At 60.6% G+C, this 57,205-nt stretch overlaps 1 protein-coding gene across 1 annotated transcript; it reads right to left on the bottom strand.

Annotated features, from left to right (window-relative positions):
- Window positions 1-2,010: 2,010 nt before the first annotated feature.
- LOC119100618 (zinc finger protein 608) lies at window positions 2,011-33,798 on the bottom strand. Its single transcript, XM_037223695.1, has 8 exons — window positions 33,715-33,798; window positions 26,767-27,395; window positions 10,521-10,656; window positions 6,335-6,425; window positions 3,678-4,265; window positions 2,939-3,182; window positions 2,352-2,863; window positions 2,011-2,140 (listed from the first exon to the last, which is right to left on the bottom strand). The coding sequence occupies exons 2-8, from the start codon at window positions 27,373-27,375 to the stop codon at window positions 2,011-2,013; spliced, it is 2,310 nt and encodes a 769-aa protein (XP_037079590.1). The 5' UTR covers window positions 27,376-27,395; window positions 33,715-33,798.
- Window positions 33,799-57,205: the final 23,407 nt, after the last annotated feature.

Raw genomic sequence — 57,205 nt, 5'->3', positions numbered from 1 at the left:
CCCGGCCGCCGCGCCCGGCGGGGTGTGTGCTGCACCATCAGCCCCACAGGCCCGCAATACTGAGTGACTGGCCGGCGACGGTATGCTTCGCCATGAGTTCCGGGAAGTACTGCCTGGCGGCCTGGTGATGTGACGGCGCGAGTGAGGCAGCTGCGGCCGATCCGCGGCGGGGTGGGGTGCGACGACGCGTCGTGACGCCGCTGTGGGCTGTGTCCCGGCTCGTGACGGCCCCACCTGGCGTCGGGGAGGGGCGTCAGCGACCCCGCGGTCTGCGCCGCACGGCTTTGGCGGCTGTTCATATCACTGCGTGGTCGCGTGGCTGTGCGCTGGTGGACCTGTGATAGGCACTGTCGTCGGAGCAGTGCCTCTAAAACCGCACTTGAACTGCTAGATATGCAGCAATGACTTCAACGTCCTTGTTTGTGATTGGACGCGGCGGCGTGACCTCTGATACCCACGCTACCAGTGCGAGTAATGGGACAGCGACACGGGCCGCGATCAAAGGTCGCGCTCAGTGACGGCGTCACACCCCACCGGCTGTTGTTTGCACTTCGGTGTGTCCCAACGCGACCTCGGTTGACGTGGCTGTGTTGGGTCGCCACGTGCACGGCGCCCCTGCTGCCCCACATGATGAAGCTGGTCCGGTTTTCGACCGGTATTTTGCTCTCATATGTTCACATGCAGGGTACATACCCTCGTGCGTTGCTTCTGTTTATTCTTCCTATCTGATAATAACCACTTCTGGATTTCAAACACAAACAACTTGCAAACACCCTACACAGATACATGACATCTGGCCTAGCTCATAATGCACGTCCCTGCGGGCTCTATCAATAAGCCAAGGAAAACAGCCTCTCTAAAGACTGGCGCCACCGTTGCCCCGTCGGGCGGCGCAGCGATGCTACCGAACGGCACAGCCCACTCATAACACTAGCAGCGCCGCTGCCGGCCGCCGACGCGCGGGGCCGGCGCCGGACGACAGACGTGGGGGGAGGGGGTCAGACGGCAAACTCCAAACCCACCATCCGACAGGCTGTCTTCGCTACCATACCCGCCTACAGATAAAACTTCATATGGGGTTGAGGCCGGGCCCAGTCTGTGCAACGCGGCTCTGACCTGGCACGTCACCCTGGTAGCGGCGGTACCTGGCGACGCCCCCCCCCCCCCCCCCCCACTCCGCGGCGACGGCGGTCGTGGCGTGGCTGGCCGCGCAGGGGCGCGCACGAGTCCGGCGCTTTGTACACTGTCGCCAGAGCCGATATGTGGGAGTCCAGTGATCTATACGTATCGAGGCAGGGCGGGGCGGGCGGACCGCGCGCGGCGGCGGTCCGCTCCCCGGCGGACGAGCGCTGCATCACAGCCCGTGCGACCGGCGGCGCTGCCGGCCGCTATTTGATTGGCGCGAACCCTGCCGATTGGCCGGTGGCAGGAACACCTGCAGCAGAGGGCGCGTGACGTCACGCAGCGTCCCCTGCGCCCGCAATGGCACACCAGAACCGCACACAACTGCCCCTCAGAGTGAATACTGTTCGTGAACAGTATGATGACGTTGAATGACTGACAACTTCATCGGACGTGGTGAAATATAGACGTCGCGAGGCATGCGACACCAAGTGTATGTCCCAAGTCAGACCTCAATGCTCGACGGAGATCGAAAGCACACTGGTCAGGCGTCGTCACCGCGGGCCCACCCGGTCCTCACATTCGCGTCCTCACCCGGTCCACCCGTACCCGTATAGGAGCTGTAGCCGACCGGTGGGAAGGAGAGTCCGACGGGCAGCCCCGGCCGCGGCGGCGTCGACAGCGGGCTGCCGGGCGAGCCGGCCGGCGCACCGCCCGCCGTCGAGCTGGGCGTGCTCCGGGCCCGCTCCTGCAGCTCCAGCAGCTTGTGCGCCGGCGAGAGGAAGGGCGCGGCGCGGTGCGCCAGCACCTCGCCGGCGCGCGAGGCGGCCACGTAGGCCGCGGCTCGGCTCAGGTCCTCGGGCGCGGCCGGCGGCGGCGCCGCTGAGCTCACCGGGAACCGGGCGTGGTACGCGCCGCCCAGCAACATGGGCCCGTACGGCAGGCCGGGCAGCGCAAACGGCGGGTAGCCGAAGGCGGCCGCGCGCGCCGCCGCCGCCTCCATCGGCCGCTTGTCGTCCTTGGCCGGCGTCGGCGGCCCGGCCGACGAGGTGGTTGCCGGCCGCTTGGCCAGCACCGGCGCCGGCTGGCTGCGGGCGAGACTCAGCCGCGGCGGCGTCGCCACGGCCGGCCGGTGCGCCGGCGCCGGCTGCGGCGAGGCAGCGTGCGCCGGCGCCGTGCCCGTGTGCGCGGCGCGCGGCAGGCCGCCAACGGCCGGGGGCGGCGCCGACGCGCGGCCCGAGTCGCTGTCGGAGGAGACGTCGCGGCGGTCCGAGCCGCTGCCCGCCAGTCGCTCGCGCTCAGCCTCGAGCGGCGCTTTGTACTTGGCATCCAGCATGACGGGCAGCGGGAACCCGGCAGTGTCCAGCGGCGGGTACGGGTACCCGGGCAGGTACGGGTACGAGTAGTACGGCACCTGACCACCGGGGTAGTCCGACCCTGGCGGCGGCGGGCCGCGGGCCGCGTCTTCCTTGCGGTCCTTCCCATCGCCGGCGCCCGCCGTGGCGCCCTTCACTTTCAAAGACGCCGGAGGCGGCACGTACGCGCCCGGCGTCTGGAAGAACGAGTGGTAGTACACACTAGATGGCGGCCCAGGGCCACCTGTCAGCTCCTTCTTCTCGGTGCCGCCGCCCGCGGCGGCGGCGGTCGGCCGCGAAGTGGTGTCCATCGGCTCGCCGTCGTCCGAGATGTCGCTGTAGGCAGGGCTGGCCGTGCCGTCGCACGCCGGTCGTTCGGTCTCTGGCTGCGGCACACGCGGCGGCGGCGGCCGCGCCGGCTCGCCACCGTCCGGCCGCGGACTGCTCTCCGGCGTGCGCGCGCCGTTCTCCTTCTTGCGTTTCTTGGGGCGCTCCTTCTCCTTGCGGAGCGCCTCGAGCGCCGGGTTGAGCGCGGCCGGCTCGCCCATGATGGTCGGCTTGGGCTGGATCGGCTTCAGGTGCGACACCGATTGCGCGTAAGTCACCGCCGTTCCGCCCGAGGGCGCCACTGCGATCACCGGCAGGCCGGGCGCCACCGCACGCACCGCGCCGCTCTTCGGCTTGTACTTGGCGGCGTCGGCGGCGCTCGGGCCGCGCGGGGGCGCCGCCGCGCCGGCCGACGAGGCGGCGGTGCGCGCCGGCGACAGCGAGCTCGGCTGGTACACCGGCGCCGTCGTCCGCAGAGGAGACGCCGTCGCGCCCGTTATCACAGTGGGCGGCGGCACCGCGGCCGGCACCGCCGTCGGCCCGAACCGCAGCACGCCCGACGTCTTGACGTTGCCGTTGCTGTCGCTGATGTGCACCTTGGCATGGGTGGGGCGCGGCTCTAGCGGCGGCGGCTCGGCGGCGGCCGGTGGCGGCGCCACCAGCGCCGGCGCCGGCACAGCAGACGTCGGCGTGGCAGGTGCGCACGGCTTGGGCGGCGCGGCAGCACCGCCAGGCGGCGCGGCGGCCGCCACTGGAGGTGTCGCTAATGCCGGGACGGGCGGCGTCACCGGCGAGGTGGCCGGTGGCGCAGCCGCTGTTGGCGTCGCCGCCGCCGGCGGCGGTGGCGTCTTGACCTGTGGCGGCGGAGGCGGCGGCGGCGGCGGTGGCGGCGGAGGCGGCGGGGACTTGGCGGCCGGCGAGTCGGGCGCCGACGACTCGCCTGTCTCGCGCTCGCCCTCGCTGAGCCCGTTGGAGTGGGCGTGGCTCTGGTGGTAGCGCAGGCCGTTCATGTGGCGGTACTTCTTCGAGCAGTTGGGCTCGGGGCACTCGATCAGCGTCTGGCACGCCGGTGATGCCGGCGCCGGCGCCGGCGTCGGCGTCGGCGCCGGCGAGGGCGTGGCCGGCGCCGGCTCCGGCGTGCCCGGCGCCGACGCTGCCGGCTCCGGCTGGCTCGTCTGCGAGTTGGTTCGACTCCGCTTGCTGGCCGAGCGCTCGGCGGCCGGCGGCTCGCGCTCGGCGGCGCGGCTCTTGCGTTTGGCGGGGCTGGCCGGCGCCGTGAAGCCGGCGCCGGCCGAGTTGGCCGTGCCGCGCCGGCCCTTGCCCTGGCTCCGCAGCTTGCTCTGTATCGAGGCACGCGTCTCGGGCACACTGGTCTCGCTCAGCGAGGCGGCGCCTCGGCCACGCTTCCCGCGACCCTTGCCGGCGCGAGTCTCCAGCTCGGCCGTCGGCGAGTCGTTGAACCTGCGGCGGAGAGGGCAAGGTCAGCGGTGGGGGCGCGGCCGCCAGTCGGCGCGCTCAGCGTGGCCGGCATCACGACATGGTACTTGCGACTGTATACGGAAACATAAAATCTCGTGGGCGTAGCTCAGTGGAGACATAAGGTACACTCGCAGCGCGCCCAGAATGTTCTCTTCTAGGTGACGCCCCGTGGAAACGTTGTCGGAGCGTCCGCGACGCCTTCACTTCCGGCACGACCAGTTTCAATTTTTGTAAAAACAGATTCCGACATAAGACACAAGCTTTGTCGTACGTGCATACTACGCGTGTGGAATGAAAACTGCGAATTATTCTATTCGTAACGTATGACAAACTTTTTCTTCAACCGTTGTCGGTTGTGGGTGCCCAAACTGACCTGTTTATAAATGAATCTGCTGCACCATTTCCGTCTCGCTTACTAGCGGTTTAATGCATCAAGAATTAACGGATCACCTAACGGCAAGAGGCTCCGCGCGTTCGGCAAATATTCTACGTCACGTCACGTATAATCTTTTCACCCGGTTCGCTGCGAACACCGAAATGCGCAGAACCATGGGGTATGATAAGGCACGCATAACATGAACGGCATGAGCCTCTGTCATCCAGGTCGTCGCGAATTCACTCATACGCTTACACGGACATAACCTCACCGGAGACACAGTCACACGTACATAACTCACTGGAGACACAAAATCACGCGTTCATAATTAACGCACTGGAAACATGTTAGGTTGACATGTCACGGTGATAATATACGGCACATTGACATCCATATCTAGCCTAGGGCCTCGCTTTGGCTATGATTGCATCACTCGACGCTCATACCCTAGCGTATAGCAACTTTGACTCCGCTCAAGCGTCATCACCGCCGAGGAACCGCCTGATGTCACACCCAGTGACGTCAAACCGCATGACGTCATACCCCCTGATATCAAACAGTCTGACATCAAACCACCTGATGTCATACCATCAGCAGCAGCTGTTCACATGGATATAACCACTTTAGGGAATGGCTGGGAAGGACACGCCTTCCCCAATCTTTCAAAACGTGCTTCGGTCGCCTTCAATTTTCCCCACAGAATGTACGTTTTTCATGTGTTACCATTTCAATTGCTTATTTTTAGGTCAAGTCCCCCAGATTCCAGTTGGACTCTCCATCCCTGATCTGCCCCCCCCCCCTCCCCCACTGCCAATATCGTGGTTATATTAGAGACGTGGTTATAGCCATGGCCAGCTGGCCAGCGGCGTGACTCTGGCCTGGCCGCGCCGTCACGACCGGCGGCGTGACGCTGGCCTGGCCGCGCCGTCACGGCCGGCGGCGTGACGCTGGCCTGGCCGCGCGTCACGCCACACCGGGCGGCGCTTTCTCAAGCCCGGCCCAGCGGGACTAGCTGACCAGCTGACCAGCAAACGACGGCGACCGCAGTGGCCGCAGAATCGCGCCGCGGCCGCCGTTCGTGACCGCTGGCGGGGCGGAGCAGCGGCTGCATTCGGCCCCACGGCCGGACCGCCCGGCGCCGGCGCGCTCACGCTCAGCGGCTCCCCGCGGCCGACCCGGCGAGGCGCCGCACCAGCGGCAGCGGCTGGTGCGGCGCTGGTTATTAACATCACCGAACGAAACTAGACCAACCAGTCCGACAGTAGCCAGCCGCTTGCCGACCCCGTGAGCGTCTACGGAATGCTGGAAGTCTGTGGAACACCCCTAACCCAAGCAGCGCGACCGGCACACAGGCGTGTAGCCAGACGGTCGGTCCAAATATTTACGGCCGGCCCTAGCCATGCGGCGCTCCTTCGTCAGCACAGATGAGCCAGAGGGTGGAGAGACGCGAGGAGATAAAGAGAGAGAGAGAGACAGCACGGCGGAGCGGACAGCGGGCGGTGAGATGCGAGGAGACGGGGAGAGGGATGCACACAACAGAGCCGGTGCGGAGAGGAAACTGTACCCAGAAGCAGAGAGCTGGCAATGTCCACACAGTAGCGGCCCGTCCGCCGCGGAGCCGCGACGGACTGAGGACTGGTTCCCGCGGGCGGCGGACACACGGACACCGACTCACCGCGGCGGGGCCCAGTCGTGGTGGCGGGTGTAGTCCAGCAGCGTGCCCACGTATGTCTTTCCGCGCCACGTGACGTTCACCACCAGCACACCTGCGGCACGGGTGACCCGGTCAGGCTGCGCTCTGTGTCGACACGCAGTCAGAGCGCGGCCAGGCAGCTCGAGTTCGAGCACGGCAGCATCACCGGGGAAGACGTCGGACCCACACCCACACCCACACACACACACACACACACACACACACACACACACACACACACACACCACACACACACACACACACACTATATATATATATATATATATATATATATATATATATATATATATATATATATGTATATATGCATGTATGCATGTATGCATGTATGCATGTCCATTGTGCGTGTGCGTGTGCGTGTGCGTGTGCGTGTGCGTGTGCGTGTGCGTGTGCGCGTGCGCGTGCGCGTGCGCGTGCGCGTGCGCGTGCGCGTGCGCGTGCGCGTGTGCGTGCGCGCGCGTGTGTGTGTGTGTGTGTGTGTGTGTGTGTGTGTGTGTGTGTGTGTGTGTGTGTGTGTGTGTGTGTGTGTGTGTGTGTGTGTGTGTGTGTGTGTGTGTGTGTGTGTGTGTGTGTGTGTGTGTGTGTGTGTGTGTGTGTGTGTGTGTGTGTGTGTGACATGATTGATACGATGGCGTGATGCCATTTCCGTAAAAGTAACCAACATTACTCTCACATATCTGAAGACAAATTCGTACGCACGCATACAGCCCGCAGACAAAATATCTGTGAAACATTCCAAGCAGACACAGTACACTCGACACAGGCGTGACTCAGCTGATCATACCCGAAAGACGGCCTGCCAACCGGTTGTTTCCCATGCATACTGCTTCTAGCAAGCCATCACGCCGGGTAGATATAGTCTGCATCACCTCACCGGCATACAACTGAATCGAAATCGCTACTTCAAGCAATCCCGCGAATGGGTCTCTTGATAATCGTTTCGAACAAAGCAAATTCAGGTTTAGATTCAGGATCCGATCGCGTGACCCGGAAGAATTGTAGCCCATGCGATTCGCCTTGGCACGAGCCGCTGCGGGCTTGGCGTGAGCGTGGGCGGGGGTGGGGGTGGGGGTAGAGGAGGGGCGGGGGTGGGGGCAGGCCGCCGAGTGGCACAGACGATACTGACACCATTCCGCTGATGGCCAGGCCAGTGCGAAGGCGGCGACAGGCGCCCACTAGCCGCCGGCCAACAATGAGCACCACGCGCGCCGGCGACACGCTGGCGCGCGGACCATGGAACAGCGTCACGGGCGGCCAGCTGGGCCCGGCACGGGCCCGGCACGGGTCACGAACGGGCACGGCACGGCACGGGTTAGGTAAGGGCAGGGACGGCACGAGTCAGGAGCGGAGACGGCACGGGTCAGGAACGGGGACGGCACGGCACGGCACCGCACGGCACGGCACGGCATGGGCAGCACGGGTCAAGAGCGGAGACGGTACGACACGGTACGACACGACACGGCACGGCACGGCACGGCACGGGACGTGACGACGTGACGTGACGTGACGGGACGGAACAGCCGAGCGCTGTCAGTCTGCGCCGCCGTCACGGACGGAGCACCGACCAGAGACACTGATCCACCAGAGTACACCGACCGACCTGAAGGTCACCGGCTGACCAGACAACGTTACCGCCGGTCCATGGCTGGCCCAAGGTCAGCCAAGGTCATCCCACCGTGTGACTGCTGTCCGGGGCCCCACTTCCAGTGGACAGTGACGGAACACGCACCAGGCCCCTGGCCGTTGATGCCCTGGCTCACAGACCGGCAAAAACTCCCGAACCGTCCCCGAGCCTTCCAGATGACGTTCCAATTGTTTGGTGAAAGCGGCTCTGGTAAATTGATGGTGGTCTCTGTCAGCGAACATACCAGATACCCATACTGGCGAAAGTTATCAATGGCGAAGGTCACTCCCATACACAATTAACGATGCCTATGTACAGCGGCAGTCAGTATGTCATCACCGGATGGCGCTGAGCGGCATTTACGGCTGCCAGCCTGGCCGAGCCGACGTCATACGCGCACAACAGAAGGCCAGGCATCCTTTGATCCTGGTTCCTATCAGGTGGAACGGAATGCACACGACCGAAGATATGACACGTAATGTATGCACCTTATCACCGTGAGTCGCACAGCCGCGCCACGAAGAACGGGTGTTGTGTGCCCTTGCACCCAACTTGTGTAATAAATGCGCGATGTCCAGCAATATGTATGACATCCCATGCACCTGTGCATAAGCAATGTCTATCGCATGTGTTGTGCTCTGAGCGGTGCATGAGGGCAGTCGAGTTGCTGTAAATGGCCACCAATAACAGCGATGAGTCTGTCTGCCCGCGACGCCGTCCGGCGGTGGCCGCCACTCCCAGTTAGCATACCAACGAGCTTGTTAATTAACATTAACCGGCCGGGCAAAAACCGCCCCGCCCCTGTGGCCCAACACCGCGGCACCCCGTCCCGCCCCGGCCTGTTGGCACCCCGAGCCCGTCGACCGCACCGGGTACAGTTGACGGAGGGAGGAGGGTCGCGGCGGCCCGGGTGCGACCTCGTCGCCCCTTTAATCACCGCCGACGCCGGCGGCCGCTCTGTCGTTACATGCCACGCCGGCAAGATGAATGGCCGTGACGGGCTGGCGGACACCGAGGGCGCCGCGGAGCGCGGTCAGCGCCACCGGCGCCCACCGCCCGGTCTGCACACGGCTGACCGTGCTCCTCCTCCCGCCGCAAGAGAGGCGTGCCTCGATGTGGATACGCTCAGTGAATAAGGACAAAGGACTGGCAAAGCTTTGGTATCATAACGACATGTCCCGGACTTGGCAGATGGCCTTGTTCCTTTTCGCGCGCAATTGTTCAGGTGGTGATCACGGAAGGTGTGATAAGTCGCCAGCGAGACGATGAAGCCAGTTGGCTCCCAGCCTCCGAACGACAGCCGCCGTGTGACCGCGCCTAACACCAAGGCCATCTCATAACAACCGCATGGTTACGAGTTCAAAGGCACACATCTCTGCATCGGTTCTGAGAGCTCATTAATTCAAACTGGCCAGACTCAACAGAGGCGGGCTGGGAATACCGTAACGCCAGATGCTGGATCGACGCATCCGTGAGGAGAATGACAGCAACAAGCTATACGCCACGGTGGAAAAATACCGCCAGAACCCAGATCCACTAGTGTCTATTCCTGTCACTAAGACATGCACACCAACAAACAAGCTGACGTTTTGACGTCACCGCAGGGATTCTTCGCCAAAGACCGCTCAGGGGCGGGGATATTCCTGGCAGTTACTGAATGGTTCACCAGCTGCCCACTAGATGGCATTGAGCCACGCCCAGATAGGCCACCAGGGACGCGATTTTACAAAGGCTGGTCGCAGGGATCCCTGGCAAGATAGGATAGACCGAAAACAGACGGTTATCTGGTGGAGAAGGAGCTGCAAGGGCTCTCAAAGGTGTTTTGTAAATGTCGCTGGTTCTCCGAGGCGACACTGGCTATCACTCCAATCTGTGATTCCGCGTTGCCACATCCGAACCGGACATCTCGATGTAGCACAGCAGTGTATGGGTGTTCGATACGGACATATATCTGTATGTCTTTGCACAACATAACCGAATCTACGACTCAGGCCTGCAATCACAACACTGGCTATTATGCCCGAACACCCTCGGCCTCACCCGACCGCGGCCGGAAAATGTTGAAAATAGTCGTAACTCTCCCGCCCCAAACACGCCGTTTTTCACGGGACGCCTCGGTGTGGTCGCGGGCGCACCGCCAGCGGTGCAGGGCCGACAGCTGAGCGGGCGACCGCGAGTCGCTGGCTGCCGTTGCGTGACCACACGGTCAGCTGAGTTTTCGCGGCCGCGCCGCCGACTGAGCCGACTGCGGCTCGGCCTGTCACCCAGCTGGCGCACGAGGTCCGCCAGAGAGGGGCGCTGACCTGGCGGCCGGAGCTCGGCGCCAACCCCGCCGGCAAGCCGCCAGTCGCCAACACGGGGCTCTAAAGTGGATGGATTGTGGCCCGATAGACCAGGTTGCCAGACTCCGATACTGATCCGAGCCACGACCGAGCCAGCCCGGCCGTCGTGCAGCGGTCCCAATGACGCCCCGCCCGCCGCAGCTGGGCGGCGGCGGTGGGCCGCTTCTGGCCGCCGGCTCACCTCCGTGCGTCTCCTGCCAGACGATGCCCTCCAGGTTGACAGTGGTGCCCGGCTCGCAGGGCCCCAGGCAGTCGGGCTCCATGCGCGTGCCCTGGCTGACGTGACCGTCGGTGCCGACGCACATGTCCGACACGCCCTGAAACAGGTCACGGGTCAGGTCACGTCAGGTCAGGTGAGGCTACGGTGGGGCCGGTCAGGCTGGCGCCGGCGAAGGCGGGTCAGGTCACGCCTGGCCGGGGTTGGCGTCATCGGGGCGAGAGGGCGGCACGCCACGACCGAGGACGGCATGCCATGGCAGGTCGACACGGCACTCACGTACTCAGTCATGGGAACCAGGGCGCAGTCCAGCCCCAGAAGTAGACTTGGACACCGAAACACATCACAAAGATACTAAAACATTTTGAAAGGCGTCGGTGCCACACACCAGCATGCAACGGTTGCGAAACGTCGAGCGGTGCCGTTGGTCCGTGGTCGGCTACAGACCGCAGAGCCCTCAGTAATGGGGCTCAACACTACTGGCCCACTTGTGATAACCGAGCGCAATCAAAGAGCGTTCTTAAAAGCGCACTTGCAACAGCGTGAACTGCACACGTGATTGTGAGAGGCAAGATAAGTGTGAGTCACAGGTTAAGCACCCGACCGCTAAAGCCACACTGCAGAGCGCTGTTCCCCAGCTGGGTGGCAGACGAGGCTTAAACCAAACCGAGGCTTAAGGCTTAAACCAAGGTTTCGGGTGGCAGCGCAGGCCAAAATGACATGAAGTCCGCCGGCAGGCACGGACGCGGCCGTGCACGACCGTCCACGCTCGAGCAGACCGGCCTGGGAACCGGCGAGCTGGACGTGTTCCAGATGAAAACAGCCACGCCTCGGGCAGTTACGGAAGCAGTTACCTTGAGCAACAATTGATTTCAGGTCGGATCGCGGCGCGCACCGCACGAAGGCAATTTCACCGACAAAACAAGACCAAACAGCCAGCCAAAGTTCCGAGGGCGGCTTTCATCCAAGCATCCAAAACTCCCAGACAGATACGGAGCCATCTGGTGTTCACCTCACCGGTACGCCTCATCACCTAGACAGCCGCTTGGCTGGCTCAGCGTGGCCGGGTGTGCGGAGCGGGGGCCGTGCCCCTCCGAACACGTCCATGCTCGCATTAGTGCCCACGGCCCGCGTCCGCGCGCCTGACAGCTACCAGCGACGTCCCCAATAAATATAGACGGGCGCAGGGGCGACACCTCTCGCCGGCCGCCGCAATCAAGATGGACCGATAGGGCGGCCCGGCCGTCGGCCGCGGCGTCGCGCGTCGCGCACCGGCTCCGACGCCGCCAGCAGCTGTCAACGCGGCGAGGACACGCGTGGCGCAGCGCGCGCTGCCGCCTGGCGCCCCGGCCGCCAAGCTGGGCGCGACGCCGGCTGGCGCGCCGTCAAACAAAACACCGCCTCGGATGCGGCCGACAATCCGTCAGCTGGCCGCCACCTCCGCGGCCGACGTTCGCGGTGGGTCCGCCCGGGCGGGCTCGGGTGTCCGCCCGCCCAGGACCGGGCTGCCGCCGCGGCCGTGCCGGGAGGGACACGTCGGCCAGGAGGATCCCCGCGGTGGTGAGAAGGCACGACGTGCAAAATCTCTCGAGAAGGCGCGTCCGGAGTGATGGCCGACGGACTTCTCATACGAAGCTGTGACATATTGGGCGCGCGGCTTCCTCAATCGACGTTTTACTCAAATTCCCCGCCTCGCAGACATATTGTGTGGGCTCTCCAAGAACGAAGCGCATACGTTTTTGATGTCTGACGCGCACACACGTATCCAACAAATGTGATGGAACCGCAACCCCTGAGACGAAACCTACGCACTATCTGCCAAAGGCGTGCTCGAGTCTCCTGCCTCGGCCTAGTGAGCCGGGCCTTGGGCTCCACCCGGAGCCGGCCCGGTCCGGCCGAGTCCGTGAGGGTCGATTCGAGGCCCGCGTCCGCGCGGCCAGCTGACGCCAGCGCCCCCCCCCCTCCGGTGGGAAACACCTGGCGGCGCAGACGCCGCCGCCGGCGGTCACGGCCACGGAGGCGGCGGCGGCGGCGGCGGCGTTTCGTCGACGGACCCACCGTGACGGCGACGCGGGCGCGACGGCGCTGGCTGGCACGAATTAGCTGCGGCAGGCTCTCCGCCCCCCGCACACGCGCACACGCACGAGCCGCCGCGCGCCGCCGCAGCCCCCTCCCTTTCCCGCACGTGTCGAATTCAATATCGGGCCGGCGTTCTCCAGCCTAATGCACATTGATCCGGCCGGGAGGCAGATGGTGGTGATCCCGGCCGGCAGCGAACGCACTGCTTGGCCTGGCCCTGACAGCTCCGGCCGGCAGCGGGAGGGGCAAAGCCAAAGCCAAGTTAAATGAGGTTTGCACAGCTCCAGCGAACCGCCGCGCTGTCATTTAGTCAAATAGCAGTCATTATTGATGAGTGATGTGCTCATGCAGGCGATCAAGTAAATGTAGCAGCTCACCAACGCCAGAAATCAACTCCTGGTTGAGTGGTAACTCAACAACTTGAATATCCGACCGACCCAGCGTCATCACACGTTGGCGCTTGCGCGTGGCGAACATTTTCAAAACGAATATTCCCAAACGTATAAATAGCACTGAATGGCCATGCGTCGCAAACAAGATATGTGACTCATTTAATATCGTCGACCGGTTCCAATCGATAAAGCCAATGCCACCGCGCCGCCTACCATGTTCTTTACTGACGTGATTAAGGCGGTGCCGACAGCGGCCGCTGCCAGCGGGCGCCGGACCTGGCGCCGGAACTGGCGCCGCTGTGACGGAGGCTGCCAACGCGGCCCGCCGGGCAACGAAGCGGCGCGTCGCACTCGCCCACCGGAACGGCCACCAGAACGGCCACCGGAACGTCCGGCCGACCGGAAAATAGCCACATCTCGAGCACCATCGGACGCCAGCTAAACGTGTTTGGGGCTGGGGCTATCCGTCCGCGACCATTCACCCCCCCCCCCCCCCCCCCGCTCGAAGCCCCACGGTCACGCCGGTGCCGAGAGGTGTGGGCTCAGACGTCTGGGGCGGGGCAGAGCGGGGAGCACCGGCGCCGACTGGGCGGCGGCGACCTGCGGCACGGCCCAGTCGGCCCCACCGGGCCGCTCTCATGTCGAACGCCTCGCAAGAGCTCTCCCCCCCCCCCCCCGCCAGCCGAGTGCAAGATCGCAGCCCGCACCGGGACCGTATCACGCTGGAGCGTCCCGAGCCGACAGTAAAAGTCGGTGTGTCTGTTTCCCATGATTGGGTCCTGATGATGCGGTACCAGTGGCATGACCTAAGATCAGTGACACGACCTGCGATTCGTGACATGACCCACGATCAGTGACATGACCGGCGATCAGTGACATGACCTACGATCAGTGACACGACCTGAGATCGGTGACATGACTTGTGGTCAGTGACATGACGCTGTAATCAGTAACATGACCTGCGATCAGTGACATGACATGGTTATCAGTGGCGTGACCCCCGACTGTGACCGTCCGGGGACGGGCGCCACCCCACCGTCACCGGTGTACCCGCTTCCGAGCGCCGCGGCGTCGCAACCGCGGCACACAGCAAACAGCCATCAGAAGAGACCGCCGGCCACCGTGAGTCACCAGACGTCCCGCAGACCCAGCGGACGACGGAGACGACTGACGCTCGGGTCGATGCTGACTCAAGTGAGTCCGGCACAGATCGGGCGTTACGTGGCCGCCTTTTGCTGGCACTGAGAGCGTCGTTAGTGACGGAGTCACCAGAGCAGGGCTCCAAAATGGACGAGCTTTTCCGGGCGTAAATATTGTTGAGTGCTTGTGATTATCAATGGATCGCTTCTTGCCACCACCGCAATGTAATAATTATGCACGTTAATTGGCACCTATCGGTTGGGCCAATCACATAATAAACCTCTGCTGCCCCTGTCGTCAGTTCTCTGCTGGTCGGTTGTCAGCCACTCTCCTGATCCAGATTTTTCAGAACGGGTTATCAACCCCGCAATGAAAGCGTCGTACGCCTTCCACAAACACACAGCGTCTGGATGAGGTCCCGCAAACCCCCGCACATAACGATACAAAAACACTGAGAGCATCAGACTCCATTCATCCGGTCAGTCAACCACCATCATCTCGTCCTCGGCGCCAACACAAGGTCAACATAAACAGCTGTCGCGGTGCTGCAGCATACAGCATCAAGCCCGTGGAGCCGCCGGGCACGACCGCGCGGCGCTCGAACTCGCCCGAAGTCATCCGTCACTGTCAGCCGCCTGCCATTCTGCCTTAGTTGGCCCGTCCGCGACTGTACTGAGCGGACTGTGCGTAGCCTGCTGGCCCAGCCGCGACTGTGCTGAGCGGACTGTGCGGAGCCTGGAACGACTGTACTGAGAGGACTGTGCGGAGCCTGGAACGACTGTACTGAGAGGACTGTGCGGAGCCTGGAACGACTGTACTGAGAGGACTGTGCGGAGCCTGGAACGGAACTTGTACTGAGAGACTGCCGTGCGGATGCCTGACCTGGAACGACTGTACTGAGAGGACTGTGCGGAGCCTGGAACGACTGTACTGAGAGGACTGTGCGGAGCCTACTGGCCCGTCCGCGACTGTACTGAGCAGACTGTGCGAAGCCTGGAGTGACTGTACCGAGCGGACTGTGCAGAGCCTACTGGCCCGTCCGCGACTGTACTGAGCGGACTGTGCGGAGCATACTGGCCCGGCCGCGATTGTACTGAGCGGACTGTGCGGAGCCTGGAGCGACTGTACTGAACAGACTGTGCAGAGCCCACTGGCCCGGCCGTGACTGTACTGAGCGGACTGTGCGGAGCCTGCTGGCCCGGCCGCGGCTGTACTGAGCGAACTGTGCGGAGCCTGGAGCGACTGTACTGAGCGGACTGTGCAGAGCCTACTGGCCCGTCCGCGACTGTACTGAGCGGACTGTGCAGAGCCTGCTGGCCCAGCCGCGACTGTACGGGGCGAACTGCGCAGAGCCTGGAGCGACCACCCGCGACTGTACTGAGCGAACTGTGCGGAGCCTGGAGTGTCTGATGGTCTGACGGACATGGACTCGCTGCAGGGCTCTGCCGGGGCAAACGTGTCAAGTTGTATCTGAAGAAGGAGTTCGTCAGGCACGCGCCAGTCGGCCGGCGGGCGCCTGCCCGAGCGCGTCTCTGCAGGCCAAGCTGGGTCCTGCAGGCCGTGCTGGGCACTATTGGTTCGTGCTGGGCCCTGTTGGGCTGAGCTAGGCCCTGTTGGGCCGTGCCGGATCCTGCTGGGCTGAGCGACCCCTATAGGCCGTGCTGGGCCCTGCAGATCGAGCTGGGCCCTGTCCTGTTATCCCACCGTGTGGCCGTCACTCGGCCGGGCCCGGCTAGCTGTCGCAGCGCCGGCCAGCTGGTTGGCGTCGGGTCGCCGCGGCTATCACCGCCGTCGGCAGCCGTGTGACAAATCGGGCCCGAGAGCTCCGGCCGGCCCCACCGCGGCAGACATGACCAGGATGTCACACGTCAGACCAGATGGAATCAGCCACGACAGGCCTCAGCGGCGGCGGCCCGGTGGTAATACGCCGTCAGAGCGACTGGATGTGGAAAGCCCGGAGCGCGACCAGCCGCATTCCTAGGTGTGCTAACCGACCACTTACATAAGCGGAACACCCGCTGCTGCAGGCTTCGGCCCGAAATGAAGTCTGAATTCACTGCGCTCCGGTGGGCTTCAGTCTCGTGTATGGGCTCCTGTGGGTCTCAGTCTCGTGTATGGGCTCCAGTGGGCCTCAGCCTCGTGTATGGGCTTCTGTGGGTCTCAGTCTCGTGTATGGGCTCCAGTGGGTCTCAGTCTTATGTATGGACTCAAGTGGGTCTCAGTCTCGTGTATAGGCTCCAGTGGGTCTCAGTCTCGTGTATGGGCTACTGTGGGTCTCAGTCTTATGTATGGACTCAAGTGGGTCTCAGTTTTGTGTATGGGCTCTAGTGGGTCTCAGTCTCGTCTATGGGCTCCAGTGGGTCTCAGTCTCGTCTATGGGCTCCAGTGGGTCTCAGTCTCGTCTATGGGCTCCAGTGGGTCTCATTCTCATGTATGGGCTCCAGTGGGTCTCATTCTCATGTATGGGCTCCAGTGGGTCTCAGTCAGGCGTGTCTCGTGTATCGGAGCGCCGATTCCCTCCGCTGTAACATCCCCGCGGAATGCGGCCTTGGTAACTCAGCCTCGCTTTAGGTCCGCCGCTACCCAACGTGGCGCGAAAGCCATCGCACACAATACAACGTAGTGCGAAAGCCATCGCACACAATACAACGTGCACACACTGGCTGATTGATACAGGCGGCGCCTCGTTATACAGCGAGCAGCCCCCTCCCCTTACCCCCCCCCCCCCCCAGTCTCCCCACTGTTTGGGATGCACATCGATAACAGGACGGAACTGGATTGGGCCAACAACAAACCGGGATATTTGAACACCTACAATGAGGTGATTGTGGCGCCGATTTGTCCAGGCAGCGAAATAAGCGCATGACAGCCTTAGCGCAGGCATGGCATATGGACGCGGAGCACATGGGTATGACATGTGGACGCGGCGCCCATGGGCATGTGGATGCTCACTCGGGGCAGCCAACTCCGCAGCAGCTTCAAGGACGACCAATGACGCCCCCTGCACTTCCAAGCGGCAGCGGCCTTTCCCGGTCAGTGGTCCAGGTGTTACGACATGGCCTAATCCCGGTGGTTTGGGCCTGCACTCACAACTGAAGGGCGGGGCAGCCAGTTGGCGCCGCGCGGCTCACGTGCTTACCACAAGGCAGGTCGACGCCCAGTCTACACAGCACCTGTCGGCGCTGTTCAGTTGTCAACGTTTCGTGCCATGTTCCCACTGTTCATTGTTACCAGTGTCCAAGTGGGAAAGTAGTTATCGTCAAGTGTTACGTGTTTTGTGTTCAGCATTCTTCAGTGTCCTCTATGTAAGCATTGGGCCTACCAAATGTCCAGAGCGCAGTGCGCACTTCCAAATGTCCAGAGCGCAGTGCGCACTGCGCAGCACACAATGCCATGTCATGCTAATACCACAGCATGGCCGTCCGGACCATGCTGTGCGGGCCGCAAGCACGTGTCCACGGCTCAGGCCTCCGATGGCCGGCGCGCCGCCAGCACCGCCCCGTACGGACCGCTCTGCCTTTTCACAGCGGTCGGACTGCCATTGGCACCGGCACATGCGACCCGCTAGAGCGCCGTACCGGGAGCCGGTGCACCGACACCACCCGGGAGAGGGTAGACACAGGTGTACCGACACCACCCGGGAGAGGGCAGACACAGGTGTACCGACACCACCCGGGAGAGGGCAGACACAGGTGTACAGACACCACCCGGGAGAGGGCAGACACAGGTGTACAGACACCACCCGGGAGAGGGCAGACACAGGTGTACAGACACCACCCGGGAGAGGGCAGACACAGGTGTACAGACACCACCGGGAGAGGCAGACACAGGTATACAGACACCACCCGGGAGAGGGCAGGCACAGGTGTACCGACACCACCCGGGAGGGGGCAGACACAGGTGTACAGACACCACCCGGGAGAGGGCAGACACAGGTGTACAGACACCACCCGGGAGAGGGCAGACACAGGTGTACAGACACCACCCGGGAGAGGGCAGACAGGTGTACAGACACCACCCGGGAGAGGGCAGACACAGGTGTACAGACACCACCCGGGAGAGGGCAGACACAGGTGTACAGACACCACCCGGGAGAGGGCAGACACAGGTATGCCGACACTACCCGGGAGAGGGCAGACACAGGTGTACAGACACCACCCGGGAGAGGGCAGACACAGGTGTACCGACATCACCCGGGAGAGGGCAGGCACAGGTGTGCCGACACTACCCGGCAGAGGGCAGGCACAGGGGTACCGACACCACCCGGGAGAGGGCAGACACAGGTGTACAGACACCAGGGCAGGCACAGGTGTACAGACACCACCCGGGAGAGGGCAGACACAGGTGTGCCGACACTACCCGGGAGATGGCAGGCACAGGGGTACCGACACCACCCGGGAGAGGGCAGACACAGGTGTACTGACACCACCCGGGAGAGGGGAGACACAGGTGCACCGACACCACCCGGGAGAGGGCAGGCACAGGTGCACAGCATTGGTGTCGGGCCTTCAGCATGCCGTCAATCCGCCAGGACCCGGAACGGACTGAGGCTGGATAGCGCTGCCCGGCGCCGGCTCACAGTGCGACCGCAGCGAGCCTCCGGTGCCGACGCGGCACACCCCCTCCGTCCCCAATCAGTCACTGGTCGTCAGTCGACGGTCACTGATCAGTCACCGGTCAGTCAGCGGTCACCGGTCAGTCACCGATCGTCACGTCAGTCGGTGAATGATCGTCAGTCACCGATCGCCAGCCAGCGGTCACCAATCTGTCACCGATCGTCAATCAGTGGTCACCGATCGTCAGTCAGCGGTCACCGAGCAGTCACCAATAGTCAGTGGTCACCGATCGTCAGTCAGCGGTCACCGGTCAGTCACTGATCGTCAGTTGACGGTCACTGATCAGTCACCGGTCAGTTAGCGGTCACCGGTCAGCCACCGATCGTCACGCCAGTCGGTGAATGATCGTCAGTCACCGATCGTCAGTCAGCGGTCACTAATCAGTCACCGATCGCCAGTCAGCGGCCACCGATCGTCAGTCAGCGGCCATCGATCGTCAGTCAGCGGTCACCAATCAGTCACCGATCGTCAGTCAGCGGTCACCAATCAGTCACCGGTCACCGATCCTCAGTCAGCGGTCACCGATCATTTACCGATCGTCAGCGGTCACCGATTGTCAGTCAACGGGCACTAATTAGTCACCGATCGTCAGTCAGCGGTAACCAATTAGTCACCGATCGTCAGTCAGCAATCACCGATCGTCAGTCAGGGGTCACCAGTCAGTCACCGATCGTCAGTCAGCGGTCATCGATCGGTCAGTCCTGTATCGATCGGCCACCATTTGAGTAGCTCCCTATGTGCACCTGGTGCGGCTGCATGCCATAGGCTCTACTCGGCACATGGCTTTACCTCACCCCTCCTCCCGCCCCCAGAGGTGACTGAGATGGCAGGTGGTTTGTGGCGACAGTCAATTCCTAAAATCATGAAGACCCTTTTGTGGGATTACCTTTGGCCTGCGCATCACTACATCTGACAGGGAAAGTATGCCACCGTCCACCATACCTTAATCACCTGGCAGCAAAATCGTGACTAATTCCGCGGTAAAATCATCGCCACTGTAATCTGTCGGTCTACCTGTGACCAACGCCAATGCCATTTTTAAGGGTAAAAAGGAAATGGTGAACCACAAATCGCACTCAACTAAAAGCCCCGTCATAAACACAGCACGATGGAGCTACAGAAACGGCCACAAAAACCGTCCACATTTCCACTGCGGGAGGCCGGGTGCCGCGCCGACCATTCCCATAATTGAGCGCCGGCTCAGGCTGCCGGGGACATATGCGCCGTTCCACCTAATTTCCGACAGAAGCTGCAATACGTCTCCTATCACCTCAGCGCAGCAGCAATAACTCACAACCACCAACAAAAGAAAAGCCGCTAGCAGCCATCAGCCGCTCCGGTAGCTGGAGCCGTCGGCGCGTGCACAGCGAAGCCCCGTGCCGGCGATCGCGGCGGCGGCCCGCGCCTTAGCGCCGGAGCGTGGAGGACAGGGCAGGCTGACACGCACCGTGCCGTGCTGAGGATGGGCGGCCACGGCCGCGGCCCGCGCCTTAGCGCCGGAGCGAGGGGGGCAGGGCAGGCTGACCCGCGCCGTGCCGTGCTGAGGCCGGGCGGCGGCGGCCCACGCAGCGCGGTGGCCCGCCCGGTGAAAGACGAGGCACGGCTGGCTAAATGCCGACGCAATTACCAGGCGGCAGCTCGTTAATTGTCCGGCCAGAATTCATGGTTAGTCGGGAAGGGGTAATTTGGTCCACAGCGGGCAGGGTGGAGAGTAAAGAGCACATGGTCAGGTTGGCTAGTTGGCGGAGGGAAGGAGGAAGGGAGAGTGGTAACGTGAAGATCGATAGAAGGAACGGGGAGCAGAAGGTAGAGAGAACGAGACAAAAGAGAGAGGGAGAGAGAAAGGAAGAGAGAGAGAGGGAGAGAAAGAGGAAGAGAGAAAGAGGAGGAGAGGAGGAGGAGGAGGAGGAAAGAGGGGATCTTATCAGAACACCATGACCGATACATAAAAGATGTTGCCTTGTAGCCGGATTGAGTGACAGTAAGTGAAAGCCTGTGGACATCGTTTGCGAATATTTAGATAAGTTTATCCAGGGATTTAAAACAGAGACTAGCATACAGCAGGACGTTCTTTTCTTTGTACATCTTTGTATAAATTAGCATGCTTAACACACCAGTATCAACATCGTGAAAGGTGTAAATTAAATGATATTGCGTACGTGTATTCACAAAAAAGCGGCAGGCAAAGATGACGTCTACACTGGGCAACAAGCCGACCTTAAGGTCTGTGGAGTAAACCCGAGCTAAGCACGACCAGTGCTAACATCCACTGCACCATTGAAATGCCCAGGAACGCAAGAAGTCATTCGCTTCCGCGCTAGGTTGTAAACATTGAGCTGAGTGTGGTGATTGGGGCAGTTAACGACTGGCGTTTCGTCGGCAACAATACACAGCTCTCCGATCCGAAAGTGGCGTTCCGGCCAACCCCTGCCCACGCTCCACCGACGCCGCCCGGCGTCCATGGCCGGCTCTAAACACCTCCTGTGCAGGTCCCTGGCGCATTTTCCCACGGCTGGCCGGCTGCCAGCTGCGAGGGGGGGGGGAGCTTCACCAGCACGCCAGGTACAGCAATAACGCGCCGACCGGAAGCGAGCGGTTCGTGTGATGATCGGAGCCGCCGCCGCCGCCGCCACTGCCGCAGCGCCACCTTGGACCCGACCGTCGGCGGCGGGAAGGGGGATGGGAAGCAGAGCTGCCACTTTTGCAGGTTCTGAAAACCCGCCTCGCCCCACAGCCCGGATCTGAAAATCTGCCACCGAGGGCTGACGCCGTCACTGATCCAAACGAGAAGTCCATGGCGTGAGCCCAGCCAGTCTCTCGCTTAGACACAGATCTTTAATAGCTACCTCTACACCAGAAATATGTCGTAAAAGTCAGTCAAGACTTGGCCTAAACGCAAAGCTCCATCGCTGGCACGTGGTGTGCGCACGTTCTAAACACAAAATCAGTTAGTTCTCCTGAGCAAAATGAATGAATATGTGCTGAAATTTAGCCTGACAACTTCTTCCACAACGTCATCCCGCAGTCCTCCAAACTCTGGTCAGCTGGGGTTCCAGCCCGGCAAGCCCACTGTGCTGCCAGGCTGGGTCGGCGTTACCCGCAAGTATTCAGTTTAGTGCAATGTTGGCCATATTCATCGTAGGGAGTCACCAGCAGAAATGAAGGATACACTAATGTATTGAATGCTTTATTGCCACCATATTCTTTAACTGATTTGTTTTTCATGTAGACCTGTGCACAGATATATAACACAGACAAGAGATGGCAGAAGCGCACAAAACAAGCAAACGACCAAGGACTTTGGGGGTTGGATTGATCTGTATTTTTGTGCAAATTAAACGCAAATTCGTTTACATTTTTGGAACATGCAAAGCAATAATTTTGCGAATTGCATGCTTTGAGAACCTGCAAAAACCACCATATTATCAGCCATGGCTGACAAATGCCTTGCTCTTTTTTTAACCCGCCCTTCGTGGGCACGCGAGCACAAATCTACAGCTCTAATGGGAAGGGGCGACAGAAGACGCCGCGGCTCTATTGGCAAGACACGGCTGGGGACGGGTGTGGTTATGGCGGCTGTGACGTGCATTTGCACGGCAATGGGGTCATGAAGCGCCCTTTATCATGCATCACGAGACCACCTAGCACGACCGGCACGGAGTGCACAACCAAGCCGCATCTGTCGCGAACTGGACGGTTCGGAGCGGGGGACACCCGCCCGAACCTGGCCCGCTGTGAGCCGCCTGCCCCAAATCGCTATAAGTCATGTACGCGCTCCTTCGCCACCCTGGCACGCGAGGTGCCAGCCCATGGCGCCCCGTGGTCTCCGCGCCCACCGCACGCGCAATACAAAGGAAGCGCACCCACGAACGCGCGAGACATGACGACACGATGGTGGCAGGGGCGGCGAGGGGGCGGGCGGTCACACGCCGCCGGACGATAAGCGCGTCCATTTGGCCGACCCGATGGCCCGGCACCGCGCTCCGGTGAAAGTCAGACAAAAAACACCGGGCGCAGCGACGGCTGGCGCGCGCCGACGAGCGCGGCGAACAGCGCAGACGGGAGCGGAGAACCGTCCGGACGAGGGCGGAGAACGGTCTGGACGAGGACGGAGAATGGTCCAGAGGAGGACGGAGTGTTAACAGCCAGATGGAAGCGGAGAACGGCCAGACGACGGCGGCGAATGGTCCACACGAGCGCGACGAACAGCGCAGACAGGGGCGGAGAACGGACCAGATGAGGGCGGAGAACGGTCCAGATGAGGGTGGAGAATGGTCCAGACGGGGCGGAGAACGGTCCAGATGAAGGCGGAGGACGGTTCAGATGAGGGCGGAGAATGGTCCAGACGAGGACGGAGAATGGCCCAGACAGGGGCGGAGAACGGCCAAGACGAGAGCGGAAAACGGCCCAGGTGGAGCAGAAAACGGTTCATACGGGGCTGGGGAGCTGAAAACGGCCCAGATGGGAGCGGAGAACGGGTCAGCTGAGGGTGGAGAATGGTCCAGACGGGGGCGGAGAACGGTCCAGATGAGGGTGGAGAATGGTCCACACAGGAGCGGAGAACGGTCCAGACGGGGAAGGAGTGCGTGCTGGCCGGGTCCCGCGGGTGGTGGGCGAAGAGACTGCCGTCTGTCTTGTGGAAGAGCCGATTGGAATAGCATAGGTTTGCTTGGCACGGACCCCCACACCCATTGGCCCACCCCATTCTCAAGCGCCAATAAAACTTGGTTCATTTTATGATGCATGCCATGTGACCACTATGGGCTAATCCCACATATCCAATGCCTATTGTAGCGGAGAAAACCGAAGCATTCCTAAGCCTATCGCAGTGGAGAAAACCGAAGCCTTTCTAAGCCTATCGCAGAGGAGAAAACCGAATCACAGCTAGCTGCAAGTGCGAAACCCATAAAACACGCCGCCGCGAGTCGGCGCGCCTCGCCATTTTCACCAGTACGGCCCAACCGTGACGTTCCTCCCATACGTCACTGAACGGTCATGCGAGGCTCAGCGCCGTATACACGCCACGAGCCCTCGGAGGGCGTCGCTGGCCCACTTTAATACGGGGCGTCGCTAGCCCACTTCGCCGTCGCCATTGGGGCCTAAGGACACATTGAAGGGAGCCCTACTCGGCCAAGGAGCCATTTTCAAGAGAGACGAGTCGGCCCGTCAGAAGCAGACGACACCGAAAACTCGTCAATCGTCCGCGAACCTACCGACCGAAAACACGTCAAGCGCGCGCCCGAGAGCGCCGGGCATCCTTTGGAGCCTTCTAAATTAGCTATGAAAACGGGCCAGGCTTGCCAGATGGCTAATTAATGGATCCCGGGGTGAAAGTCGTGCACACCTGCGCCAAGCGTCCGGCTGATCGCGCTGGCGCCGACGGCCGCGATGTGGCGCCCCGGCCAGCCGCTCGATCACCAGGCCAGCGGGCCGCGCGGCAGCTCTGGCGCGGACCGACAAAAACCGTGCGCTGTCTGTCCCCCAGCTCCGAGCCGTCCGGCCCGAGCCGGACCGGGATGACGGGCGATACTAACGGAGCAGATTCTCCTACCGCCTCAGCCGGCCGGGCTGCGGCGGCATTCAGGGCGGCCGGGCGAAGGGTGTGACGTCACGGAGCGACCGGCGAGACGAGCCAATCACCGCCCGCATTTTCTGCGTGCCGGCGGCCGACCGGCAGACGACAGACGCAGACGTGGTCCCACGCAAATGAGCAGCCTCACGGCGGAGCGTCGTGTGACGCGATCATCGTGCAGGGCGCGGTTACTGGATCTACAGGGCACATTCCGCTGACCGCCTGGGCGGGATGTGCGAGTTAACGGGTGGCGAGGCGACAGACAGCCGGCTCAGGCTGGGGCGACCGGGTGGGCGGGGAGGGGCGAGCTGCAATGACGGCGGAACAATGATGGTGCAAAGGTTAAAAACCCGACCTGAATAATGAGCACCGATCCTGCGCCTGAATAATGCCAGCTTTTAACAGTAGGCACTTTAATAAGGTGTCCAGGCTCAGATAAGCAGGCCCCCCGCAAGCGGCTTTCGCCCGTACTCTCAAAATAGTTGAAAAAAAACTGAAGAAGGCGCATATCCTTCGTCCAATTTCTGCGTTGTCAGATAGTGCCATATTTTACGTTTGGACGCTGTGATACTGATCTGCCCTGCCCTCTCAAGGGCTCGGCAAGATACTTTGAAAACCTCCCCGCTAAAAAAGAAAAAACTTGAAAACCTAAAATGTACTTCTTTTCATAAAAATACCTGCTCCTTTTACGAGTCCTTGATACGCTGCCAGCCGCGCTCTATAGCGCTGTCGAGTGCTGAGAAACGGTACCGACCCGCCGCGACGCCTGCCTGACGGCGTGCTCGCCTGAGGGCGATTAGTGACCCCAGAGGTCACCAGATGTAACAGCACAATTTATAGCCGCGGGACACGCCACATAAACCAGCTCCTGATTTGGGAGAGAGCTGACAGCGAGAGTCGAGAGCAGATCGCAGCCAAGTTAATAAAAACCAGCCTCGGTAAACAAGCATTACTCAACCCGAACACGGATGGGCTCCGGTTCATTTGGCCGAGCGCTGGCAGAAAACGTCGCTGAAATTAATAACCGCAACAAAACGCACAGAAAAACGGCGACAGCGTCAGTCCGGAGGCATGCGGGCCGCGAGACGCAGTGCCAGGGGTGTCCCGTCCCAGGCCCGGCGGCGGTGGCGGGCTTTCATTGGTTTTCGGTCGGCAGCCGGTGACCACTCGCCCCAGCCACCCGGCCGTCGCAAAGTCGAGGCCACCAAATGACAACGGCGCCGCGAAGCCGCAGGTTAGCCCGGCGGGGAGGAGCGCAACGAGTCTCGGCCGCGGCGGTGCAGAGTGGTTGGGGTGGGGTTGGGGGGGGGAGTTGTTAACCACAGCAGCGGCTTGTTATATGTATATCGATGGTCGGCACGCAAGGATAGGAAGGTCCATTGATTCCGATCATTATCATCGAAGCCCCGGTTTTCGACAGAGATATTCTTTGTGTTGATAGTGTTGGGAACTGGTCTGTGAGTAGCCTGGGAACAAGCATCTTGATACTGAATTAACCTCAATAGAACTTCGGGGCAAAATACATGTCAAACAACTGAAGGTCAGCTGGCCCGCGCTGAACAGCAGCATTTTCAAACCTGACAAATGATCCGCGGTGATAGAGCTAAGTATAAATGTGTGCTATTATCCCATTATCCCCGGGGCGGGCAGTCGAGTTCCGTTTGGCGCCGCGCCAAGGTCCGGGACCTCAGCGACCGCGGGCGGCACCGGCTGCCCTGCACGGCTTCGCAGCCGGCAACGGAGACAGCTCTTTCAAACGGACCATTGGCACGCAAGCGCCGTGGGTTACGGTCTGCAGCGGCAGTGTTCAGTGACGGTTTAGTGACGTAACAGCTATTGGTCTGAAGTGATGCGTCAATAAATACGGTTTGACTGCATAGTAGAAGCACTCTAAGCCAGGGAGCATGGGCCACCGTATCACGTATCCATGCCGACGGCTGCGACAAACGATCGCGGATCCCTCCCGACGGCCACGACACATGATGAAGTGACCGGGATTGTCAGGTTTCGAACGAAATGACCGGATGCTTGCACCGTAATGACGCTCTGGGGTCAATCTTTTCACGCATGACCACAGGCCTCACGAGATAACATATGCGATTAGCGCCCCCTCCCCCATCAAAGCTGAGCAAAATGTGGTCTCGGCACGCGGCACGTAGCCACCAGCCCGCGGCCATCGCAACGGGCTGGTGCATAGCCATCGCACGCATTGTCACACGGAAGCGCAACAGATCCGTCCCCGCTCGACCCACACACTGCCCGAGCAGGACGGCGGCAGCTGGCTACTCCTGAAGCCCACGCGGGGTGCTCTCGAGCCGTCCGCCAGCGCCCGGCGGGGCGAGCGACCGCCGCGTGCCGTCGCATACAAAGCCAGACACGGCCACAAAAACGCCAGGCCGGCAGACGCATACCTGAGTGGGGGAATCCGTCTTGTGCCGCTTGGCCGGCGGCGACGGCGCGGGCTCCTCGTGCTCGGTGGCCGGCCCGTCCTCCTGGCGTTCACCACCACTCACGCCGTTCTCGCACCTCTCCTGTTTGACGGCGTCCTTGTCACGGCGCTCTTTCTTGTGCACGGCACGTTTGCCCACCACTTTTGCAACCCTGGGCTCGGCCACGCCGGCCACCGCCCCCGCCCCCGCCCCCGCCGCCGTTGCCGCCGCCCGCGCCGCGCTATCCACGTGCACGATCTCGTGCTTGGCCTCGGACGACCGGCCCGGCTTGGAAGTGCGCTTGATCTTCATCTTGAGCCCCTTGTCCATGGAACTGGAGTGCTGCGCGCGCACGCCCATCTTGGCGCCGTCACCGGCCGCCGGCGCCGCCGTCGGCGCGCTGTCGTTGTTCTTCTCGATGTCGGCGTCCAGGTCGATGATGAGGTCGCCGATGCCCACGTCCCACTCGTTGTCGTCGTACTCGAAGTTGGTGACGGGGGCCGCGCCGCCGCCGCCGCCGCCGCCGCCGCCGCCGGCTGCCTCCGCTGACCTCGGGGTTGACCTAGGTTCGGCAGGCGTGCCCTCCTTCATGGTAGATCACCGGCTGCACGCTGCAACATACGAAGGGGCGGCGCGTGACCACAGGGCCGCCGTCACAACACGAGCGCACGAGCCGCAAGAACGCCGCCGCGCATCTGAACAGAGCCACGGCACCGAAGGCTGCGCTCCATGGAGCCCGAACACATGACCAGCTCCCGTTTACACTCCACAACATGTCTTAACTTCAGCTCAGCAGCGGTGGCGGTGTCAGCCCCCCCCCCCCCCCGGAGCAGCTTGGGAACTGAAACGAGACCCAGCTATCCAGGCTGGCGATAAAGCCAAGGAGACGGCTGAGGAGGTGCCCCCCCCCCCCCCCCACAGGGGCCTGAAGTGCACAAGATCCTTAGTGCATATGGTGGTGCAAAATAACTAGGCTTAAAATGTTGGCCAAACCTGTGGCCAAGATGTTGCCGGAATTTTGATCCTAGCGAAGACTTTTAGTCCGGCGCTTGGCTTAGGCTGGGTCAGACACACCCTTGCTACTTGTACATGCTTTGCTTGCTCGCACCAGGCAGGCGATGCTTGTTCGGCGCGTAAGCGGGCTTTGTTTCTCATCGAAAAATCAAAGTAAAATGCTACCAAAAAGCCTCACCAGACACACATGTTATTAAGAAAAAGTTAAGAGCAAATATGGACGGCTGCATAGGTGATTAAGTCCAGTGATAGATTAAGTCCACAAGATAAGTTCGGGCTATCGAATGCCTTCAAGAGAAGCTTCATCACCATCTAAGCTATCAAATACTATCTCAAGATCTAAGGCTATGAAAAAAGGCAAAAAAAAAGTACAGAAATGGGCTCTCGTGCTCGGTTCGGCAGTTTCCCCAAGTCCTCAATAAGCGTCACCACTGCTCAAGAGCACATAAAACGGCGGCGGAACACCTAAGGGCTAGGCACCGAGCCACATAAGGTGTGCGGCTGGCGTACTGACATGTTTTCGTGAGGAATGCCGCAACCGAGCTTGTTTCATGCTAGCACGGCACCGTTACTACCGGATCCGTAAAAGGCGCACAGCAGCTCCGCCGCTCCACCTGATCAGCCTGCATCAGGCGCGCACCGAAACCGCTTGGACCACGAGTGTATGTGCAACACCAGCAATTACGCCCTTTAAAAACCGGACCGCAAACCGGACCGCCATGGCATATAGCCTGAGTTCACGTGCCTACATCATGCGCCTCGAAAAAAAACATGAGCCGCTGCGTATGTCCACGCTGATGCGATGGGATGCGCCGAAAAAGGCTATCACATCATAATCCGAAATGGGCAGAGTGACTAATTTTCCCCAGTTTGGTATGTTTTCATATTCCAGGAATAGGGCATCACAGAAATCCACGCACTATGCTGGAGATGTGTTTGGTTTCACCGGAAGCACAGCAGCACCTCCGATGCCGTTCTGTATTGTTGTCACGCCAGTCGACCATGAAAGGCCGCATCTCAGCCGCGATCTGCGGACTTCTCCTCGAACTGTAATTGGATAACACTCGGAGAAATCGCCGGCTACCACCACTGCCTGCCAAATCGCGATGTCTTCATATCTCTATACCAAATAATAGCGCCTGTTTAGTTCTGACCAACCGGAGACCGGTCCCGTGACTCACTACGTCATCTGGCGTACAGCCATTCGCGGATCGTTGACCCGCCCGACCAACTCAATTCACAATTTTCCGCATCCCTGAGACAACGACGCGCCATGGTTTTATGTCTCTTGGACGGGTCTGCACAACACGGGTGTTTTTAGCGCTTCATAATGCATACCCAGCTCCTCTGCCTACCAGTGATACAGAAGCACAACAGGCATCGTCATCGATCTTACCGCCGTCCCAATGTCTAATGTAACATGATCTTGCAAGCACCACAAATACATTCACGGCACTTATTCCGACTGTCTTGGCACGTATATTTGTCTGGTTTCCGTAAGTTGCGGTGGATTAATTTGCTGTCAAAAATGTGCATGCCACAGCGCGAGACGGAGCGCCGAGGTGTATAAGCCCGAGACATTTAAGCTGACAGACCTGATAATGTCATGGCCGTGTCAAGCTCTATTGATGACAATTGAAACCGACCTGTGTCCACATCTGAGAGATGAGGATATGCGGCACCGGCCGATCCGTCTGGCATTCTGTGTCCGTACTCCATGAATACATGAAGATCCACGACCATCGGCCAACTAGCGACCTTTGCCTTACTTGTGCACTGACGAAACCCATTGACGTGAATGTATCGCGCTATGCATCTTGTATCTTATGACCTCTGTATCTTGTATCTTATGACCTCTGCCCTCTGAACACAATTATCAAGAGCCGCCCTTGGCACATCGCCTGTTGAGTAGGCGGCGAACTGAATGCACATAGTGTTCGCACAGCACACAAAAACGGCCCCTGGCCCTCGCAGTGAAGGCCGCGCGCCTTGAACCGTACTTTTCCAGGCAGTGGAGCACGTAATCCATCAACTCCTCCGCATCGCGCTGCCTAATTAACCGCTCCTTTACATCACTGTCGGATTTCTCCCGTCTTTTGCCGCAGCGAAAAAGCTGCGCTGACTCTCCGGGCACCGCTGCGGGAGCTAGTCGTATCTATCGAGGCGTCGCGCCACGGCCGGCGGCGCCACTCTCGCCGCGTCTGTCGAACGGCGGCGCCCTCCGCCCGACGACAAAAACGACGCACCACCTGCCGGCATCGCGACGAGTCCGTAGCGGCGGCGCGACGGGCCTGTACCGGCGCCCGTCGCCGCGCCGAGAAAAACCGGACAACGGGAGCCGGCGGCGGTGCGCCACCGCACGTGCCCGCCGCGTCACTCGGGCCGATCTCAAGATGGCGCGGTGCGGCCGCGGCCGTGCGGCTCGGCCTCTCCGGTGTCATTATTGACTGGTCGGCGGCCGGGCGTCAGCTGGCTCCGGGGCGCGGCCGCCGCCCGTGCCGGGATGGGCCCGGCCGCCGCCGGCAGCCCGGCCGGAAACGGAGCCCGGTTTAGTTTCGCCGCCCCGCTGCAGGATCTGTAATCTGGCTCGACCAGGCCGGCGCCGGCGTCCGCCAGGATCTGCCGACGACGCTCCCGCCCGGAAAGTGGCAATGGGCCTTACGGGCTGCCACGGCGTCATTCATTCTTTGCTGCGTACTGCCAAGGGCGTTATTTTGTCATTGTTGTGGAAAACGTCACATATACGTAACGGGCTTTAGGTTGGTTGGATGGTGATGGTTATGACCAAAATGTGTCAATTGGGCGACAAAACTGATAGTGCACTTCCTGCAATTTGTTTGGCTGGTGATGAAGGTACGCCGGGCATTTGAGAAAGGTGCAACTTGTTATGCATAAACACAAATTCTTGTTTTGCAATACGTGAACTCCAAAAGGTCTTCCCAAAACGGATCGCTGCAAAGCAGTGAGCAGTCACATATGCATCCACGCACAATGCACGCACTGTCCACCCAAATACCTTCGCGCAGTCCATTGAAAAGCCACAAGTTTATTTTAATGAAAGAAACAAACAGCTGACCGCATTAACAACCAGGGGCTGGTTCGCGCGGCGAGTGCGCGGGCGGGCGCCCAGTCCGGAGAGCCGCCACACCCAAATCGCCGGCGTCAGATGACATTATACCTCCACCTGGCGCCAGCGTCGCGCCCGCCGGCTGCTCTTTGAGGTCGTCTGTAAAGCACGTTATCGGCCGGGATAGTGGTCGCCGGCCTCCCGCACCGGGCCGACCAATTAGAGTCGTATTTCACACGGCAGTGGAACAGCCGCCTTCACCAAGCTCATCAAGGCCGGCACGGCGGCCGCCGCCCGATGGCTTCCACAGGCGCATTCGATAGTCGGGCAGCGCGCGCGCGCGGCCGACTCGCCAATCGGGCACCGGAGAAATTCCGACCGGGTTCCGTGCGGCGACGAAATAAAGCTGATGCACACTGATGTATGGCGGATTAGCGTCGGGAAAACAGCGCCCGGCCCGGAGGCAGGCACGTCCCCGGCCGGCGCGGCTGAAATCGGCATAAGGCCGAGGGGATTGAAAGGGAGGGGAGCGGATAAAGTGCGAGGAAGCGACTGACGAGCAATGGAGGAGGGGCGGCAGGGGAAGCGGGAAAGGACAAAAACGTCAGGGTGGGAAGGCTGGCCGCCAGGCTGGTCGCCAGAGAACCCGACGGCACGAACGTCCCCCATGCGGAAATCCCGTCGATAAAGTCGGGCTGTAATTTCAGCGCCATGCCTCCCAGTGCTGCTGACCCCCGCCGTTGAGCCTCTGGGATTCTCCCGACAACAGTGAAGTCAGCCAGATCACCGGCGCAGCCAGCAACGACTTCTGAACAAACGACGTCACGGACCAGCCGTGGCGTCACATGGCCGTCCGTTCTTATCTGGCGCGGCGCGCCGAGCCTCGGATGCCGGCCCGGCAGCGCCCACAGTCAACACGCCCCGAGAGGTTTGGAGATAGGTCAGGGCTTAACCCGGGCTGATCGGCTTCCACTGCGGCCAGGGAACGCCGCGGCTGGGTTGTGCCCGAGGCGGGCCGACCCTCCCCCACGCGGCGTCCCCTCCTGCCGGCGGCGCGCCGGCCGCGCGAGCCCAGATTGTTATCGCTTCGGTGGGGTCAGCCGGCGGGCACAAGTGGACGGACGTTCCCCGGCCCGGCTCGGCCCGGCCCGGCCCGGCCCGGCCCGGCTCAGCTCGGCTCGGCCCGCCTCAGCCCGAGCCCCGCCACGCCGGCGTGGCCGCGCCTGCGAATACCGGCGCTAGGCGCGATTGATCCGGCATCCCCCGATCGCAGCCGCCAGACACGGGCGAGTCGAACCCCCCGACCGCAGCCGCCAGACACGGGCGAGTCGAACCCCCCGACCGCAGCCGCCAGACACGGGCGAGTCGAACCCCCCGACCGCAGCCGCCAGACACGGGCGAGTCGAACCCCCCGACCGCAGCCGCCAGACCCGGGCGAGTCGAACCCCGATCGCAGCCGCCAGACACGGGCGAGTCGAACCCCGATCGCAGCCGCCAGACACGGGCGAGTCGAACCCCGATCGCAGCCGCCAGACACGGGCGAGTCGAACCCCGATCGCAGCCGCCAGACACGGGCGAGTCGAACCCCCCGACCGCAGCCACCAGACACGGGCGAGTCGAACCCCGATCGCAGCCGCCAGACCCGGGCGAGTCGAAACCCCGATCGCAGCCGCCAGACACGGGCGAGTCGAACCCCCGATCGCAGGCCGCCAGACACGGGCGAGTCGAACCCCCCGACCGCAGCCGCCAGACCGGGCGAGTCGAACCCCGATCGCAGCCGCCAGACACGGGCGAGTCGAACCCCCGACCGCAGCCGCCAGACACCGGGCGAGTCGAACCCCCCGACCGCAGCCGCCAGACACGGGCGAGTCGAACCCCGACCGCAGCCGCCAGACACGGGCGAGTCAAACCCCCCGACCGGCCAGACCCGGGCGATTCGAACCCCGACCGTAACGTTCCTTACGGCAGAGCCGTAACGAACCCCCGTGGGAGACGAACCTCGCGGGGGTCGTCCAGCTCATGTGGTGGCTGCTCCACGGAATGCGCACTGCGAGGAAGCTGCAACCGCATGTATCTGCCCCGAGCCGGTGACCCATGGCAGTACCGCGCGCACGCATCTTGTCGAGAACCAGTTAAGAAGCATGACTCGACCCATGCGTTTGCTGTTGGAGCCGTAGGCCCTGCAGCGGATAGCACGGAACGGCAGGCGGCAGCTGTCGCCGTCTAACGGATCAATCAAGAAAACCAGCAGATCATGAAGGGGAAGGGCATACAGCATGACCTTTCCGGTGGACAATTGTCTGCAGTTGAACGCCTATGACCATCCCACCTGCAAATGTTTGCATAACGATGAATGAGTAATGGTGAGAGGAATATCGTTAGAAAATGTTTCGTACCGGGAGTAAATAAACCAGTTTTAGGGAGCACACTAGCAGTTAGCAAACCACTAGGGCTCCAAAGGCGTGTAAGAGCACCAAACTTCGCGGCCTGCATTCATTGTGGCCCTAAACGGTGCTGCACAGGCGAACTCCAAACCGTCACGACCTAGCATCGGGGCGTCACGAACCTCCATAAACAGCCGCCCAACAGACACTGGTGCGAATCGCCCGACAGCGTCACCGGGTGGACCGCTTCACCCGCCGGAACACACCACGCCCAGAACACAGGTCAGAGCACCGACCGCAGAGCACACACGGGACCTCCGGCATCGCCCACCGGCCACGGTAGGCGCCGGGAGCACCGCCGCCTCCGCAGCACCGGTGCTCTCGGAGCTCACGCGCGCGCGGCCCGGTCCGCACCCAGCGGCGCACACTCGCAGCACATGGGGCGCAGCGCCGCCCGGACCTCACCTAGCCGCCGAGCCGTCCACGGCCCTCGGCGTGGTGGCGCTCCACTCCCCCTCGCCACGCACACAACGCTCCGCCGTCCACGCGGCACTGGGCGGCCGCGCGCCGGCAGCCGGCGCCGCGCGCCGAACAAAGAATCCTACGCTTTGCAGCGCCCGGCGCGAGGCTATCGCCCGCCGCCGAGATACGCGTCGGCCGGCCAATCAGCGCGCGGAGTTCCCGATCCTGGCTCGCCCATTGGCGGAACGTGTCGGCGACCGTCACATGGGCGCTAGCCTCTGCCGCGGTGTCGGCGCCTGGCCGCCGCGGCCCAGCGCCGCTGTAAATCGTGATATATTAACGCGACTACACAAACAAATGGTCGGGCGTGGAAGCTGCGCGCCTGTTTGTTCGCAGCCGGACAAGGGGGGGGGGGGGGGGGCCTGACGGCGCGGCTCGTGGAGGTTGTGTGGCCGACATCTCAGCATTCGCAGGTAGTTTTCTGCCGCAGAGCCTCTGCGCGTCTCGGCCCGAGAAAATTACATCGGTGCACAGATCTTGGAACCTATTACAATCAGTATCCCAGGTCGAAAGCGGCACCGCTGGCTTCCGAACCCCCTTCCCACCTTTGGTTACGGCCACGACATTGGCCTCTTACCCGACTCGTATTTGAGTTCTCCTGTGACTCCGAATCCGGCCCCGACTCCATCCCACGCTCGTTGGCAAACTCTGATGCTGACTCCGACTCCGACTCCGACCCACATATCAGTTTCGACTATGATTCGACACCGATTTAAGCTCTAACGCCGACCTCGACCCCGACCCCGACCCGGACCCGGCTCGCCTTCAGTTCGGCTCTGTCCGACTCCTCGGCGTCGGCTGTCGGCGCCGAGCTGCAGCCGTGGTTCCGCTGCTCCGTCCCACATCTGGCAGCCGGCGGGACCCTGAGCCGCGCCGTGGCGGGCTGCGCCGCCACTCAGCTGACCGCGGCGGGCTGCACCGCCACTCAGAGCCCGTTCTCCATAAGCCAATAGAAGCCCATTCCTTACTTCGCGGTAAGCTCATTCCTTTTATCTATGACGTCACGACTCAAACCCATCCCGAATGCGGCCGGAAGGCGTAGTAAATGCGCTTGTTTACAACTCAGTCGTCGGCACTGACATAGCAACGCATAGCAACGGTCGATGTGCTGTTGACGGTTTATGTGTCCGGCAAACAGACAGGTTACTACCCCATGCGTAAAGTGTGATCGGTAACGATTCATTTAGCTACAGATCACAGGCTTAAATCTGTGATTTGATTCGGTTCGATTCACACCTGTGGACGGCAGGTATTCCGCGGCAGATTTCATTCAATGTGGCAAGTGTGAGGTAATGCATTTGGGTAGTTCATTTTTAGTTCATTAGCATTTGGGTAGTTAATTTTTAGTTCATTAGCGTTTGGGCAGCATTTGGGTAGTTCTGACAGGGAGGGCATTGGCTATAAAATGGGAGGCCGGGAGTTGGACCTGAGCACTGAGGATGGAGGTACTGAAGATCATGAGAGGGTAGACAAGGGAGATCTGTAAGGAACAGTGGAAATTTGGCCGAGAGTTAGAGGAAACCAGTTTTAAAAAACACAAGATGGAGAAGAGCTATGAAGAGGCAGATGTCAGCGAGTTAAGGAGTAGTGAACCGTTGGAATGGACTGTCGCACGGATTGTGACAAGTCCCTCCCCAGCAGCACTTAAAATGTATTTGGATAAGTTCTACTGGTCTAAGGATCTCATTTACAGCCGAATTTAGGCAGGTCAGGTGTAGTATTAGTGTCGAGAAGATGCTTGCAGAACCTGAAGTAGGCCAATTTCGATGAGTCCTTGTAGCTATGTATTGGCCTGATGCCTTTATATCTTTATTTTGTGTGTGAAATAATATTTAAGTGCGCCATTCCTGGGCACTGTATGTCTCCATGCGGTTAACCAGCCGATTCTTCTTGTGCCCACGTTTGGCATGAAAGGCGTTCCCCATTGGCGTGTATTTATGACGCCACCTCGGAGGGCGGGGCCCGGGTCGTACGTCAATGAGCAACTGGACTCAGGCGACGCGGCAAGAGCCCGGCCAGCGTCTGGGCCCGTCCTTCATTGGCAAATGGAAGTCCATTCACTACTTGGAGCAAGCCCACTCGGCGTATGACGCGGCACCTCACACGGCGACGTCACGCCGACGCCCATTCCTGAAATGGCTGCGGGGCGAAGAAAGTGTGGTATCCCGCGATTATATACATAGTGACACCTGACAACGGTCGACGTGATGTTGGCAATGCTGTACCTCGGGCAAGCAGGCAGATCTCAAGCGTACGTTGATGGTGTAATCAACGACGCCGTTTTTGAGCACATAACTTGCCAATAACTGTGCAATCGATAATATGCAAATGCGCATTGCTGCGTGCTATATGCCTACATGGACTTGAAACAACTGGTTCTACTTGAAGCCCATGCTTGTCTTGAAGCCCAATTACAGGTGGCCTTTAAAACCGTGTACGACGTGATTACCTGCGACGCCACAAGTTGTTACATCAATGGCCGAAGCTTGGCTGTGAAGACCTGGGCCCTCGAGTCCATTTTCTTTAATAAATGAAAGCTCATTCAACCTACGTCATAGCTACCTGATTTACCAGTGATGTCACTCTCGAAGCCCATTCCTGATGAAGAACAAGGTCCTGATGAGCTTCTCGTCGTCTAAATTCGCCAAGTCGGCTCAGCGCGCACTCCCGCGAGGACCCGGGACGCCAGCCGCCTCTAAACGGGGCTGCTGGCCCATCAGACGGCTGGGGGCTCCGATTGGGTCCGCTCGGCTTCGGTCGGCTCCGATCGGCTCTGGTCGGCTCCGCTCGGCCCCGGTCGGCTCTGTCGGCTCCGGTTGGCTCCGCTCGGCTCTGGTCGGCTCTGCTCGACTCCGGTCGGCTTTGGTCGGCTCCGCTCGGCTCCGCTCGGCTCTGGTCGGCTCCGGTCGGCTCCGGTTGACTGTGCTCGGCTGCGTCTGGCTCCGGTTGACTGTGCTCGGCTGCGTTTGGCTCCGGTCAGCTCCGCTCGGCTGCGTTCGACTCCGGTCGGCTCCGCCCGGCTCCGTTCGGCTCTGGCCGGCTCCGGTCAGCTCCGGTCGGCTCTGGTCGGCTTTGGTCGGCTCCGGTCGACTCCGGTCGGCTCCGGTTGACTGTGCTCGGCTGCGTTCGGCTCTGGTCAGCTCCGCCCGGCTCTGTTCGGCTCTGGCCGGCTCCGGTCAGCTCCGGTCGGCTCTGGTCGGCTCTGGTCGGCTCCGGTCGACTCCGGTCGGCTCCGGTTGACTGTGCTCGGCTGCGTTCGGCTCCGGTCAGCTCCGCTCGGCTCCGTTCGGCTCTGGTCGGCTCCGGTCTGCTCCGGTCGGCTCTGGTCGGCTCCTCTCGGCTCCGCTCGGCTTCATTCGGCTCCAGTCGGCTCCGCTCGGCTCCGGTCGGCTCCGGCCGCCGCGGGGTGCGGCGCGGCGTCAGCTGGCGGGCCGCCGGTGCTGGCTGATGAATGGGTCGCCGGTGGCCAGCCAGATTGCCTCACTGAGGATAGATCAGGCCGGTCGGCCGGCGTCGCGCCGTCGCCGCCCGGCCGGCCGGCGGCGCGACCTGTCAGAGCCACTGCACCAGCCGCCCGCTGACGGGGACCGCGCCGATCAGGCCGCCGGTGGCGCCGGCACCATGTCACCACTGCCCCATACTGGTGCCGCGCCGGTGCAGCTGCTCAACTGCCGCTGAGCACTAACCACCTGAGCTGCAGCGCACAGAACCGGCTGGTAGAGTGCTCATCTACAGTGACCCGCAATGTAATGCTCAGAAAGAGAAACATGTGCACGGGCAATCAATAACGTGAACGTGTGAGCCTGTCGCACACTGGGGACATCCACCCTCCTTCAGTCATTCTCATTTCATTCTGCATTCTGGCGACGCCTCGTTGGCCCAGGTTGTCACATGCGGCAGTCATGAGTGGGCTTAGTGTCCCCAGGCGTGACCATGTCCGAGCACCGAGCACGTTTAGTGTCCCCAGGCTTGGCCATGTCCAAGCACCGAGCACGTTTAGTGTCCCCAGGCGCGGCCATGTCCGCTATGACGCGGCCATGTCCGCTACACTGTGATGTGTAAATACCGTCAACTAGCAAGTGCACTTTTCCCGAGTTTTTAAAAAAATAGTTTTAAAGATTCATTGGAAGCTACAAACGAACAGTTTGTAGTTTGGTCATAAGCTTTGGAATCTGAGTATAACTAAGGAACTGAGAAAAGAAAGCGTTTCTGGTGCTAATCACCGAAGCCGCATGTGTAGCGATGAGATTTCGAAAATGTGATGTCTCCTTCCTAACATAGTCAGATGATGTGAAAGATAAAATTGGTTTTAAAAGTGGGCACCCTGGCCAATTTTTGGGCACAGCCTGTCGCAAGATGAAAGGCGAACATTCTAAAAAATGATATCATTCACATTATCACAACATCATCACAAAAATGTTATCACCTTGAGGCGCTGAGGACGACAACAGTCGGCGGCAGAGAACTGAGACCAGAGCCGAGCCCGGCGTGCTGAAGACTCCTACCGGGACGACGACAGTTGGCGGTGTCGAATTCAGGTCAGAGGTATGGCTGGCTGAGCGTGATCCTGCCAGTCTATATTGGCCTTGACGGTAACGACTTTCCATCTCGGTTGGTGAGTTTTAACCTTGATGAACGGTTCCTGTGTCAAGTGATAGGAAAATGGCAGGTTTTTTACAAGCCAGAGCGGCGCTGTGTGCTGCATAGGTCAGGCAGCGTGGTAACTGACATGAGCATCAATGTTCATCATAAGGAATATGTAAAAGTATATGGTAATGAATCCCGACACCGCTGGAAACTCATACCAATGGGTTTGAATAATGCGTGGAAGTCCATTATCCATGAGCGTACAGCAGCCATTGACGGCGCGAAAATTTCAGAAATTAACACAGTTCGGACATCCACTGTCTATGAGCCTTGTCAGGCTTGGCAATTTCAGCCGACGGAATCAGTCACTTTGCAATTTTCTATGGCTTCAGTGACTGTTACCAAGGTATTTCGACAAATTGGCCTCACGTCCATGTCATTATCATGGCCCGATTTCTTTCCGTTTCGTCCCGGCGTGTTGTCTTCGGTGTCGGTTTCGGAAAAGGTGGCATAAGGTACCTTCAGGTTGAATATTGGCACGCCTAAGTATCGAGCGGCAACGCGATAGCTTAGAGAGCTGTAGACAGCGCATTCACCTACGCCACACATTGGTGCCAGATTTCAATCTGTTCCGGTTGCCGAGAGCCAGCACCACTCTTAAGAAACGTACCAAGGCGGGAGGATCGGCGGTCTGCGTTCAAACACGCGGCTGATTACACCGACTCACCGATAGTTGCACTACGATCGCCCGTCCTCTCGAAGAACGTCTATCTCGATTCGCTGTGACGAAGGGACATCGAGGTATGACTGCCTGATCTGACTGCCTGATCTGACTGTCTGGTCTGACTGCCTGGTCTGACTGCCTGGTCTGACCTGTCGGTCGTCGAGAGGTCGTGTTTTCCGTTTTAATCGAATGGCAAATGGAACATTTGCTCGCACTGCAACGTTTCAGATATTTAAGATATATAACGCCCCCCATATATAACGCCTTTTTGTCTCTGGCCGCCTCGTCTCCTTGCCTCCAAATCCCTTAAACGTGCAGCATACTGTTCAGGATTACACATTGTTTCAAACATTTACACGAAGCAGTGGTCATGACGGTGAACAGGCAGTGAACATGAGCAGTGGGCAATCACCATGATGCATGATCAGTGGTTAAAAACATATCGGCTGCTAGGAAATGCTACGATGTGGCCAGACGGGGCCGCCCAAGTTGCGAATTTTCTCATCGGTCCGGCACGGCACGCTTGGCCTCACTCGTAACTAAAAGCACTTTGGCTAACCGTTGGGCCGGATTTCAGTCGATAAAATTCAGCTGACATAGTGGGGTAACCCAAGTAGTGGTAATAACAATTAATAGATCACCAACTGAGTCAACTTTGGATGGCCCAGCTGATGTCTAACACCTTCAATAGCGTGTGATGCATTGGATCCAGCTCGTCCGTGCAGCAGGAACAGAAAGTAGCTCGGTCTGGCATCAGCCTCATACATTAATGAAGGTAAGCTGACATTTTCCCTTGATCAAAGACCGTACCGCTTCGCTGCCCGACGCGTTGTCATTGTGTTCTGGTCGGCGGCACGGAAACGGTGACCCCACGCCGCCAGCTCGGCGCCGGAAAGGGGTCAAGGTCAGCCAATCGGCTCATGTCCCGCTCGCGTGTCTTCCAAGCCCTCCTGACCGATTGCCGCTATAAGGAGACGGACGTGGCCCGTGTTCACGAGGCCCGCTGCGTGTTAGGACAACACACGTGGGCCCCGCTTGGCGTGCGCCACGGCTGTACAGCGTGACATTGCTGTCTCGTCAGCATCACGGCTGGACGGCGTGGTATCGCTGCCTCGTCAGCGGCACACCTGTACGGCGTGGTATTGCCGTCTCGTCAGCACCACGGCTGTACAGCGTGACATTGCCGTCTCGTCAGCATCATGGCTGAACGGCGTGGTATCGCCGTCTCGTCAGCACCACGGCTGTACGGCGTGGTATGGCTGCCTCTTCAGCGGCACGGCTGTACGGCGTGGTATCGCCGTCTCGTAAGCACCACGGCTGTACGGCGTGGTATTGCTGTCTCGCCAGCACCATGGCTTTACGGCGTAGTATTGCTGCCTCGTCAGCGGCACGGCTGTAAGACGTGGTGTCGCCGCCTCGTCAGAGACGTGTTATCACCGCCTCGTCAACGGCGTGTTATCAATCACCACCTCGTCAGCGGTGTGGTATCGCCGCCTCGTCAGTCAGCGGCGTGGTATCGCCGCCTCGTCAGCGGCACGGTAATACGGCGTGGCATCGCCACCCCGCGTCAGCCCCTGCGTCAGCGGCGCAGTACAATTTTCGTATTGTGCACGCCACTCGGCCGCACAGACATGGAGCCGGGGGACAGCCTCGGGCAGCCCTCCGGGAACACCAGTGGAGAGCGCGCACCGCGGCGACCGGCCGTAGGAAGGGACGGGACGGCTGGGACGGCCGACGGTAGGGAGCGGGAATTGGGATGGCGGGGACGGCAGGGACGGCCGGCCGCTGGGAGCAGGAGTTGGGACAGGGGGGGGGGGGACGGTGGGGGTGGGCGGCCGCGTCTGGCCACCGCCCGCCCGCCGCCGCTGTTTGTCGGTCGGGCTCAAACACGGCGCAGGGGCGCGGCCAGCGGACACTGGAGGCGGGAGGGATGCGGCGCGAGTCTCACGGAGGAGACTCACGCCGGCTGTCGACAGCGGATGTGCAGAATGGAGGCAGACGCGATGTCTGAAGAACGGGGGACAAACAAGGGCTGGGGTTGGATGTACGGAGGACGAGGACATTGAGCCTGGGGCGAAGTCGATAACGTGCGACAGGTGGGGGACCGCCGACAGAGGACAGGAGTTATCACCAATAAAACACACCAATAGCCAACAACGGGAGGACAAACGCCAGGCGAACGGCCGAAGCAACGCTAGTGGGCCCGGCAGCAATGCGGTGCGTTTGGGCAGCGATCTTCGCCGACTTTGGACCACTATGGGGAAGTTGAAGACCCCGGAAGTGGCAAGTAAAGGCAAAAAGGCATCTGGCCATACGTCACAGGTGGCACGCCGTCACTACGTGCAAACTATCCTAGAATACACCTCTTTGTTGGTGGAGGAGTACTAAATAGCAACACTGATCTCCGAGGTTTCCAGTGAGCCACATCTTGAAGTAGGTCAACGCCTCACGAATGGTTTATTCCACTATTCAGGAAACCGCTAGATGGCTCTAAATGTGGCCAAATGGCGCCCGCTGCCCGCCGCCTGTAACGCAGCTCCGGCGCCATGGGCCGACGCCTTGGCATTCGAAACTGATCCCTCCGCAGTCCTAGGGGGCCTTCAGACAGTGGAGAGCGCGGCGTCCCAGATCACCGACTTCACGTGGCGGAAAGTGGTCAGGAGCGGTTGGCGCAACGCCCTTGCTCCCACGCGGCGACGGCGCCTCCGCCGGAACTGGACGGGTTCCGGTACCAGGCCATTTCGGAGGCTTGCTCCGCCCGGGGGCGTTTCTCAGCAAGACTATGGATTGCTGCCGCCTGACGTAGGCGGTCCGTGGCCCTCGGCTGAAATGCACGATGCGCTCGCTGACTCCCTGCTCCCTCAGCTCACTCAGCCGTTTTGTAAAAGCTGAATATTCCGCTCAGACTCCGCTGGATGGACAGCGGCTGCGACTACACTTCTGCATCTGTTCACACCCGGCCGTGACCACGTGATCGGCCGGCCCGATCACGTGACTTCGACCACTGCGAGAGGGGCGGAGGCACTCTGGCCCTTCGTCGGCAGTCACGTGACCACCGTTCTCGATCCCGCGCCGCCGGTCGCCGTGACGGGCGCCGCGGCCGCGCGAGGTGACGGCCGTCCCTCCCGCGTCACGGCCGGCGGGTCCGCACCGTCACGCGCGCCGGCCAGAGCGCCGCGTGACGTGCCGCCTGGCGGCCGGCGGGCCCGGCGCGCTGACGCGGACCAGCCGGCCAGTGACGCAGGTGGGGCCGGGCTGTCCCCTGGCCGATGACGGATGCCGCGCCTGGTCACGCAGTCAGGCCCAGCGCCTGCGGCACGTCGGATATCGGACCGGATTTATGACTTTGTGGGACCGGCCTGACAGACGAGCGGTCTCCGCTGAGGCACGTATCGTGTGCTCAGAATCTGGCGCGCACTGTTGAAGAGCTCACAACTGCTTCAGGCGAAGAGGAGCTCAAGACGTTGGTCCAAACGATGTTGTAAGAGGCTACAAATTATTCTTGGTGGGGAGCAAACGTGTGCTTAGATCCCAAGGGTGGATCCAGGATCCCGTGGGGTTATATGCAACGTAATTCTGGGATCTTGGCATTGTGAGGGTTTCAGACATATGTCTGGTGGGGAGAACATCGTTGAGTACCGTCGTGCAACAAACTGGACGATTCATTTCAGCGCGCACTGATGTCTGTTAGCTTCAACGTAGATGCGTAGCTCAAGATAGATGGGGGACTGAGCAGACAGAATGACCAAGCCTGGCCTCGAAATTCGCAACAAAACGGGTTTCTCTCCAGATTCGGACCACTTCTCCCAACCACGTTGAGGGTTTGATGAGCCCCTCCCCCGTCTACCCCAACTGAACAGCAAACGACATCCCTGTTTCAGCGCATGTGCCATTACATGCCGGCCACGTCAGCAACATTCTGTCCTGTAAGGGGGAGCCAGGCCTAATGACACCTTCGGTGATCCGTGGCGATCCTGACCACCGGCCGCACCGCCGGCGGCGGGGGCCCAGCCCGCCGCGGCCGCCCGCGCGGCCCACGGCAGCCGGTGTGACGTCACGAGTCGCGTCCATGTGCCACCACGGGGGCGGACGGCCTCAATTTCACACCGGCCGGGCCGCCCGGGCGATGAATCTGTCCTCCCCAGCAGCCGGGCAGCCCGAGGGTGGGCAAGTTCCTCAACCGGCTATCGGACGGGCGGCGGGGGCGGTGCTACTCGCGCGTGGGGCCGAACGAGGGGAACAAAGGGCGGGAGAGCGGTGCTCGCGGATCCGGACAGAGGCGGGCACCGCAGCACGGGACAAGGACGGGGGGGGGGGGGGTCAGGTCGCCAGTCATCTAGCGGCCGAAGTCCAGCGCTCTCTTACACGGAGTTCGATCAGCCGGGTATGTCATAAATGTCAAGTTGTAGAGTTCACGGAGTTAAAAGTAGTTATTCGCGCCGTTAGAACCAGGTAAAAGCATCATTGCACGTTACAGAAGTGTAGGCATATTTTGTCTTCACACCGAGCTTCTGCGCTCCCCAGTCCTCCGCACTCCTCAGTCCTCTGCACTCCCCAGTCCTCCGCACTCCGCCAGTCCGCCGGCCGCGCCGCTCTGTCCTCGTTCAGCGCCCGGTGGATTCACTCGAGCCCGGCGGTCGATCCGGCAGAGTTCCCCCGAATCCCCGCGTCAGAGTCGGCAGCGGCGGGCGCCACCCTCGGCGGCGGCCGCCCGGCGCCCGGGCCGGTCCCAGTGCTGCCCCGGCGCCCCGCCAGTACAGCCGGCTCGGGCGGTGCCCCGACACACGCCGGCGGCCAGCGGCGCTGGGAACGAGCCGCGCCGCTCCGTCGTCCGCCTGCTGTTTGCTCCCAAAATATTGGCACGACGCGCCGCGGCGACGCCTGGATAATCAGTTTGCTTAGGAAGACCCTCTGTCCCTTGCAGGTTCTCTCTCCCTCTGCCATGGCTCCGCCACTCTTGTTTTGGTCGTGTTTGTTCTCTCTCTTTCCTCAAGCCCTTCTTCACCTCTCTCTCTCTCTCTCTCCTCTCTCTCTCTCTCTCTCTCTCTCTCTCTCTCCTCTCTCTCTCTCTCTCTCTCTCTCTCTCTCTCTCTCTCTCTCTCTTCTCTCTCTCTCTCTCTCTCTCTCTCTCTCCTCTCTCTCCTGCCAATCTCGAATGTCCCGGAACGCTGGAGACGGCCACGGTCTCGGAGAACGCTGAGACCGCTTCGGGTCGGCAGCGTCACCGCCGTCCTCCCACCACCCGGCCCCGGGCGCGGAACGGCCCATTTACAAGAGGCGGCGGATTTCCTGGACAGATTAAACATGGCGCCCGCGGACGGCCGTTGTCCCGGGGTCACCGCAGCAGTGTCATTCAACAGACTCGTTCTCGGCGACACGGCGGGAACGCGTCTGCTGGGCGTGGCGACGGTCGAGATCCGCGACCCTCTCCGGGGCTGAAATGTTGCAGCTTGCCTTATCTAAGCATGTCTGCACCGAGACCACTGCAGGGGCTTCAGACCGGTGAACGATGTGTCGAACTGTTATTGAGATACGAGGGAGCTGTTGCAATTACTGGGGTCGGCCCTGAATATCCAACCGAGTGGGTGGGGCTGACTATTACGCAATACCTGAACTGAACGTGGCTGGAGTATTGGGCACCGCCCACCCACAAATCCACCCGCCCTCACCTGATTGTGGTTCACTCGGTGTAAGCAAATATTATTGAGCACCCAGCAGCTTTGGAAAGCCATATGTTGCACTGAGACGCCCACGCCGGCATCCAGACAGAGAAATCATGGCGTGGCAGCGTCCCTCTCCAACATCACGGCGTGACAGCGTCCTTTTCCAACGTCATGGCGTGACAGCGTCCCTCTCCAACATCATGGAGTGACAGCGTCCCTCTCCAACATCACGGCGTGACAGCGTCCCTCTCCAACATCATGGAGTGACAGCGTCCCTCTCCAACATCATGGCGTGACAGCGTCCTTCTCCAACGTCATGGCGTGACAGCGTCCCTCTCCAACATCATGGCGTGACAGCGTCCCTCTCCAACATCATGGCGTGACAGCGTCCTTCTCCAAAATCATGGTGCGACAGCGTCCTTCTCCAACACCATGGCGTGGCGACGTCCCTCTCCAACATCATGGTGCGGCAGCGTCCTTCTCCAACATCATGGCGTGGCAAAGTCCCCCTCCAACATCATGGCGTGATAGCGTCCTTCTCCAACACCATGGTGCGGCAGCGTCATTCTCCAACATCATGGCGCGGTAACGTCCCTCTCCAACATCATGGCGTGACAGCGTACTTCTCCAACTCGTCGTTGGGCCCGACCGGCTCAGATAGCGGCCGTTATCTGGGGAGCTCGAGTGCCTTAACGCGTCATGCCAGGTTTGTGACGTTCGCCCGGCTGGCGAGAGACGCCTGAGGTCCGCCACGGCTGTCAGCTCCGTGCCGGCCCGGCCACCGAACCGATGCCCCCCCCCTCCCCCACCCCCTCTTCTCGCTCTCGCCATCGGCGTCAGAGAGCGGGGCGCCAAAGACCGCAGAAATCCCACGCGTCGTAAATTAGCCCCGTGTCTGGTCGGGAGCGAGCCTCTCGCCTGAGTGGCGGCCCCGCGCCACGGCGCCGGCACGCCTGGCGTCGGAGCTCGGGGCCCGGCGGTGCTCGGAGCCCGGCGGTGCTCGGAGCCCGGCGGTGCTCGACGTCCGGCGGCGCTCGGAACCCGCCGGTGCTCAGGGCCCGGCGGTGCTCGGGACCCGGCGCGTGAGCCGTGCGCCGACGAGCGGTTCGCTGGCTGGTGCGGCTGCCCGCTGCCCGCCGTCCGCCTGCTGGCTGCCCGCCGCTCGCCGGCCGCCGGCCGTCCGCCCCGCGGCGGCCTCTCGCCGCAGATGAACGGCGGCTGCTGGAGCGGAGGCTGGTCCCACGCCGACGGGGCCGTGCAGCCGTGAAAAACACAGCGGCTTCTCCTCGCGCACTACATGCTTGTGCGGCCGAGCAAACTGGTTATTTCAATTTAACACTGCCAAAGTCATCGGTAATATTAAGAAATAAAGCATCCACCGGCTTTGAACGCACTTGTTGGAACCCAAACGATACATTCGCTTGTTACGTGACATCAATGACAGCAGCTGTGTCCACACCTCTGTCCGTGACGCCGTCCTGCCGCCGGGCAGCGGCGAGGCCGCGGCCGCGGACAGCACGCCTCGCCGCTGCCCGGTTCCGCTCGGTCTCGCTCCACATACAGAGCAGCAGGGCGCGGGCGGCGGCGCCGAGCCCGTCTGCGAGGGCGGCACGGAGCCCGCCGCCCCGGCGCCGGCGCTCATTGGCTACCAACGGCGCGCAGAGACGCTGGCGCCATACCCGATACGCGTGCCATACCTTATAACGCGTACATGCATACATACACACATACATGCACATCTATCCATCCATCCATCCATCCATCCATCCATCCATCCATCCATCCATGCATGCATGCATCCATGCATGCACACACACACACACACACACACACACACACACACACACACACACACACACACACACACACACACACACACACACACACACACACACACACACACACACACACACATATGCATGCATGCATGCATACATACATACATGCATACATATGTACACGTGCGTGCGTGCGTTGGTGTCATTGGGGCCCCACGACGCACACAGCTGTTTACTCAGCTGTTCGTCACTACGTAAACCACTGTTTATTTGTGAACATGGAGCAGAGATGGCACGTTCTAAAAATTGGCGGCACAAATGGTGCAAAACATGAATGATTTGGAGAATGCAGGTGAAAAACTCGGGCCCAGACCGGTGAAAGTAGGTTTTCGACACGGTTTTACATGGTTACTCCCCACGCGTGGAAGCACGGGGACAGATAATTATCACGTGCCATGAACGGCATTGCCATACTTGTCCAACGATTTTCTCTACACGGTGTTCGTAGATAACCCTAGCGTAGTGACGACGCCCCAGAACGCACGTGGCAGCCCGCGCGAGCCGGACGACGCCAACGGACGCCGCAGCGCGCGGGGAGGGGGTGGGGGGCGACCGCGTCACGGCGACGCTCCGCGCTGATAGCTCACGCTGGCGCACCGGTGCCTGGCGCGGATCGCGGTGGTGGTCGCCTGTGTGGCCAACCGCTGGCGTCGCTCGGGGGCGCCGTCTTCGACGGCATGGCTTGTGAAGATCCATCCATCTCTTCCATCTCTTCACAAGATCCAATCTCTTCACATCACTCGTTGTGCGGAGCGGAGCCAGCGGCTGCCGTTCTCCGCAAACAGGAGCGGAGCCAGCGGCTGCCGTTCTCCGCCAACAGGAGCGGAGCCAGCGGCTGCCATTCTCCGCCAACAGGAGCGGAGCCAGCGGCTGCCATTCTCCGCCAACAGGAGCGGAGCCAGCGGCTGCCGTTCTCCGCCAACAGGAGCGGAGCCAGCGGCTGCCATTCTCCGCCAACAGGGGCGTGGTCTGGGTGTGAGCTCGTGGCTGGTCGGCCGATCCGACCGTTGTGGCTCCTGTTCACCACCCCCTGTTCGTTACGGCCTGTCTGGTCGACGTTTTGGATGTCGCGTGCATCTCCCCTGGTGGCAACGGGGCAGCGGACGTGCTGTCGCACGGGGTTATCGACCGCGTCCGACGCCTGCGAACGACGGCCCGGTCGGCGCCGAACGACGGCCCGGTCGACGCCGGACGACGGCCCGGTCGACGCCGGACGACGGCCCGGTCGACGCCGGACGACAGTCCCCCATCCGGTCACTGGCTTCCAGCTGTGGCCGGCGTCCGCCCGCTGCACGGCGTACAGCCAGTGGAGCACCGTTGCCTGCATCCTGTCCTGTCCCATCGCGTGTTTTTGGTGTAAGACATGTCACCACATGTCAGGATGAAGACGACCCTTAAGGACAGGCTTCATTCATAACGTAAAAGCTGCACATACTTCCGATTAATTGTTAACATTTTCTGCAGCCCCATTCTGTATACAAATTGAACACAAAACCTTGTAACCCCATTCAAATAACAACAATGATAAAGCGGACAGACATTTAAGTTGGTTTAGCGGAAATAAACCCCGACCTCTCCATTGCACATACCAGTAATCATTTTTTCTTCGTTCAAAGAGCCTGTTCCTGTTAACACCCGTCGAAAAAGTCACACGGGCGCCATCACCACCCCTTCTACACTCCTCCACTGAGGCTGGTTCACCCCAGGAATGTGTTAATTTCAGAGTTGCGGTCCGCGGGGAGGGGGAAGGGGCGAAGGGGGTCGTCTTGGCTCGGGCCCGCTGGTGGCCGACCCCCGCTAAAACAACAGCAGAGCCGCAGAAATGCCGCCCGCCGCCCTGCTGATCCGCCGTCACCGCAGAAATGCCGCCCGGCAGCGACAGAAATGCCGCCCGTGAGGCCGGCGATAAAACCCGCCGCGGAAATATCGCGGCTGCTGCGGGAGCAGAGCCGCAGGATTTCGTCCGCTCGGGACCGGTCGATAGTGGAACGCGGCGGGCCCCGCCCGGCTGTTCTCGAGAGAACTGCGGGGCCGGCGCCGCGGCGGCTCCCTGGCCCGCAGAGCCGCGGACTTCGCACAGCTGCAGGACCGGCAGTGGCCCGTCAGGAAGCAGGCGCTCGGCGATAAAGCATGCGGACGACGTCCGGCATGGATGACGATGCGTCAGGGTGGATGCATTTCCCGTGTGGCGCCGTTGGCACCGAGCAGCCCCCGCGAAATCCGGGACGGTACTGGGGAGCCACGTGGATCGCCGACAGGGTAAGCTGTGACGTGTGAAACGGGCGCACCGTGCACTGAGCGGTGGTGATGATGTCTGGCTTCGCCTGGTTGATTCCAGGCATGCACCCAAGGCCACTGCGCGAGTTGGCCGCACAAGACAATGGCGAACACGTGCGCGTATGTTACGAGCCAACGGAGCAGTTGAACCGTGCTTGTTTTCTAGAGTTTTCTCATGTTTCCGACTAGGAACTCCACCAACTGGACCCTTGAAATCCATAAGCTACACACCACTGAGTGCAGGCCGGGCCGGGCCGGCCACGCCCGGCGGGCGGGGTGGACCGGCCGGCCGCCAGCTGTGTACGGCGCGGACCGAACGGGACACGTCAGCGCACCGCTGACCCATGGTGTGACGTTATCTCACATGGCTGGAGGGCTCAGCCTAGAGTGCAGCAGCATGCGGCGTCTGTTTATCGTCCAACTGATTGCGGCGGGTGGGTGCTGTAAGAACCGTGGCATCTCGCCCGTTTGATCCCTCGCTCATCGCTCAACCCACAGCTGCTCGGCTGTCCCTAAGCATATCCTGGGCGGAGGTCTGACGCCGCTGGCGGCGGCCAGTTCTGACCAGGCTGGCGCTAATCCCGATATCGACCTGGCCGGTTCTCCTGCCGGTCACCGCCTCGCCCCAGGCGGGCCAAACATCAGGTAAACCCACGCCGGTCGGACCCCGCACCGCCCTCGGCACGTCTTCGAGACTGTCCGTACGGGGTCCGACGGGAGACTGTACGCCGTCTGAGCCGCCGGCCGGGCCGGGCGGCCTGGGACGCAGCCGTGCCGTCTCGAATACCATACGCGTGAGGCCGACGGCCCAGGCGCCACAATCGCGGGAGGACGACGGAACCGGCCCATAATGGACGCAGCCAGCCATTTAAGAAAGCTTTCTCGGATTTTCTCACCTCATCTCTGGCCTGACAGAGCGCCTTTATTAGAAATCGGCCCCTGAGGACCGGATACGTGCCGGTTCTCCGACACCATAGTGATGATCAGTAAATGCTCACCGCTGTGCTTAAGCCCACTATACCTTGGCTGCCTTGCATGTGTGGCCCAAAATAATGATGTTTTAAGCGGCAACACACCCCAGCGACACGGCTTTACAACGTCGCCCTGTCAATAGCGACGTTCGCCTTTCCAAAGGACCACGGGCGAGCCGCTCCCCGGATGTCGGTCCGTCCCTCTCCTCCCCTCCCCTCCCCTCCCCCGCACAAAAACCACCGCGGGCGGGCAGCTCCAGCCGGCGCTGTTTACACCGCTCATAAACAGGCGCGGCGATGATCGGCTGGCACGCCGTTGGCGGCGCCTGCAGCGGCCCACGAACAGGCCCCGGGCCGCCCCCCCCCCCCCCCCCCCCCCCCCCTGAGCAGCGCCGGGCCCGACACGGCCGGCGCCCGAACACGCCCGCCCGCTCGAAGCCCCGGCGGCCGGTGTGTTTTCCTTTCGCCGGAGCGGCGGCCGCGAGCCGCGCCCGCCCGACTGCGTGCCAGAAAAACATACACACACACGGAGGCCGGGCGCGGCTGTTTCGGCCGCGCAGCGCCATCTTGGCTCGGGCGCCGCTCAGTCAGTGGCGATAGCGCCGAGCGCCGGCGGCTCCCACGCGGCGCAGCTGATTTATGACGAGACGACCGCCTCGGCTCAGAAAAACCGCCATTAGCCCATTAGGCCGCCGCCGGAGCCCGGCGCGGCTTCACCTTATGCGGCCCGCTCCGGCCGTGCCCCGCCGACTGGGCCGCGCCCGTCGACTCGGCGCTGTTTACACAGCGCACCGTCACAGCTGCGCCCTGGGGCACTTCCTAACAGGATCAATCAATGGCGCCCCCCCCCCCCCCCTCATTCGCCCGCCCGCCGGCGGTGGCGACTCAGTTCCGCTCCGGTGGGGCCGCCGCGAGCCGGCCTCGCCGATGCCGCTCCCCGTGCGGCCTGGGACGCCCCCCCCCCCCCTCCCTCTACTGGGGCCAAGCCGTCCGACTCCCAGCCACGCGCGTCACACAGAAATCTAAACAAAACTAATTCCACGTCACAAAGCCAAAATGAGTACAAAACGATGCTGGCGTTTCCCTTCCCTTCAAAACTTGTTACAAAAACCAGCATCACGTATAGAACAAAAGACTGCCCTAGACAACACAATTTCTCTGCTAAGTAACTGTAAGTCTGTAATCTGTAGTCTGTGATCAATGACTCCACCATTATATATTTATTGGCCTTGATCGCCGTATAGCCAGTAGAATGGCGGTATTGGATTGACGTTATAAGGACGTCATGAATGCCAAGGTGACCCTGAAATACTCTCCCCGAAAATGTTTCCTTATCTTCGCGGGCGTGTAGCTCAGAAACCTAAAGGGTTTAAGGCTTAAGAGGGGCACAGCCGTGAATGCACGGAATGGTCTTTGAGATGGGTTTTTTCAGGTCGAAGCCCTATAGAAATGTGGAACACTCCATTTAAGCTGGAAGATCACAATCCACATGTTGGCTACTTTGCGGTTATGCTCTTTCCACTTAGATTGGTGACATCTTGCTCTCGTTAGACTTGACGTGATGCAATTCAGACATCCGCGAATGTTTTTCGTGTGTTTCCCAGGCAGTACGATAATTAGCAAGATGAGTTCTGAGTTCGCACGCTGAGTTGTCAACCCTCAATATACCAGGAGATATCGATTTAACGTTATAGTGCAAACACCCCATACAAGGTTCTACGCTAATACTTGCACGAAGCACAGACGGCTAAGCCGCAAAGTTACGATGCCTCATACAGAGCATTAGCTTAGAAAATTACCGCCACAGTCATCATCGCCACGAGTATTGCCTGAGCCTCACGAACATCCTGTTTTGTGCAACTTGTGTTGCTAAGTTCTGCTGGCTGCTATATTCTGTTCTTTATTGTGTCCGTTTCCTCATAGCTGACAACCGTGCCATCGATTGGCACGCGGGAGCCAATATTCCTCGCTGCTTAAATAACTATCCTGTTGGGCGGAGCCGACCGTCACTGACGCTGACCCTACGGGCAAGTTCCCTTGCGCGGCACCGCGCTCGGTGGTCTGGTCTGGACCGGAGCCTTCTCAGTTGTGGTGGGGTGGCAGGTTAAATGGCTGTGTCTCTAATCGGAGCGCCTCATTACCGGGAACAGTCACCACCCAAACTGTGCCGAGCAGCGCCGTCGCAGCATTGCCCCTGACGTCCGATAAACAAGCGCAAGCCTGCCCGGTGCCAGCTGTGTACTGACGACCGGCTGCGGACCGCCGGCGCCGCCCCCTCCCCCCCCCCCTCGCGTGGTCGCAGCGGGACGCGGCGCCGCCGTCACTCGCACGGACCTGGCCCGGCCACTTGCCCGCGTGGAGCGGTTATCTTATACCGGGTCTGAACAGTAGGGCGCGCTGTGGGTACAGCCGCATTGGGTCGCGGCGTGCTGTAGGTACAGCCGTGCTGTGTCGCGGCGCGCCGTAGGTACAACCGTGCTGTGTCGCCGCGCGCCCTAGGTACAACCGTGCTGTGTTGCGGCGCGCCGTAGGTACAACCGTGCCCTGTGATCGGCAAGCGTGCCGAGCGCAACCCACACTGCATGCGGCCGTGCTGTGCAGGACCAACGTATGCACGATTTTTCAGTGGGGGACGGGACACAACCCAATTTTCTGACGATATTTTCACTTAGCTTAACACATTTTTGGCGATATTTGCCCGAGCGCCATATTTCAGCGCACCGGAAATGCAGGTCCGTACGATGAAGTGATCACTTGGGTTGTGCATTCACACTATTCGGCTCCGAGGTGGCAGCACTCAGGGGCTCATTTCTTGAGACCTATTTTTACGCCGTCTGCATACGGCACCTACTCGCAAACGGGCATAGGGGGATGGGGGGGGGGCAGCGCCGAGGTGCTGAGCTGACATCTCTCAGGGCGGTCTCAGGCGGATTTGTGCCGGGGCGAGCTCCACATGAATGGAAAAGTTTCTGACTCGAGATATTTGGGAACCGAACGCACATTTTACTAAAGCTCCCTTTTAGAGTAGCGTGCCCAATCAACTGTTGATTCGAGTAAGTTGCCACAAGCGTGACTGATTCTGTTTCTGGTTCTGAATGAAGCCGAATGGCGACTGACTCATGATTTGAGTCAGTGCGGCTCGAACCGCAAATAAGGATGCCTTATAGCATGCTACAGGGCCATTGACAGTCGGTGCGCCATAAAGCTCCAATATTTAAACACAACAAAAACATGTGACATCTTAGAGTTTGAAAAGTTCAATGACTGGGCCCTTGAGAGCAGCAAGGCATGTACAAACTATCTGTACTTCAGTGAATTTGGAATAACGTTAATATGAGTAAAGAAAATGTTTTCATTCTATAAAGCACCAAACGTTCATCCGCGAACTGTAAATGTATGGCATGAGCGGATTTTGGTACAGCAGAAATGTTTGTGAGGGCTTTGGCTATACCTTTTCAACAAATGACTTGCAAACCCGTGAAATACCTTGCTAAGCCTTCTGTTTATCGTTAAGCTATATGGTGTATTATTATCAGTTCTAACTGATTCCAAGAGAGGTTGTTATTCAACCCGTCATTTATTTTGTTCCAAGTTCCAAACTGGCTGTACGGCGACGCTTATAATCTTTTGTGGACTCAAGTTTGTCCTGTGATGTGGGGAGGTCGTGCCGGTCGATCCAAGTGATTCCAGTCACAATAATCAAATGGAATGCCACCCTGAGCGGCTTCAAAAGCCAGCTTGACGTCGACGTAGCCCGAGAACTGTTCTTGATTCCGTTCTGAATCTGACTGGAATCAGGCACGAGTCTGATCTCAGGCACTGCCGCAGCCTGCCGAGCCGCCGACTCAACCACCGCTGTCGCCGCCAGCGCCGCCGTCGCCGCCGTCGCCACCGCATCCGCCGCTTCCGTTCACCAGCCGCCAGCACTGTGCGGCGCCAGGCCGCGCCGATGGCAACAGATGGGCACGTGACGGAGCCCCCTCCCCCTCCCCACCTCGCTACCCCAGCCATGGCCGTGCGGTGTGCGATATCTGACCCGATTATACAAGCTATGTAAATTTGGAGAGGGCACAGAGGGCGTTCAGCCAAGAGCCGCTGCCTTGTGACAGCTGCCTGGCCGGGCCTGTCCGGCGGTGATGCTGCCGTGGCTGATCGATCGCCACGGCGTCCCTCCGGTGGAGCCCGTATCAGATACGATTATCGATAACCGGCCCGGCTCCCGGCTCCCGGCTCCCACCTCCCGCGGATCTCGCGGCGCTGTGACTCCGGTCGGTTTCCGTTCGCTGACGGGAGCTCAGTCGTTCGCGGACGTCATTTATGCTTCGTGAAGTTGGAAAGTTGGAACAAGAATAGTTTTTGTTCAAGTTACGTGGCATTGAGTGCGTACTGAATTTTTACAAACTAGGGGAAGGATTTGTTATCCTTACCCGGTTTCTATAATGGGAAATAAGCCAGTTTGTCTTCTCCATTGGAAAAGGTAACTACCAGCCACTGAGTCTTCAGATGCCCCCTCCCTCGGTTCTTGGGGAGGCCCGAGGTCGGCCACGGGCGGCGCAAGTTATCCAGGATGGGAGGGTGCACAGAGGTGCGTTGAGTCGTTCTTTCCATGCACCGCCGTGAAATAAGTACTAAATTATCCCAATGGGTTGGGGTGCTCAAGCCCCCAAAGTCCCACCCCGTAGTGCAATAATTTCCAGGCATATAGGGGTGGCCGCTTTCTCTTATATCTCTCCTTGTGGCGCCGCCACCGCCGCCACGAGGAGAGACCGCCCTGACCGAGAGGGCACTGCCAAGAACCGCCCCGGCGTCAGTGGCTGCCGATTATGTTAATGAGGCCGGACGGCCGGGCGGCGCTCGGGTGACGAGTGACCCGCCAGACGACCGTCGTCAGCGCTGACGAGTGGCCGGCGAGACGACCGTCGTCAGCGCTGACGAGTGGCCGGCGAGATGACCGTCGTCAGCGCTGACGAGTGGCCGGCTAGACGACCGTCGCCAGCGCTGACGAGTGGACGGCCAGACGACCGTCGTCAGTGCTGACGAGTAACCGGCCAGATGACCGTCGTCAGTGCTGACGAGTGGCCGGCCAGACGACCGTCGTCAGTGCTGACGAGTAACCGGCCAGATGACCGTCGTCAGTGCTGACGAGTGGCCGGCCAGACGACCGTCGTCAGCGCTGACGAGTGGCCGGCGAGACGACCGTCGTCAGCGCTGATGAGTGGCCGGCCAGACGACCGTCGTCAGCGCTGACGAGTGGCCGGCCAGACGACCGTCGTCAGCGCTGACGAGTGGACGGCCAGACGACCGTCGTCAGCGCTGACGAGTAACCGGCCAGATGACCGTCGTCAGCGCTGACGAGTGGACGGCCAGACGACTATCGTCAAGGGTCGCTCGATGGCGGCCACCAGGGCCTGCTCGACTGGCGAGGTCACCTGAGCCTGTGCGCCGTCCGGCGGTGGTCTGAGATGATGCCACCGCCCGCAAATACTGCCACGCACGCACCAGGACGTGCGGACAACTCGTTCAAGGGTGTTGTTGCCACGACTTATTTCGACATTTGGTCTCTGCTTTGGTTGGAAGTCAGACCTTCCACCGCTGCCGGACGTCAAATTAATAGTCGGTCGTTAGTTACCCCGCTTGCCACCTCTATGGTGCCGCGGGTGCTGCTTGCCGCGCCGGGCGCGCGCTGCGTTCGCCGCCGCTCTTTAGCTGTTTAAAAATCCATTGTCGCAGAGTGGCAGCGGAATCAAACGGCCCATAAAGCGGGCGGTGTGCATTAGCTGGCTGTTTGCGGCCGCGGGGCGAGCCGGGCAGGAGGGGGCTCGCATGCGTGATGGTATCGGCGCAGCCGCCGTCCGATGCGAGGATAACGAGGCGGGCCGCGACCAGCCCGGCCGGCTGCGGCCATTACGGCGCCGGCCGCCGGCCGCCCGCACCTGTGTCCGCGCCCGGTGTCCGCCGGCCAACTGTCTCGCACGCTGCGGTAGCGGACGGTCGCGGGCTGGCTGTGCACAGCGGCTTCTGACAGGGATGTCGCGCTGCCTGGCTTACATGGCCGTCAAGTATGTCGCAGACATCTGGATAACATTTTTACTCTGTGCAGGGTTTGATTCCGTACTCAGCTCGCCTAGCGCTCTGACGAAAGGATCCCGAGGTATTACAGATCAGCTGCGCTCCTCCAAATGCCAGATACGCCAGCCCAGATAGGTGAAATTGTCGCCACCAGAGATTGGTTAAAGTGACCGCATTTAGAGGAGTTGGCAAAACCGGGAAGTCTGGCAAAGGAAAGTTCACTTGGATCGATTCTGTTAATTTGGAGGATCTTAAAGTGCTATAAATGCTTAAAGCTCAGAATCAACAAATCGGGATCATTACGTCATCGTGTGATGGCGTGATGTGTAACTTGCATGACGTCCAAGCCATTTGAAATTTGCGGATAATCCGTCGAAGAAAGCGTCTTCGAATGCGCGAGACCACGGGAGCGATGGGAGGAGTTTTAAAGAAATCGTGAGAAAATGGGGGGGAGCAGCGGGACGCAAAATCACGCGTATTACTGTAGGTCATCGAACAAGGCACGGTGATTTTGGTGGAAAAAGGGAGCTGGCTTGACCATTGTCAACCTGCATCTTATGCCTATGACTGAAGAGGAAGATACCGTTATTTTGCCGGCCAGTGTGGCCAAAAGGGGGTAGGTAGCGTCTAATGAAATGGGTATGTCAGCACGACCTCATGCAAAAAGGATATCCCAGCATTTGGTAGCACACTTCAGGCTTCTTGACATTATTATGATAGCACGTGTATGCCCATAAAACCTGCAGTTTTGGTAAAACACAAGGACATTTGCCATTTTTCAGGTATTTTCTTTGACATTTTGAAGCGTTTAAGCCCGGCTTTTGCCCCGGTCTGCCCCACCGCCCGTGGTCCATGCTCCACCCCCCCCCTCCCCCCCCCCGCCTTTTATGGGGCGCATGGCGACTGTTCCGTCCGCGCAGACGGTTCAGTCGTCAGCGGGCTGAATGCGACATGCTGTTATGCGACATGCTGTTGTGCGACATGCTGTTGTGCGACATGCTGTTATGCGACATGCTGAATGCGACGTGCTGTTATGCGACATGCTGTTATGCGACACGCTGTTATGCGACATGCTGTTATGCGACATGCTGTTACGGTGATCTGGTGGCGCTTCATCGCAGACCGTCGCCAATCGGCGCCGACGGAGTGGTGACTAGAGACGCAACTTTCTCCAAAATATCAGCCTACAGCCCAGCCCGCCCCGCCCAGCTGGTGCTCCAGTCTTCAAAAGCCCGCGGTGCTGCGGTGCTGACCCGCCATTAACCCGCAAGTAATAAGCTGTTACTGTGTGCATTTTATTATTTC

The sequence above is a fragment of the Pollicipes pollicipes genome, unplaced genomic scaffold, assembly GCF_011947565.3.
Source record: "Pollicipes pollicipes isolate AB1234 unplaced genomic scaffold, Ppol_2.1 Scaffold_4881;HRSCAF=5763_pilon_pilon_pilon, whole genome shotgun sequence".
NCBI classification, from domain to species: domain Eukaryota; kingdom Metazoa; phylum Arthropoda; class Thecostraca; order Pollicipedomorpha; family Pollicipedidae; genus Pollicipes; species Pollicipes pollicipes.
This window is presented reverse-complemented; position numbering and strand designations above follow the sequence as displayed.

Excerpts from the sequence above, each read along its gene's own strand:
- LOC119100618 (XM_037223695.1), bottom strand. The coding sequence starts at position 27,375 with ATGAAGGAGGGCACGCCTGCCGAACCTAGGTCAACCCCGAGGTCAGCG. Across the intron at positions 10,657-26,766 it reads AGACGGATTCCCCCACTCAG|GGCGTGTCGGACATGTGCGT; the intron begins GTATGCGTCTGC and ends GACCTGTTTCAG. Across the intron at positions 4,266-6,334 it reads CACGACTGGGCCCCGCCGCG|GTTCAACGACTCGCCGACGG; the intron begins GTGAGTCGGTGT and ends TCTCCGCCGCAG.